General features: G+C 45.2%; 5 protein-coding genes, 2 long non-coding RNA genes and 2 other non-coding genes across 12 annotated transcripts; 4 read left to right on the top strand and 5 right to left on the bottom strand.

Moving 5' to 3' along the window:
* The first annotated feature begins 13,592 nt into the window (after positions 1–13,592).
* Positions 13,593–14,724, top strand: LOC124672147 (probable BOI-related E3 ubiquitin-protein ligase 3). The gene is made up of 3 exons (XM_047208421.1): positions 13,593–13,651; positions 13,727–14,123; positions 14,206–14,724. Exons 1-3 carry the CDS (start codon positions 13,593–13,595, stop codon positions 14,722–14,724), a joined length of 975 nt encoding a protein of 324 aa, XP_047064377.1.
* A 14,547-nt stretch (positions 14,725–29,271) lies between these two features.
* LOC124676688 lies at positions 29,272–32,353 on the bottom strand. Of its 3 annotated transcripts, none has more exons than XR_006993753.1 (3): positions 32,275–32,353; positions 31,905–32,104; positions 29,272–31,375 (listed from the first exon to the last, which is right to left on the bottom strand). It is a non-coding gene; the product is annotated as an uncharacterized LOC124676688 (long non-coding RNA). The 3 variants fall into 3 exon arrangements; XR_006993751.1 differs by having other exon boundaries at positions 32,260–32,345; XR_006993750.1 differs by having other exon boundaries at positions 31,905–32,345.
* Positions 32,354–35,202: 2,849 nt separating this feature from the next.
* LOC124672640 (probable alpha-amylase 2) lies at positions 35,203–38,923 on the top strand. Of its 2 annotated transcripts, none has more exons than XM_047208839.1 (12): positions 35,203–35,249; positions 35,342–35,381; positions 35,488–35,525; positions 36,022–36,148; positions 36,285–36,455; positions 36,781–36,926; positions 37,038–37,156; positions 37,510–37,598; positions 37,679–37,801; positions 37,923–37,958; positions 38,389–38,487; positions 38,577–38,923. In XM_047208839.1, exons 2-12 carry the CDS (start codon positions 35,349–35,351, stop codon positions 38,766–38,768), a joined length of 1,173 nt encoding a protein of 390 aa, XP_047064795.1. In that variant the 5' UTR covers positions 35,203–35,249; positions 35,342–35,348; the 3' UTR covers positions 38,769–38,923. The 2 variants fall into 2 exon arrangements, with proteins under 2 accessions (XP_047064795.1, XP_047064794.1); XM_047208838.1 differs by having other exon boundaries at positions 35,204–35,249; positions 36,229–36,455; positions 38,577–38,921.
* Positions 38,924–39,624: 701 nt separating this feature from the next.
* Positions 39,625–45,367, top strand: LOC124672638. Its single transcript, XM_047208837.1, has 12 exons — positions 39,625–40,595; positions 40,699–40,833; positions 41,022–41,166; positions 41,299–41,580; positions 41,788–42,049; positions 42,200–42,366; positions 42,457–42,567; positions 43,157–43,208; positions 43,300–43,409; positions 43,516–43,644; positions 44,066–44,155; positions 44,479–45,367. Exons 1-12 carry the CDS (start codon positions 39,625–39,627, stop codon positions 45,007–45,009), a joined length of 2,985 nt encoding a protein of 994 aa, XP_047064793.1. The 3' UTR covers positions 45,010–45,367.
* A 702-nt stretch (positions 45,368–46,069) lies between these two features.
* Positions 46,070–53,884, top strand: LOC124670928 (uncharacterized protein At1g32220, chloroplastic-like). Its single transcript, XM_047207385.1, has 7 exons — positions 46,070–46,227; positions 46,379–46,472; positions 46,593–46,681; positions 47,216–47,271; positions 52,824–52,970; positions 53,215–53,340; positions 53,431–53,884. Exons 1-7 carry the CDS (start codon positions 46,085–46,087, stop codon positions 53,709–53,711), a joined length of 936 nt encoding a protein of 311 aa, XP_047063341.1. The 5' UTR covers positions 46,070–46,084; the 3' UTR covers positions 53,712–53,884.
* On the bottom strand, positions 50,102–50,175 carry TRNAN-GUU. The gene has a single exon. It is a non-coding gene; the product is annotated as a tRNA-Asn (tRNA).
* Positions 51,101–51,174, bottom strand: TRNAN-GUU. The gene has a single exon. It is a non-coding gene; the product is annotated as a tRNA-Asn (tRNA).
* A 1,270-nt stretch (positions 53,885–55,154) lies between the features above and the next one.
* On the bottom strand, positions 55,155–57,717 carry LOC124679506 (probable protein phosphatase 2C 39; the record flags this gene model as incomplete). Its single annotated transcript, XM_047215248.1, has 3 exons — positions 55,155–55,531; positions 56,095–56,359; positions 56,446–57,717. Coding segments are annotated over 3 exons (1,665 nt in total), but the record flags the coding sequence as incomplete, so codon positions are not given.
* On the bottom strand, positions 57,718–59,149 carry LOC124679507. Its single transcript, XR_006995000.1, has 4 exons — positions 58,986–59,149; positions 58,730–58,866; positions 58,507–58,635; positions 57,718–57,743 (listed from the first exon to the last, which is right to left on the bottom strand). It is a non-coding gene; the product is annotated as an uncharacterized LOC124679507 (long non-coding RNA).
* Between the last annotated feature and the right edge of the window lie 11,287 nt (positions 59,150–70,436).

Below are 70,436 nucleotides of genomic sequence, written 5' to 3'. Positions count from 1 at the left end.
GTCACAAAGCAAGCCATGCCTGTGTGTCATGGCCAGAATAGAAGTAGGGATGATATAAAAGGAACACAAACCCTAGAACAATGACCAGTCGACCAGATAAGAAATTCACCAGGTAAGGGTGAAGCTAGAACACCAGAGTTCATCCAGTTCTTGCTCAAGAACAGAACCAACACACACAACCACTCAGCCACCAGGATCTGGAGGTAGGGCTGTGAAATCAACCACAAGTCTGCAACAACAAAACATTTCACTCTAGGAGCTGGAACAAGGTATACCAAGTTCCTGGAGAAGATCCAATGGATCTAATCCATAAATCATGCATGCCATAGTCATGGGATTGAGCAGATGCTCAACAGGGTAAATCATCACTTGGTTTTCACCAAGGATCACTGCTAGTCTAAAAGCCACTAAAATAGAAATCATCCAGATACAGATCTGGTGCACAGAAGCTAGCAAGCATGCACAGAGGCACACAATAGCAAGATCTTATGCACAGATAGCACCAGTAGATGTGTTGCAATAATTAGCAGCTAGTAAAGACTACACAGAAAATCCTAAGCATATAACCATCAGTAAAACCCTAGATTTCTTCACAGGCAAGCATATTGGCATTCATATCTAGTATGATCCCCAAATATGCAAGCAAAGATGAGTAGCCCACAAGATCCAATCAACTAAGTGAGCAACCAAGCAGTAGCAAGGCTACTGAGGTCACATCACACTTAGCACCATTTAAAGTAAAGCCAAATACAGAACATCATTATCCAGAGTTGGATTCAGATTCATTTTCTTGTTAAATAATCATGAACAGCAAATTCATATACAAGCAAGTAATTTAAATCATCACTTCATAAGCAGTTCATCATGAATCAATTTATTCAAGCATGAATATGTAACAGATCCATGCTATTTATTGACAGTAGCACACTGTGAGGCAATACAGCACAAGTCACTGCATCATAGCCACTGGATCAAGTCCAGTGAGCTAAGAAAGCAACAACACATATATACAGTAGCATAGTTGTGCTTGAGCATCAGCATCAACAAGGAAAATGATTCACTTAGCCACAGAATTAATCAGCAACCAAACACTGACATTTAATTGATCAAATGGATCAATTGAATCAAGTCAAGCCACACAGATAAGCTAGCCAACAAGCAATGGTTGATCCAATGGATCATTGGCTTACACATGAAGCACAGAAGCACATCACTGGCATTCACAGATGTCACAAATGCACAGCAGTACACCTAGACAAGCAAGTGTAGATTGCCGTAAGCATAGCAAGCCCATAAGCATGAACAGCATGGCATAGCAAGCTCATAAGCAAGCACAGTATAGCATAGCAAGATCAGAGCATGCTAGGAGCAGTAGGCAATCAACAAATGGCATGTACAGCAAGCAAAGCAACACTGGCCAGTACCAGAGACTGGTAAAATGGCTATAGCTTGCGTGAAAATGGAAGCACGGTAGCTTAGGCAGCAATTGCAAGGCTCTGTATGATCACAGGATCACCAGAGAGCAGTAGAACAAGAGGAAGAAGAAGCACAGTAGCTTGGGAGGCGCACAGGCATGGAGAGGAGAAGGAGGAGGAGCAGAACACTTACATGCGCCTGGTGGCAGAAGCTATGGCATGGCGAGGCAGTGCTCGCGCGGCCATAGCAGCTGCAATACCCAGGGTAGGCGCCGGCGTTACGCCGACGAGCACGAACACCACAGCAGCACGGCACAGAGATGACGGCACAGGTACTGCGAGCAGCACCTGCGCCAGGTCGGTCTCGGGGGGCGCGCACGTCAACGGCGAGGACGAGAGTTCGCCGGAGACCACCAATCGCCCGAGGCGATTCTCCAGTAGATCCAGAGAGGAGGCGATTCGCCAGGAGAGGAGGTAATCGGAGAAACCACACGGACAGATCGATAGATCGTCTCGCGGTGGTCCAGATTAGGTAGGTGGCGAAGGTAGGGAGGCCAGGAGATGGCCGGAGCACGGCGGCGGCCATGGCGGCGACGCCATCGCCACGGGAGTCGCCAGAGATTAGGGTTAGGGCGAGCGAGTGAGAGAGACGCGTAAGTGAGCGAGGTGGGCCACTTCGGCGCCACCGAACCGCTATGGGGCATGCCTTAGTGGGCTGTCCCATGGGCTTAAGTTAATGGGCTGGCCCAATAGGGGCCAGGGGTATTCTGGTCATTTCACAAATAAGAAAAAGGCCAGAATTTCACCAATTTTTAGTAAATAAAATACAACTCTAAAAATCCATTAAAAATTGGATTAGTGAATGAAAAATTATTCTTAACCAGAATAAAATATGAAATAGAATTTAAGAAAACAAATTCTAATTTATGAATTTGATGAATTTAAAACAATAACGTGGAATTTCAAACTATTATTTCCTTGTATTTAAAAATCAAGGGAAAATCTCAAATAAGTTCAAATACTTATTTTCAAACATTTCAAAATGAAATTCTATTATTCCAAGTCAATTCTATTGAGAAAGGTATTTTTCAAAGAAAAATACTCTATTCGTTTTATTCCAAAAATGTAGAGGCAACTCTATGATTTCAAATCATTTTTGGAATGAATAATGAATCACCAAGGTAAAGTAGTTTTGCTTTGAATCATGTTACTTTATGAAAATTAAAGTGGGTTTACACATTAAAGCAAGTTGCAATTTACTGCCAAAGGCATAAATCTTAACTCAACCCTCGAATTGTAATAACACATTGGGGTAAAGGGATTCAACATAAAATAATAAATTCATGATTGCATTATTTGGATTTTTATAACATTGTCCTTACCGGACAATGATGCTTCTTACGTAACCCGAGGTCCAGGTTCCATCAACTGCATTGAACTGCACTATCTCGCAGTCCACATGCAAGTTCACCCTTGCTCATGTCAACTTGAGTATTTTATACTACTTTAATGCAAAGCTATATACTTATCATTCCTGCATCGCAAATAAAATGTTACTTTCCAACTATGAAGATGACTATGTGGTTGGCAATGGAACCATGGTATGTGTTGATATGGTGGAGGTTCCATTGCATGGGTTATATTAACCTAGGATTAATTACCAATGCCGTCCAGTTGATTCTAGCGCCCGTACAAACCGCGTTAACCATGAGATCTATAATGGCTCTAGGGAAGCCAGCCGTATCTTTTCCCTTCTGCACGCCAACGGACTGGTAGAGCTGCGGGGTGTTGGAGGCACTGCCGTAGGTTGGGATAGCCTTTTAAATCCCCATCCATTAGTGATGTTGAGCTCTACGGTTTATGATGGATTATCCAAAGTACACCGTGAGTAAAGCCGTATTACCGGGAGACGTCTACTGGGGGTGTACGAGTGGACAAAAGGGTGGGTTTGCAGTCGCGGAGAAGGCGGTGTGGGCTTGGATTTTCATACCTGGCCTCACACCAAAGGAAGTGTGAACGGGGGCAAGTCCCTGCGGATGGCAAAAAGGGTGGGATCTCTTGTGGGAAAAGTAACGCACCTCTCGCGAGTGTATCAAATTGTGGTTGTCACTCCTTGTTCCGGGAAGGGAACTGCGAACGCGGCAGGAAAGGAACTCCACGAAGTTCTGGTCAACCTGTGAAGACTGACGGGCATAGTTTTCATAATAAGAGCAACCTTTTAAAGAAATGATTTCAAAACATGCATTGACCTGCGATTTCCTGATCAATGGTCGTAGCTAGTGCATCAAACACTTTTTTACTCTTTTAGAACTTGCTGAGTACCTCTATACTCACTTTCTTTCGACACCCTTGCTAGACTGTGATCCGGAAGTGGAGGCCATCAACGATGGAGCACCATAAGGAAGTTACGAGCTGGTCTACGAGGAACCCGATCTTACCGGCGGAGTTGAAGGAGTAGACTATGGGATAGTCTACGGACCCGATTACACGGAGGTGGATGAGTAGTGATATACCCTAGCATCATAGAGCCGAGCAACGTAGAACTTACCTAAAAAAAGTTGGTGAGCTCTCTTTTATATATGGTTATAAGTTGTAATCGTACTTAAGTAGTATCTTAGGGTATTCTCATAGGACTTGTGAGAATACCAACTTGTTAAGACAATGTTTGTAATAATATATGGAGTGTTATGACCTGCAATGTTTTTGTTGTACCACTCTGAGGGATATGGCAATTTGTGAAGAAGTCCCTTCACAAAGATCATATCAACGACTTGTATACTACAACATGCAGTGGTATGCTGGGTCACCGCAACACATAAGTAATGTCGCCGTTTATGATGCCGAAAAGATGTGCCTCAGCTTCCGCATTATAGTTTTCCCTAATCGGGTCGGCTCTATCGTCCGCCATATGTGTCACTCCTGAAAACATGTAGTAATTAAAAATATAATTATATTAAGTAAAGAAGGAGGCGGTGGCGGTGGCGAAAGGGGGGCAGTGGTGAAAGGGCGGTGGCGCCGGTGGTGAAAGGCGCGGTGGCGGTGGCGGTGGCGAAAGGGCGGTAGTGCACCGCCCCCTCGCCGCCCCCTCCAATCCTCTCTCTCTCGTAAAAAAACAAAAAAAAAAAACCCGGCCCGCTCGTATACGGAGGGGGCGGCGAGGGGGCCCCCTCTCGCCGCCCCCTCCGTATACACGCGGGGTCGATCGGTGCCCCCTCCGTATACATTGTTTTGTTAATAGCGTAATTATAATTAACATATGCTCACATCAAGTTTTACGTTTTTTTTGTTAATTATCAAGTTTTACGTTTTTATGTTAATTATCAAGTTTTACGATTTTTTTGGTTAATTATCAAGTTTTAAGTTATTTTAGCATTTTTGTTAAACTAATTAAGTAGTTAAAATTAAAAAGAACAAAAAAACAAAAAAAAAAGAAAAAAAAGAAAAAAAATCCGATCGGCCCTCTCCCTCTCTCCTTCTCATCGATCCCTCTCTCTGTCTCTGTGGCCCGGCGGCCCCTCTCCCGCGCGCACGTCTCTCCGGGGGCCGGCCGGCCTCGAGGCGGGCCAGTAACTGGCGGCGCGGCCTCGATCAGCGTTTTGGGGAGAACACGGCGGCCGCCGACCGGCGCGCGCGCGGCGAGATCGAGACGCGACGACGATGTACACGTACGGACAGGCCGCGACAGACGGCGGCGAGGCGAGGCGATGCAGCGACAGACGATGGCGGCGAGGCGAGGCGACGCGGCGTCGGCGTCTGAGAGCGTCGGTGGTTTCGAGATCAGGAGGAAGAACAAGTGAAAAACGCGCCAGGACCGCGCACGGAATTTATAGCCAGGGGCCTTTAGTCGCGGTTGGTGTGGCCAACCGCGAAAAAAGAGCCTTTAGTCGCGGTTGGCCACACCAACCGCGACTAAAGGTCTTTTCGGCAAATTCCAGCGGTTCCCGCCGAGACACCCTTTAGTCGCGGTTGGCAAGGCCAACCGCGACAAAAGGTATTTTTTCAAAATTCTTTTAATTTCCGAGTCTTCAAAATACAAATAATATATGAAAAAATTCAGAAAAATAAAACTAATTCATTTCAAAATCTTAAAATACAAATAATATATCAAAAAATTCAAAAAAATAAAACTAATTCATTTCGAATTCTTAAAAATATAAATAATATATCAAAAAATTTAGAAAAATAAAACTAATTCATTTCAAAATCTTAAAAATACAAATAATATATCAAAAAATTCAGAAAAATAAAACCAATTCATTTCAAAATCTTAAAAATACAAATAATATATCAAAAAATTCAGAAAAATAAAACTAATTCATTTAAAAATCTTAAAAATACAAATAATACATCAAAAAATTCAGAAAAATAAATTTCTTCCCGCCTCTGTCTTCCCGCCCCCTCTTCCCACCAGTTCTTCCCGGCCGCCTCTGTCCTCCCGCCCCCTCTTCCCGCCAGTTCTTCCCGCCTCTGTCTTTCCGCCCCCTCTTCCCACCAGTTCTTCCCGGCCGCCTCTGTCTTCCCGCCCCCCTCTTCCCGCCAGTTCTTCCGAAGATGCCGTAGGGCGTGTGCACCAACGACATCTTCGAGAAGCTGCGCCACGGGAGATTTTCCAACCCTTTACCCAACACTGTTAGAGGAGATGGAGTCTTTCATGGGCTTGCAGGAAATTTTCCCGAGGAGCAACTTCCGAAGATGTCATAGGGCGTGTGCACCGACGACATCTTCGAGAAGCTGCGCCACGGGAGATTTTCCAACCCTTTACTCCATCCATGGGGATGAAACTCTCCCTACCTGCTAGGTTGGCTTGTTGGTCTGCTTGCCAAGGTGTATCGATGCTCCTTTTATAGGCACGGCGCCGCTTCTGCTTTATCTTGTTCCTACGACAAGGCGTCGTGCGCTACATGCTTTATCTCATCGAGCAGTGCGCCCACCCACGCGTCCTTATCCTGCCGACAGCTTTAGTCACGGTTGCACCCTCCAGCCGGGACTAAAGCTTACCCAAACGTCCTTATCCCACCGACAGTTTTCTTAGATGATACAAAAACCACATTTAGTCCCGGTTGCACCCACCAGCCGGGACTAAAGCTTACCCAGACGTCCTTATCCCACCGACAGTTTCGTTAGATGATACAAAACCACCTTTAGTCCCGGTTGCACCCACCAGCCGGGACTAAAGGTTAGATGGCCAGCTCTGGATTCCCCTTCTTCCCGCCATTTCTTCCCTGTCTTCCCGCCTCTTTCTTCCCGCCATTTTGTTCCCGCCTCCAGTCTTCCCGCTCCCATTTTCCCGCCATTTCTCACTACATATATGTAACCCGGCTTGGCCAGCATTATCACATCTCTACAATATCTCATCACTCTCTCATGGCTTCCACCGTACCCACTCTAACCTACCAGCAGGTGGAGGAGCTTTGCGCCTCGAACTACCCTTGCCCACCGGGCTACCGCGTCCCCGCCGGCTGGAGCCTAAGCGCCGGAGGCGTGCCGGTCCCTCCCGTCCCTCAGGATACTACGCGCCGGGCGGCCATCACGAACCACTACTACCTCGACCTCACGCCGGAGCAGCGGATGAATCCCCGCTGGCATCCCGATAACCAGCATACTTGGGACGCCTTCTTCATCAATCGGCGTGAGAGGGCGCTCGCCGGGTATGAGGAGGACGGTCTGCCTCCTGGGAACTTCCACGAGGCCGGCCGTCGGCTGTGGTGGTACGGCCGGACTCTGCAGAGCGTCATGGACTACATCACGGCCGACGATATCCCCCGCCTGCGCTACCCTCAGTTCGAGCCACGAGCGCCGCCCGACGACAGCGACGACAACAGCGACGACGATGGCAGCAACTTAGAAGGCGACGACTACCAGTACAACGGCGGCGACTATGAAGACTACGAGTATGCATATTATACGCCTAGGCAGGAGTATGACTAAATCACTCCAAATTTCATGTATCATCTGTGGTATCTCGAATCAATCGAATCAATCGAAAATGGACACCAAACACATCACGGATAATATAATTCACATGATCCATTCAACAAAGTTTGGTACAATAAATTATTACACATCATTTCTTCCCTCGTGTCCCTGTTTGCTTACGATTGTGCCGTATCCATGGAGCATCCTCATCATTTAACTTAATGCTTGGGTCAGTGTTCACTTTGAAGGGCGGAATTTCACCAAACATATTATAATCTTCTGACATGTCTGTCTTGTCCTCCACTCCCACGATGTTTCTTTTCCCTGAAAGAACAATGTGGCGCTTTGGATCATCGCATGATGTACTGATCGTTTTCTTATCTTTCCATTTCCTCGGTTTGCTACTCATGTCCTTTACATAGAAAACCTGAGCGACATCTTTGGCTAGGACGAATGGTTCGTCAAGGTAACCAAGATTGTTGAAATCCACCATTGTCATTCCGTATTGCTGGTCCACCTTTACCCCACCTCCTGTTAGCTTGAACCATTTGCACCGGAACAAAGGGACCTTAAAGGAGGGTCCATATTCAAGTTCCCATATCTCCCTGGCGGTGAAGAAATCGACGATGCCCCAGGTACACGTTCTTCTTACAATTTGGCAAATACACACTTTCAGTCTCATGTAAGCAGTGCGTGCATGCATTGTATCCCTTATTTGTCTGTTCTAAAAGGTTACTAAGAGCAGGCCAATCGTTGATGGTTACGAAAAGCAACGCTCGGAGGTCAAATTCCTCTTCTTTGTGCTCATCCCACACACGTACACCAGGTCTGCCCCACAACTATAAAAGTTCATCAACTAATGGACTTGGGTACACATCGATGTCGTTGCCGGGTTGCTTCGGACCTTGGATGAGCATTGACATCATAATGAACTTCCGCTTCATGCACAACCAAGGAGGAAGGTTGTAGATGCATAGAGTCACGGGCCGAGTGCTATGGCTGGAGCTCGCTCGCCAAAAGGATTCATGTCATCCGTACTTAGACCAAATCTTATGTTCCTTGCGTCGACTCGCAAAATCTTTGAACTCTCTATCGATCTTTCTCCATTGCGTTCCATCTGCGGGGTGTCTCAACTCCCCGTCCGACTTACGGTCCTTTTTGTGCCATCGCAACAACTTGACATGCTCTTTGTTCCTGAACAGACGTTTCAACCGTGGTATTATAGGAGCATACCACATCACCTTGGCGGGAACCCTCTTCCTGGGTTTCTCGCCATCAACATCGTCACCAGGGTCATCGCCTCGATCTTATAACGCAATGCGGTGCATATCGGGCATTCATTCAAATTCTCGTATTCACCGCGGTAGAGGATGCAGATCCTTAATGCATGCATGTATCTTCAGAACCTCTAAACCTAGAGGGCAGACAACCTTCTTTGCTTCGTACGTACTGGCGGGCAACTCGTTATTCTTTGGAAACATATTCTTCATCATTTTCAGTAAATTTTCAAATCCCGAGTCAAATAGACCTTCCTGTGCCTTCCATTTCAGCAAATCCAGTGTGCAGCCCAGCTTGTTCAGACCATTATTGCATCCGGGGTAAAGCGACTTTTTGTGATCCTCTAACATGTGATCCAAATTCTTCCTCTCCTTTTCAGTTTCGCAGCCTCTCCGTGCATCAGCAATGGTCCGACCAAGATCATCAGCGGGTTCATCACGTGCCTCTTCTTCACCTTCCCTTCACCTTCCCCTTCACCTTCCCCTTCACCTTCCCCACCTTCAGCATCCTCCATGAAAGTATCACCGAAATGATCAGGATAGTTGTCATCGATGATATCATCCCCTTCTTCATCTTCTTCCATTATAACCCCTCTTTCTCGATGCTTGGTCCAACAATTATAGCTTGGCATGAAACCGTGCCGAAGAAGATGCAGGTGAACTTCTCTTGAGGAAGAGTAACCCTTCTGATTCTTACAGCCAACACATGGACAGATAACAAAACTCCCATGCTTGTTCGCATTAGCCACTACGAGGAAATCTTTCAAACCCGTAGTGAACTCGCTGGAGAGTCGGTTGCCATACATCCATTGCTGATTCATCTGCATTATTATTATATAAAGTATATAATTAACCATCAGCATGCATTTGTTAAACTAACTAGCTAGAAATAATAGAAATTAAACAATGAACTACACACATGCATATTTTATCAATGACACATGAAAGATTGCTAACCGCGATCGAGGAGGAAAAATAAATGAGAAAGCTCAAGTGTGGCTCGGACAATTCATATCATGTTTGTTTTATGCTCTCGGGTATTTCATCGAACACCTTGTGTGCATAAGAGGAACCAAAAGCAAACCCACCACCCCTTGTGAAGATTGTGAAGAGAAGTGGCACCAAATGGCTAAGTGAAGTGAGCTGAGCTGCCTTTTATAGGGATGGGCCTTTAGTCCCAGTTGGTCTGGCCAACCGCGACTAAAGGCCTTCGGGCCAGGCCTGAGGACCTTTAGTCGCGGTTGGCCTGGTCAACCGCGACTAAAGCTCCTCCCGTCCGCCAGCTGGCCACCGAGCGCGCTGGGTCAAGGTCTTTAGTCGTGGTTCGCCTCCCGAACCGCGACTAAAGACCCCTTTAGTCGCGGTTCCTATATTTTGGGGACTAATGGGGGCGGATGAAACTTTTTCTACTAGTGAGCATACGTCATTGACTACCTCTATAATTTTGTTTCGTTTTCTTTAAAACATTAAAATGCTTCGGCACTCCGTATATTGCATTGCTCTTATTAAATCCGCTGCACTTTGTTCAAGAAAAAATTCAATACTAGATGGTACTGCCAACTCGTGTAGCAACAAATCAAGCGGGCTACCGTTTGTTTATGTTTCCCGCCATTCGGCCTTTAGAGCATCTCCACCGGTGCGCTTCATAGCGGTCCCAAGAGTTTTAGGGGTCGGCAGTAAAAATAGGCTCACACCGGCACGCTCAAAAAGCGTCGGTGTTTTTTGAGTCCAATAGAAGCGTCGAAACCCCATGTCGGCCCCTTTATGAAGGGCACAAATCAGACGCGCTGGCGTCTCGCGAGACGAAATTTTTTGGGCGTGGAAGCCGCCTGACAGCCACACATCCCAAAATTATACATCTTTTTCAGCAAACGCCGTCCGCTCCGCTGTTCATTTCTCCTGCCGTTCATCTGATCATTTGGTCTGGAAGCCGAAGTTGTTTTTTACAGCCAGAGTAGACGGCGATTCGGTGGCGTATGTTGGCCCAAACTTCATATTCGAAAACATATTCGAATTTGATGGCCGTGTGTTGGTCCAAACTTTAAATTCGAAAACTTATTTGAATATATATGTTTTTTCTGAATTTTTAATTCAAATCATCTATCGGAGCAGTCATATGGAGACACCGGTGCGGAAGCAGCTCCCAAAAAAAATGATGTGTGACGCACGCCCCTACCGACCTCTTCCGCGCAATGGACACCGGTTCTTGCTGCTACTGCCGTCCCTGCTCGGCTGCTCCCCACAATTTACTACCCGTTGCATACGGATCGCGCATGCAGCTAGCAGTCTAGCACCTGCATGTCGCCTGGCGATCTGCTCCTCCGACTGCAGTATGTTCCCCCACAATCCTTGGCCCCTGCTCTGCTGCACCCAACAGAAGAGTGAAAGTATCTACGTCTTCACTGCTTCCACCAAACGACAGGGGACGCAGGACTACGTGCTGCCATGCGTGCATCAGGCAAGAAGGTGAGAGAAATCGAACAAAACATCGGTGGATGGGCATCGATTGCAATAATTTACTGTACGAGACATTGGCCGGTGATGCAGTGCAAGGATTTGGCAGCATGGCCTCTCTGGCTCTGTACAGATGGAAAATCCTACCAAAATGGTCATGGGTGGGCCGCGGAGTGAGGAGGAGGACGTGTGGGCTGTGTCTCCTGCTACACTTTAGACATGATCACTGAGACCATGGCCCATATGACACGCTCAAGTTACCACAGTACAACTGTATAGAACTGTATACTGTTCCGTGGCCCATAATGGCTGCACTTCCATCGCTGAATTACGTATGGCATTATCAGTTTATCAGTGCCATCACTGACTTTCTTATTTTGTGTTTCTCCGGCTACGTTGAATTTCCATGCATCATCATGATTACAGTCTTACAGGCCATACCTACGTGTATACTGAACTTTCTGAACGTACGTATGCGACAGTGCACGATGCACCCCAAAAGGGAACCAGGCCATCAACGTACTGTGCACCGTGCTAGAGGCTTGTGACCCTGCAATGGATGCTTGGTGCCCGCACTATTTGAAGCCGTAGACGGTGCGAGTGATTTGGCCGACGATACATGTGCTTCAGTCTGCCGTCGATCGTCACATCCGATCATTAATTATTGCCTGCGATATTGTATGAACTATTCTTGGCAGTAGTACGTGGTAGATCTATACATCTAGTCTAGTCATCCATGATCTGAGCAGATCGGCCGCAGCTACTGGGAGTCGGCGACTGCAACTGGCCAGCAGGGTCGTCACGCACTACGCGTTTGCTGCTGCTAATGCGTGGGCCGAGGGATCGACATGTCGCTGGACCGCGCACGGTAGTCGGTAGCCGGCGCGATCTGCATGCTCATTCACGAGCATTGCGCAGGCAGGCAGATTGATTTGAGCAGGAACTGCGAGGCGCTGATGAGCGAACGCTCGGCGGTAGGTGCGCTTTTTCCTAGGTTGCATACTTACTTTTAATCCAGACCCGTTGAAAATAAAATTAAAAATAAAAGCGACATTTTAATGGTTGGATGGGGTTTGTATTGTGGCCAGCATATGTCACCCTGAGGCAGGTTCCGAAGGAACGCTCGAATTGACAGTAATCTCGGGGACATGCCAGGACGCGACGAAAATCGATAATACGGGAATTTAGGTGCGAGATGGCGGGAGAAGGCGAAATACGGCGGCATTGCGCGGCAAAGCTGGGGGTCACCTCCCTCTTTCAATTACCATCTCCATTAACCCCTAGCAAAAATCTTCCTTTCTCACTTTCTAGACCCCTTGCTAAGTTGTGGTCATATGATATTGGTGGCCCCATTTTAAGTTTTTTTCCATATTTTACTAATCCGGTGTGAACTCTTGGACAACTTTTCCTCACATTTTATTTTTCCCAAACAAACAAGGATAAGCCACGTGTCACGTTCACTTGTTAGAATATTTTTTTAGCATAATGTTCACGAGAGAAGTCCAATTTACCCCCCTAAACTCGTCTCAAGGTTCAGATTACAACCCTCAATTTTACTTTGGTTTAATTTTCAACCCTGAATTCTATAAACTGTTCGGAATTGGACCTTCTACCGTTTTCTACTTGTTTTCAACCGGGTTTTCTCGCCAGTTAGCGGGTTTTCTTCCTATATACTGTGCCAACTCATCAACATAGAACATACACGTTACATGAACAACCAGCTTTATATAATGCGAGGGGTGATTCTGAACCATTTTCAGAATTCAGGGTTGAAAGTTGAACTAAAGTAAAGTTGAGGGTTGTAAGCTGAACTTTGAGGCAAATTTAGGGGGGTAAATTGGACTTCTCTCAATGTTCACGTGGCAGATGACCACGCGGAAATATGAGACCCATATTTTAAATCGACATATCCAGGCCAGGCAAGTCCACCGCCGAGAGACCGCATCGCGCCGCCAACGTCGCCGGCTAGAAGATGGCGCTGCGAAAGTTGCTACCACGGTCTGGACGCCTCGCCGAGAGCGTCGTCATGGAGCCACACACCAGATCCACCATGAACCATTGGTGAAGTTGCCGCAACGTTTGGGGCTAGCCCTACCGCAACATGGGATTAGCCCGTCCGCCTCCATCCATCCACAAAGAAGTGTGCGTTTAAATATGACTTAAATCGAACTTTATTAACTCTGACCAACTTCCTATAGAAAATAGCAGTATTTATAATATTAAATTATTGTTGCTAGATTTTTCTTGACATGTAGTTTAATTATATAGGAATTTGATGTCCCGTGTGTTGCTATTTTTATGTAAAATATTTGTTGAATTTAAAAATATTTGACTTAAATAAAACTTGTACACTTATTGACGGAGCAACTAGTACGATTTTATCATTTATATTATTGCTTCGAGATTCAGCCCGTTGAACAAAGGTTATAGCTTCTGCCCAACCGCCTGGTCGTGCACACGTACAAAACCTGCCTCCCCACTCTCCCTGCCCCTCGCATCATCTCTTCTCTCGCCTATCGTGTCCCTGGCCATGGCCGTGCAGGCGCAGCATGTCTCCCGTGCCTTCCACCACCACCTCCACTCCTATAGGTCTGCGCGCCTTCGGACTTCTGTATCTCGGTCTCTGTTGACGAGGGCGATGTCTCAATCCTATGCGTCTTGCAGGGCTATGGAGGACGGGGCGACGGGTGCCTCTCTGTTCCTGGACGAGCGCGGCGGGTGCGCGCCGGCGATGGCCGGGATTGGCAACGCGATGCCGAGCAACGTCCCCAGAAGCGATCTCACCTGCAACAACAACAACCACAACTACGCTTTCGTGCCGAGGAAGCGGGCGCGCGTGGTGGCGGCGGCGGCGCCTGGTTTGATGGACCAGCAACCGCGCGGCGTTAGAACGGCTGCGGCGGCGCAGGGGTTTGTGCCCGTCGGCGATATGGCGAGCAGGTCGATGGGTTCCGGAGTCGCGTCAACCAGCGGGATGATTGGCATTGGCCATGCCGACGGATTGTCCCAGGGCGTCCTGTACAACCAGGGAATGGAGATCGACGCGCTCGTGCGAGTCGAGGTATGTACGATCACCTTCTCCGTGACCGGAATCGATCGAGTTCTGGTGCTTGATTCTGGACGGTTTTGATGGATGTGTGCAGACCGGGCGGATGCGCGCGAGCTTGGACGAGGCGTGGCGGCGGCACGTCCGGGCGCTGGTGGCGGCGGCCGAGCGTGCCGCGGCGGTGCGGCTGCGGGCTGCCGAGGCTACGCTGGAGGTCGCGCGCTGCCGCAACGCGGAGATGGAGGAGAGGCTGCGCCAGATCGGCGCGGAGGGGCAAGCCTGGATAGGCGTCGCGCAGAGCCACGAGGCCGTCGCCGCCGGGCTCCGCGCCACCCTCGACCAGCTCCTCCAATCCCGTTGCGCCGCCGGGGAGGGCGACGCCGAGGACGTGCAATCGTGCTGCTTCGAGACCCCCGCATTCGAGACCCCCAGCGCCGACGACGCGGCGTCGATTGCATCGGCGGCGGCGTGCAGGGCCTGCGGTCAGGGTGGGGCGTGCGTGCTGGTGTTGCCGTGCCGTCACCTGAGCCTGTGCCGCGCGTGCGACGCCAGCGTGGACACGTGCCCCGTGTGTGCGGCCACCAAGAACGCCTCGCTGCATGTCCTGCTGTGCTGACGCCTCAAGGTGCGGAAGCCGTGGTCTATCTTCCGTTTACGGGCTTGTTTGGTACTAGAGTTTTAGTGGAGATTAGCGGGGATAATTCGTTCCAAATTTTAAATCCACAGTTATCCCCAATGCATGTTTGGTGTTAGAGTATTAGAGAGTTTAATCCCCACTTATTCCCACTTATTCCTACTTTTTCCCCAAATTTTAGTGTAATTTTTTCAATCCCCAATACTCTACCCCTACCTAGTGGATTGAGGATGGGGTTTTGTGGGGATTAAGTGACAGCAGTGATCCACCCAATACTCTAGAGTATTATCCCCACTAATCCCCACTAAAACGCTAGTACCAAACAAGGCCTACAGGATCGAACGGATGTACAGTAGAAGCCGAGTTTTTCCCTGAACTTTGAAGAAGCGAAGTTTTGGTTAAGGAATAGCAGTGCTCTTTTATCATCTCAACAATTTTGTATGGTCAAAGACTCGGGGTTTTGGCCAGAAGAAATTCTGTCAGTGAGGCTCCGAAGAATGCTACCTGCTCGGAATTACACGATTGGCTTGCGTGGAATTGTTGGAGATCCAATCATGTCACCAATGCACCCTGAATTCTACTGAAAAGGTTATTTTAGAAATAGCACAGTATATATCAAAGTGGGAATGTCACATTGAGCAGTATGTTTGAAACTCTGGATCATTCAAGAAATTGGTTTCGTGGAAATTCGAATGACAACATATGATGACTGTTGGAGCCCTCAGTCCTCAGCACGGTATGGTCAGAACTCAGCATGGTTGGTCCGTGAGAAACTGAGAATCATCCCAACGGGCGTCTTCTGCCCTCTGAACTTGGTGCTGGGTCAAAGTGGGGCGTGCAGACGTGTTCGAAGGATCGGCGGCTCGTTGTGGAAGATCGTGGAATAGGACAAGGTTTTGTTCACACGTCTGATTCCGCCGCGGAAATGCGGATCGGACGAAGTTGTTACAAGTGACGGAAGCTATTGCGATATGAAGAACACTAGGAAGATGCGGCGCGGCGTCACGCCGCGCCCGTGAGGGAACAATACATATGTCTAAGAGCAAGTACAATAAGGCTGACTCAGCGGGCTATAAGAATTAAAATAAGATTGTTTATGTAAGCAGATGATAGAGGTGGAGAGAGAAGAGATGGGCTCCACGCAAGAGCAGCCTATTGCACGTGCTTCCTAAGCACTTTGTGAGTATGTGTGGTGGGCTTTTTACACATAAAGTTATCAATCCTTAAAGCCAACTATTGTACAAGTTAGCTATAAGCTGACTATAGCTGGCCTTATAGCCAGCACCCGGCAGCACTATTGGAATTGCTCTAATCGGTTAATAGTACTGTTGGAGATTACATGATGCGTACAATAGTATTATTGTCTAAAGTTACAGCAGAAGAGAGCAGGACATTAATAGTATTTTTTCGAAATAAAAAAGGTGGTGGATAGTAGAGTTATTGTGAAAGAACAAAAAATAGAAAAATAAATTGTATTACTGATTAGTCACGCTCGAAAATTACCGAAAGATAGTTACCTAAGGAAGTTACAGCTGGAAAAGTGTGGAAAAATTTCTGCCAAATAATCTAGAAGCTCACTAATTACGGTAGGAGAAGTACTCACCGTCGAAGAGATATCGGCGAAAAATTACAGCTGAAAAATTATGTCAAAAAATTATCAAAGAATGTGAAAGTACCACGGGCGATTTCTTGCCGATGAAATAACCACCGGCGAACAATTACCTAGGGCAACCACCATCGGGGAAAACACGACCGAAATGTTGTGTCGAAGACTTATCATCGAGACATAAAAAGGGGAAGTTAAATAGTGACGCAGACGAAGGGTAACTACCGCCGAAAAATTATGGCTAAAAAGGTGTGTTGGAGGAATACTGTTGCCAAGTGATGACGAATTATGGTCGTAAAATTACATACCCTCGAAAAAGTATGGAATTATAATTACAGTCGGAAATGTATGGTTGAAAAGTTCAGTGGAGGAATGGCTGTCGGGAGATTGAGGAACGAAATGTAAAAAAAGTGTTGTCGCGAGCATAGAAAAATTACCATGAAAAATTACGGTCTAAAAGTTGCGTTGAGGAATCGTCATCCAAAGGTAAGAAAAGGTATTTTTGAAAATGACTGCCCGTGGGAGTAAATTACGTTCTTGACTAACACATGAATAGGAATCCACCACGAGCTAATCGGATGATCATGGATAGCAGTAAGATGAATTGGATTACGTCTTTTTTTTTGTCTGAACTCAATTTATACATAGCGTGGCGACGGCATCAACACTGGCGTCACGAGTTGAGGTGACATTCTAAGCTGAAGATGCCTCTTACGGTCCAAAATTTTGATGAGTGTCGCTCACAAAGTTTTATTTAAATCGGGGACGGTGTCTCGTTGACTCATCTATATCTAGTCTGTACACAAATAGTATACTTGCAACCCTAAAAAAAATAGTATACTTACAGTAAGAAATCTCGGTTTGAATTAATTGTTAAAATGTAAGTAGACCGTAAGAACTGAATGAAAAAGATTTAAAAGTAGATGAACTCTAATATAGGATGATTCCAGACACTACTAGAAAAAAGGCTTTCAGTGGCGCACCACATATAGCCATCAGTGGCGCACTAGTGGTGCGCCACTGTTATCACGCCACTGCTAACACATAGTAGTGGCGCACTAGGGGTGCGCCACTACTAGCCTAGATACTCGTGGCGCACCGCCCGGTGCGCCATTGACATGCCCTCCAGGTGCGCCACTACTACTCCAAAGTGGTGCGCCACCGTTGGTCGAGGCGGTGCGCCACCACCGTGTAGAAGAGGTGCGCCACCGCAACGCTTTTGCGTGCGCCATCGGTCCGGCTAGTAGGTGCGCCACCGCTCGCGTGAGTACGTGCGCCACGCGCCTCTCTCCGGGACGTGCGCCACCGCTACTTATCCTTGTGCGCCACCGCTAGTCTCGGAGAGGATCACGAGGCAGTGCGCCATCGGATCGGCAGCAGTGCGCCACCGCTACTTAGTGGTAGTGCGCCACGGATGGTCCACTAGTGCGCCACCTGCTAGGATTTCGAATTTTTTTTTTTGTATCTTGGCGGTATTTATACATGTTGTATATGACGAGTACAATAGCACAATACAGGATATATAACAGACATATAAACAACGAAGACAGCTTATCCATACATAGTTCTTCACATTAGCCCCACATGATTCACAAGCATTCACATTAGAGGTTACAATGCAAGTTACGGTGTTACAAGTCACAAATGAGCTAGTAGTGGCACAAGGTCGATCATCTAAACTAGCATCACATAGAAGAGAGCTAGAGTCACTACTAGCACCGTCCCGATGAAAGTGGTCTTCATCCGGTTCCTCCTCCGCTCCGTCCTCTCTCCCGCCGGATAGCGTGCGTATCCGTCTTCGGCCTCCGCTCTAGTGGTGTACCCTTTGTAGTCAGTTACCGCTAAAACGGTGAACCTGTCTCCGACACTCCTCCCGGCCGTTGTAGACTCCGGGAACCTTGCCCTTGTACACGACATACCACGTCATATCTCGCGTACATATGCACAAGCCAAAGAAACATTAGTGCACGCTCATAGATGTTTGCAACGAATAAGAGCAAACTCAAAAACGATCCAAGTAGTATGAACTAAAAGGCATGCCTCATACATTGTTGGTCGGAACAAATATTAACATTTAGGGACGGAGTAAGCGAAACCAAGTAGGATGCACAATAGATTGATACTTGTGTCATCGCACCGAGGTTCACTTACCCCTCCCCCAAGTGTATAGGTGACCAACATTCTAATCATCGGCATTTTGAGATACCAAAGCAAATGGAAGAATGACAAGGGCCTCATACTTTGTCGGTCCAAACAAATATTAACATTTAGAGAAGGCGTCGGTGAAACCAAGTAGGATGCACAAGAGATTGATACTTGTGTCATCGCACCAGGTTCACCGACCCCTCCCCAAGTGTATAGGTGACCAACATTCTAATCATCGGCATTTTGAGATACCAAAGCAAATGGAAGAATGACAAGGGCCTCATACTTTGTCGGTCAAAACAAATATTAACATTCCGTGATGGCGTAAGCGAGGCCGGGTAGGATGCACAAGACATGGATATTTGTGCCATCACACCAGGCTCACTTACGTCACCACGGAGTGTACAAGTGACCAACCATTCTAATCATCGGCCAATGCAATTAAGAAGTGCCAACTCAAATAAGAAACAAGTAGCTAGTATGAACTAAATGGAATGCCTCATACATTGTTGGTTGAAACAAATATTAACATCTCCGGGACGGAGTTAGCGAGCCGGTAGGATGCACAAGAGATTGATATTTGTGCAATCACACGAGGCTCACTAACACCGCCCCGAGTGTACGGTGACCAAGCATTTTAATCATCGGCATTTTGAAAATCTCAAAGCAAATGGAATGACAAAATGGAATAAGTGCCTCATACATTGTTGGTCGAAACAAATATGAACATCCCGGGATGGCGTTAGTGAGGCCGGGTAGGATGCACAAGAGATTGATATTTGTGCCATCACACCAGAGCTCACTAGCGACACCCCGAGTGTACGGTTGACCGAACATTCTAATCATCGGCATTTTGAGATACCAAAGCAAATGGAATGACAAGGGCAAACAAATATGAACATCCCGGGATGGTGTCGGCGAGGCAAGGTAGGATGCACAAGAGATTGATATTTGGACATAACATCATCATACCTAACATCGTAGCTTCATACAATTTAATATAGAATTCAAACAACACGAAGCAACGAAGATAGAGTTGACAACACTCTAAGTTCTAACTATCGGTGTCCGAGCCGGATTCGCCGGTGTGGGGGTAGTGCACACGGCGGGCGGTGTCGTCGAACACCTTGACGATCATCTCGCCGTCCCCTCGTACGAGAAGGTGAGCCGGCAGCCGGGCTCGAGGTGGAGGTCACGGGCGAACTTGTCCCACCCCGTGTGCGGTACATCTTGCCCTGCCCGTCGAACAGGACCTCCACGGACCAGCGGCAGAAGTTGCGGCCTGCCTCCCGTAGCCGCAAGTGCGCCGGCTCGACGCCGTCGACGAACTCGGCGAACTTGTCCGGTAGCCTCTTGATGCCGAGTGGGTCGTCGTCGATGCGGAGGAGGAACTCGAGCAGCGTTCCTCATCCGAAGACGAGGAGGATGCAGGTGACGGTGACCGTGGGGCCCTTGCTCGCTCCACCGCGGCGGCCCCTTCCCCGGCCCCGGGGGCGCCGAGACCGCGGCCTCGACCGCCTCGCCGGCCACCGGGACCGGCCATCCTACATGTTTACATTTTTGAACCATATTACGATCCATTCCACTAACAAAATTGGGCATGACCTATGCTAATTTATGTACATATGAGTGCCCCATTTTCGCCGAAACGGAAATGAATCAACATTTCGGCGATAATGGGCAACTCTGTCGATCCCTGCACAAGAATATGTCACCATATACACCAGCTCAAGCACCATGGCACATGCACAATTGTTCCTCATATACACCAGCTGAGCACCATGGCACATGCACAAGAATATGACACCATATACACCAGCGAGCATCAACAGCAAGTAGCAGCAGCTAGCAAGACAGACGACAGCAACAACGGCTAGTAGCAGCTTAGTAGCAAGCAGCAGCCTAGCGAGCAATATGCATCAACGACAGAAGCAGCAGCAAGCTAGCAGCAGCTAGTAGCAAGACAGCAGCTAGCAGCATGCATCAACGACTAGCAACGAGCAACTAGCTAGCGAGCATGCATGAACAACAAGCTACTCGTCTGCAAGTGCGGCGGCGGTCCTCGCGGTGGAGCAAGAACAAGCATAGACTTCCCAAAATAGCAGCGAGCAACAAGCAAGCACATAGGAGCAGCAACAAGCAAGCACATAGCACAGTGGATGAACCTAGCAACTAGCAAGTAGCAAGCACATAGCAACTTGCATACATCGTCCCAAAGTTCTTAACTGAAGATTGGTTTACAGAATGTTTTGGTTTCTGTATACTTGAACTTATATAGCCTAACTTGTACTTACTAAAACCGTGAGGGGCTGCCACACGCAACTCCCCTTCTTCTTCAACCTCTCTCTACTCTCTCACAATAACACACACCGGAACCCACACACGCACACTCACCAAGGAGGAGAGTAATGGCTTTGCCGAGAGTTTTTCTCCTTGGTGTGACACAGAGAACTACATTGTTTCTTCTCTCGCCCGCGAGCCTTCCTTTCTCATTCATTTGTTCGGACTTATATAGCCATACAAGGTACGAACTCACAAGCCAACAACCTAAGCACCACACCGGCCACTCACGCCATGCACTAACTAACCACGATCCACTAATCTCTCCACTAACTAGCCGCATGCTCACACACTTTCAAAGCACTAGTGCGACTCCTCTAACGGCCACACGACTAGGCCAAACACAATGCGCCTTGCATATAGATCAGCTCACTCGACGCATGCCGCAACTCATCGCGCCCGCTTCTGTCTCCACTAATCTTCTCCGACTTATCCCTTAGGACTCCACGCAACGACTATGCGGATTAGTGTCTCGGCTACACATGCATGGTTCATGCGACACTCACAACTTGGCATGACTAACCATGACATGCACACTACTCACTAATCTGCACTCATTTCTAATCAGCTAAAACACTAGTAGCTTGCATGTACACAAATGATCACTTCTATTCTCTCGTGTACTTGCCGCAGCCTACTCCAACTACATGTATATGGATTAAACTTAAACACGATGAACTCTGAACTTAGTACTAATAACAAGATTTGTTTCAATCCTAACTCCATCATTCCACTAATCCTAACTCCATCATTCCACTAAGCCTAACAATATTGACATTTGGCTCCGGCATTTGGCTCAAGCTATCATCCAAGGCAACATCTTATAAAAGGAAATTAGCAACCTTTTCTTTTGCTCTCGACTAGGAAATTTTTAGCATCTAAATTATATGCGGTAGATGTCGAGTAGATGGATACACTAGCAGTAGCAAGCTAGCAAGCACATAGCAGCAACACTACATGTGTACCAACAATATCAAGCAAGCAAGCAAAAAGTACCGCAAGGGCAAGCATCTTTAAGTTGAATTAACTTGCAGCTTAGTTGAATTAGGATTTAGTTGAATACTACCTGCAAAATTATCATAATTGCATATCATATTAACATGTAAGCATTCACATGATGAACAACACATTTGCATATTGCCCAAGTACATATCTGAGTATATAGAGTATATAAAACGAATTTCAAACCTTCAATTGGGCTCACAACTTCTTATTCTCCACGAATCCGCAAATCCAAAATTACAAACAGATGAATATGACAAGTTGTGGTGGAACCAGAGGAGAGGAGAAGGCACCGGGCTCCCCTAGTCCCGTCGTTCGCCCACCTTCCGCCGTTGTTGAACCACCTCCCGCCGCCGTTAAACCATCTCCCGAGCCACAGTTCTAGGGTTAGGGTTGGGTCATGGCGGGGAGGGGCGGCCGTGGGGAAGGGGTGAAGGAGGGAAGGGGAGGACGGGAAAGAGGAGGCCCCGAAAAGAAGACGGCGGGCGGAGGGAGACGCAGGGAAGAGGGAGGAGGTACCTGTCGCCGCCGGGAGGGAGCCTCTCCGTCGCCCGATGACCGCGGCCGGGAGGGGCGGGGGCAGGTAGCCGGCGGGCGTCGCTCGCGCGTGGCGGGCGTCGCGGGGTCCGAGGTGAATCGAGGGAGGGGCGGCCGCCGGTGGTCGCCGGTGGGAGGTGGCGTCGGAGAGGGCGTCGCCGGTGGGAGGTGAATCGAGAGCGAGCGGGGAGAATGGGGAGCGGGGAAAGGGACGGCCGGGGATTTTTGTCTAAGTCACGGACCCTCTTAGCAATGGCGCACTTCCGTGGGTGCGCCACTATGAGTCTTAGCAATGGCGCACTTCTAGGGGTGCGCCACTACCGCTATAGGTTTGGGTCAAAACGCAAACGGACCGAGGTTTGACAGAAATCGATTAGTACCGCACCGGCTCGTCCCTTGGTTGGTTTGCCAAACCTGGCCGGCCAGGTTCGAACCCCGGCGGCCCCATTTTTTTCACTTTTTCATTAAATTGATTTAACACTATAGTACATAGCATAATACACCAAAATAAAAGGCATAAATAATTATTATTATGTAGAATATTTAAAATACTATAGAATCTAGAAAATATCCAAAAATATAAATTATATGTCTATTTTGATCGGTACAATGTGAAGATTAACAATATGACATCCATTATTCATACAAGAAAATGATACATAATTGATCTCAAAAAAAAGAAAATGATCCATAATTATCTTTTCACAATCTCCTTGCCCTTCTTTCTCGCGGTTGAATAATTTAGCCCCGAACTCCTAGACTTCTTCTCTTGAATGGACGGCCTTTAGGTAGGGTGGTCCTGCTTCTTCTTGTTGTGTATGGTTCTTCATCATCGTCGTCGTCATCTTCCATCTTCGGATCGCCGTACCTGGTCAAAGTCTAGCTCGTTGGCGGCTCCATCCATTCCGATGATGCTCCTTTTGCCTCTCCTCACGACAACACGGCTGGGCTTTTGCGGGTCGGTAATGAAGAAGCATTGGTCCACTTGGGAAGCTAGTACCCATGGCTCATATTTCGCGGTGACCTTTGCGCCCGCTGTCTTGGATTTGGCTTCGGGTATAACCATGGTGGTGAAATGCCGGTCTTCTTTTATGACGTTCTTGGCCCACCTGACACGGAACATCGGCACATTCTCTCCGGCGTAGCTCAGCTCCCGAGATCTCCTCGATCTTTCCGTAGTATCTCCGCTTGACGTCACCGGTGTAGGACTCCATCGTTACCCCGGAGTTCGATAATCGCTCTTCATGTCCTTTTCCTCGGTGTAGAATGTGTAGCCGTTGATATCGTACGCCCGAAATGTCATCGGGTTGTGTTCGGCGCCCCGTGACAAGGCGAATATGAGTTTTTCTTCCGCGAGAAGAATCCTCGTCTATAGGGTACGTCGGCATCTTGTCCTTGAACCACCGCGTGAAGGTTGAGTTGTGCTCTTTGATTATATCTCCGTCCGTCCTCTCGTTGGCCCCGATCACCGTACGTCTTTGCGATGAAGGTTTTGTGCTCTACCACCCAAGGATCGACCACGTCTATGTGTTGTAGCGCGACTAGGTTTGCTCTTTCAAAGTCGGCGATTCGACCCTTGAAGTCGACATGCATTTCGCGGCTACCGTCGCGGTGACCCCATCCAGCCGAGCTTCCCGAGATGCCTGTTTACGGGCAGGCCAACGGGGTTCTCGATTTCTAGATAACTCGTGCGTAAGGAGATGCACTCTTCGGTCGAAAAACCCTTGGCTATGCTTCCGTCCGGACGTGCCCTGTTGCGAACGTACCCTTTGATGACACCATTCATCCTTTCGAACGGCATCATGCCGTGCAGGAACGTCGGCCCCAGCTTGGATGATATCCTCCACGATATGTACCAGCAGATGCACCATAACGTCGAAGAAAGCGGGCGGGAAGTACATCTCAAGCTCGCACGGTATCACCACGATCTCTTCCTCGTAGCCTTCTAAGTTGCCTCACGCCAACGGACTTCGAGAGATGACGTCGAAAAAGTTGCATAGGCCAAAAGCGTTTCACGGACGTGCGCGTCCATGATCCCACGGATTGCAACCGGAAGTATCCGCGTCATCGGCACGTGACGGTCGTGAGACTTCATCCCGCTGAACCTCTCGCTTCGCTTTGTCTAGGTACTCGCTTATCTTCCCGCGTAACCGTAGGGAAGTTTTACTCCTAGGAGACAGGTCGAAAACCTGCTCGATCTCCTTCTGACTTAGAGTGAAGCACGCGGGGGGCAGTAATATTCAATCTTTTTGGCATTTTTTCCCTTGCGACGACTTTGCGTGTCCTCCGCCTCATCATCGTCATCGTCATCATCATCATTAGGGCGTCCCGCGTGAAGCTCCTCCCCGATCCCAATTGATTGCAAGTCGTACCTTGCTTTCGGCCCATCTTTGGTCTTCTCCGGCATGTTCGGGAGGGTACCAAGCGGACTCTCGCACACGTTCTTCGTGATGTGCATGACATCAAGGCTGTGAGGCACACGGAGGATCTTCCGATGACGGCAAGTCCCGGAAAACGGACCTCGTCTTCCATACCTTAGCGGCGGCTCCGGCGCCTTTCGCTTCTTTCCCGGCGGTGGGCACTCTTTCCAATTTTTCAATAGCTCGTCTATTTGCTCGCCGCTTCTCGTACGTGGCCGTCTTCGGGGTTCGTCTTCACCATCGAACAGATCCTTGCGTTTCCTCCATGGGTCGTCCTCGCGAAGCCACCTTCGATGTCCCATGAACACCGTTTTCGAGGACCCGGGATCTCTATCTAGCCGGCGGTACGTTGTGTCGTCCATGCACCTTACGCATGCATTGAATCCGTGGACCACCTGCCCCGCGACATATCCGTAACCGAGAAAGTCGTGCACCGTCGTGAGCATTGCGGCTCTCATAGGGAAATATTCTTCCGCGGCGGCGTCCCACGTATTGGCGAGGCGTGTCCCATAGCGTGGCTAGCTCCTCTTTCGAAGCCCCATATACAGCATTGATGTCGTTCCCGGTTGTTTCGGCCCTTCAATTAGCATACTCATTTGAATGTACTTCCTCTTCATGCACAACCAGGGGGGAGGTTGTACATCCACACAAACACGGGCCGAGTGCTATGCGTGCTGCTCCGGCTGCCAAACGGATTGACTCCATCGGTGCTCGCGCCCAGCCTTATGTTCCTAGGATCGTCCCCAAATTCCGGGTACTCGAGGTCCAACGCATTCCACCGGCTAGCATCCGAAGGGTGTCTCAACATCCTGTCCTTTTTCTTTTTCTTCGGATCATCCGCGTCATCTTCTCCCTTCCTCATCTCCGCGTGCCAGCGCATTAGCTTTGCTTGCTTAGGATCCGCGAAATACCGCTGCAGACGAGGAGTGATTGGAAAGTACCACACCACCTTCCGAGGAGCTTTCTTCCCCTTCTTGTACCGATCGACGCCGCACTCCGGACATATGGTACACTCGCGTGCTCGTTCCGATAAATGATGCAATCGTTCAAGCACACATGGTATTTCACATGCGGTAAATCCAGAGGACACACGATTTTCTTGGCCTCCTCGATACTAGTCGGACACGTGTTACCTTTGGGAAGACGTTCCGCCAAAATGACATGTTGTCGTTGAAGGATGTGTCGGTCATTTTGTGCTTTACCTTCATCTCCCGAGCCATGAGCGTTACTTTCAGGCGGGTATCCTCCGGCCTGCATCCTTCATACAATGGAGTAACAGCCGTCTACCTCCAAGCTTGATCCATCTTGGCTTTCTCTCGGGCGGCAGCTCTTGCGTTACTCGTCCGCTTGAGAAGCAGCTCTTGAAGATAAGGGTCCTCGCACCCAGTCCATCGACGATGGTTCATCGTCTTCATCTTCATGATCGTCATGATGACCTCCATCTTGATCTTCCTCATCATCAGGTCCAGGATCTCCTACATTGTGGTCATCATCATCTCCGGGATCTTCTACATCCTGATCATGCCCGAGATCTTCTACATCCCGATCACCTCGGCCTTCCTTACTTCTTGTTGAATTCCCATGGACAAATTCATAATCATCTTCGTCGCCTTCCCACCGATAGCCATCCATGAAACCACGCATGAGAAGGTGGTCCCGCACCATATCGGCTTTAGGGTCCATAAGGCTCGTTAGCTTGCATCTTCGACACGGACATCTTATCTCCTTTTGGTTATTTCTAATCATCTCGTCTGTCGCGGCTTTCAAAAACCTAGCCACAACGCCTTCGCTCATCATGCGGACCATGGTCGCTCGCGGATATAGAGAAAATGGATATCTTAGCATACCAAAAGAAAATTTTGGCATGACCTTCCCTAAAAATAGGACATGTATATGCGTAGTATGCCCAACATTCGCCGAAACGGAAATGAATCAACGTTTCGGCAAAATATTGGCAACTCCATCGCATTTCAAATCCCCGCAAACAAAAACACATGCAACACATGTGTGGAGGCTTCGCATATACAACACACATGTGGATCCGGAGGCTTCGCATACAACACACATGCACGTACGTGACGCTTTTCGCGCATGCGCACGTACACATGATATCATCGAGCTTCGCACATAACATATGTGCATGACGTGTGTGCAAGACGATCGGAACCGTTCACACACAAAGCATAAAACCAACAAAGTTACCGATACGGCGAGACCTAGAGTGTTGGATGAGGTAAAAAGTTGAGATTGAGTAGGGTATTGAGCTAAGAAAGCTTCACCATTAGTTACCTATGAAGAAAATTAAGTTTACCAACTTAATTTTGGTGAATGAAGAGGTGAAAATGAGGTGGGAAGGAGGGGCAACACGACCGGATCCAGATTTGGTGGGAGGTGGTGGTGGAAGAGTGTTTGGGGAAAGTGGGTGGCACATGTGAGTGAAGGGTGAAAAGCAGGAAATGGTCCCGAGTTAGCAGGTGGCGCACCACCTAGCCGTGCGCCACCGCTAGGGTGACATAGCAATGGCGCATCGCTAAGTGGTGCGCCACCGCTCACCTGTTACCTGTAAACCCACGCCCTCGCCCAACTTAGCAGTGGCGCACCATGTCGGCGGTGCGCCATACCTAGTAGTGGCGCACCAAGCGGTGCGCCATTGCTAAAGCCCTCATCTCTAAAGGGCCCCGGCCACCTCCTAGCAAGTGGCGCACCACAAAGACATGCGCTATAAGTAAGCCATGTAGCAGTGGCGCACCATGGAGACGTGCGCCACTATTAGTTTTGGGTGGGAGCCGGCCTCCTGCCAGGAATTAGTAATGGCGCACCACAAACAAGGTGCGCCACTACTACATTTGTAACAGTGGCCCACCATTTTGTGGTGCGCCACTGCTAAGTAGTAGTGGCGCACGGCCATCATGGTGCGCCACTGAAGTCAACCTTACGGCTAGGCCTTTTCCTAGTAGTGAGAGGGAAAAAAGATTTTAGTATAAATATTATAGTAGCAATTAAATAATTAATCTGAGCTTATGTTTGTGGAAATCTTGTCGTAGAATTCAAAGCATAACATAGAAAATGCTGGCTTTTTCTCAACCTCAAAGTATTTTATGTGAACCTTGTCCATTGCTAACCCTTTAATTAAAATTTTGGGTTAATACAACTTATATTTTTGTGTGATGCTTCCTTCAGTGAAAATTTAGAAAAAAATATTTGTGAGTGATAAAGTGGATATTGTGTCCAATGAATTTGTATGCATCTCGAAACCTATGCCTCGTCTAGTTATGATGGTAGTCAAAATGTCACTGATTTGAAAAAAAAAGTTAATCAACTGTTTATAATGTCACTACGTTTGTTATGTGAACTTTACGTAATTAATTTTTTTTTTTTGCCAATGGAACTTGTATTACTCAAAAATTAAGAATTGCAATCTGAGAAGAAAAGATAAACCATCAGGGCTAAAGCTAAGCGACACAACCGTATGGGAGTATCTCTTTTGGGAGCATGTTCATTTTTTAAATCTTATTCTGCAATGGTTTTTTCTTGTGTGTCTGTAGCTTAGGCTTTAGGCATGAATGTGCCGACTACCGTCTTGGCAAACCCATCCTCTTGTTTCTCAGCTTCTTTTCATTCCTCTCCCAGCTGAGAGCAAACCCATTGTCTTCTCCCTCCAAATCCAATCCAAGAACAAATCATCAAGCTCTGCATGTTATACCATTGATTTCACCATCCCTCATGCAGTCCTTCAATCCAAGAAATTTTAACATGCACAACCGTTGGATCTTCTTCGTCGCAGGTATCCATCTAGTGTTAGTTCATCCTTTTCACACTATGGTGTACCATGTGATCTTCTGCTCCTAACCTCCCCAATGCGATCGATTTGACTTTCGCGCAGCTCTGAGGGAGATCGGGGCTCTTCTTTCCCGACTCTGCTGAGGCTGTTTGGTGATCATGCAGAACCACCAGGGTGATACAGCGCGACCTGGCCACCGTCCTTGCTTCCTTCAAGTGAAGCTCAAGCTCCAGACATCTCCATGTGTCAAGCCTTGCTGCAGCCGCAACTGTCTTCATTGACACGAGCTTGTAGGATTCTGGCCAGCGAGCAGCGGCCCAAGACCCTGCTGCTCGCTGCCTTCCTCCCTGATGATCTCAATGCATCCAAGCAAGTTCCTTCACCAACGTTTTTGGTGAGTGCCTCAAACTGAAGATGAATGCCATGAATGCATTTGCATGTAGTTCAGATTAATCTCCAGGCCTAACACTGAATTTTTCAGTTAGTGTCGAGTCAAACGTCACTTCAGTTTTTCTCTCCTACGAATGCCCCTCCGTAGTTGTCAGCTATGTAAAAGTTCAGGGGTCAAAATCTGTTTCGGAGCTTTAGGTTTTGAGTTGTAATCCCACATAGTTCCAGAATAATTAGAGACTTCAAACTAAAAGAATTAAAGGTAATTCCCACTATCAGGTCCCAACTAATAAGAGTGCACAATGTGGTAAGCCTTGCAAGCAACAACTTCATTAACTTACCAAGAATCCATACATGGAGAAAGTTGAGGTTTCTAGATAAGAGAGACACACGATAATTATAGCACGACATTTGCACAAACAAAGTGTGTCATTACAAAATACTCCAATACAGAAGTTCAAAAAAAAGTTGGAGTACAGTGCAGACTACCTATGATCGACAGGGAAGCCTACAGTCTCAGCATTGCCATTACTAAAATAATCAGACCACTTTACTGTATCACAAAAACTCCAGGAACCATAGATAATACCTGCTAATGGTATTTTCAGCTTTGATCGCTCTCCTTTCAGAATTTACTTCTCTGATAACCGATTAAGCCGCATAAAGTTTGTTGCGATTTGTGACTTCTTTCTTCGGTTGATCCGTCAGGATGCTTTCGAGCAGCTTATTTAAGTTGTTGGGAACCTGGGATGAATTTGGCGAAGCTCATTTATGAAGGAAAATATGTCAATATTATCATCTGAACTGAACTTGTGAAAAGATAACGCAAAAACTAAGGTACATAGTGCAACAATACAAATCAGAATCTCCTTTTAAGATAAATTACAAATCAACATAATCAGTGGAGAATTAAGCAATCATGAGATGCTAACCATGCTTACTTTGGGAAGAACAACTATAAACCCACTCAGTAATATTTTCTCATATAGAAGAGGTGCATATCGTGGTGTAAACAAATGGCGGATTTATCTCAAAAGCTATCTATTTCAGTATTGAAACCATGTGTCATCCTACTGTCATTGACTTCAAAAACTTAACATATATATTCTGGAGCACCAGGAAGATGGCTCAGTTAAGAAGAACATTTTATCCATTGCTCCATCTATGTTGTTCTGCCAGAGAAGTATTTCCATTCTACGAAAGCATAGAAAGTAGAAATCATTAGTTATGGGGAACCTAAAATGCACTGCCTAACTATTTTCCTCTACGGCAGAAGAATTGTAAGTTCTAGATTTTCTTTCCAATGGTTTAAGTTTAACTCTCCAATCCGGTAGCTGTAGGAACCTAAAATGTACTACCTAAGTATTCTCGTCAACATGTAAGATCTAGAGTTTCTTTCCAGTGTTTAAATCTCTAATCTGGTACCTATAGGAACTTAAAATGTACTACCCAGCTATTTTTCTCTACACCGGAAGAAAGGTCTCCTAAAATTTCCGGTTACGGGTATTTAGCTGCAGCTATCAACAATTGCGGAAATCCTTATAAGTGCAGGACAGGGACATGAAACTGTCACATATATGTAGTAGTGCTTACCTCTCTCTATGTAAAATCCTACATCACATTATCAAAGAAGGCAGGTAGGGTTCACTAACCACTACTCTATAAATCTCCATGACGCACAACTCATGAGGAGAGTAAAAATCAAAAACACTTGTAACATCTGTACTGAACCGATGAGGGTTCGCTGCCTCTGATTGGATGGTGACTCACTGAAGACACACTCCACGTGTTGGTGCTGCTCAGGGTGCGCAGAGAAGCTGACATTGGTAACATCTCTGCACATCTTGTCTAGGTGCTTGCATATCGATTAATCTCCTTCTTTCATGTTCCATAATCTGGAAAAAAAAGCGATGGAAAGAAAAAACCATCCCATCTGTTTTCTAATATTTGAGGAAGTAATTTTCAAAACCACTCTTTGAACCAATATAGTCTATTTTTTAGGCAGCTGGAGGAAAATCTGCCAAATGATCTTTTACATCAGAGAAAATAATACTTAAGGAAATTTCTTAATTACTATTCGAAAGCTTGACCACGCAACTCTGTATTCTCTCTAAAAAACAACAGCTCTGGACTCTATGTTGAAAACTCCTAGACTAAAACAAAATTGTTCAGCTAACGTTGTTCTCACATGCCCTATTAGACACAAGACACTAATTAAACATCATTCATTTAGACATTTCATATTAACCAGTCAATAAAGAGCAGGTAATACCTTTTGAAGCTACATACTAAGGAAAATAAGAAGCACAATGATACCTTTTTTCGAAATGGAGCACAGTGATACCTGAAAGAGAAACGAATCTCCTTGGCCTCCATGTCATCCCTAGTGTATTACCACATGAGCTCCAACACCTAAATGTAGAGAAAAATAATCATCAAAGATAGTGATATCACCAAAGCCCAGCAGATATCTCTCAATCAACGACCTGGCATCTCCAGTAGATTAGAGTTATTGAATAAATTCGACTATAAATACTTTATGACAAATCAGACGGAAACTAAAACACAAAGTAAAAAAAAGAGAAGAAATAGAGAGAGAGAGAGAGAGAGAGAGAGAGAGAGAGAGAGAGAGAGAGAGAGAGAGGGCAAGTAAAAGAAGAGAAGAAATGAAGAGAGACAGCGGATGATGCGTATTGTCCAGAACAGTTGCACCTATTTAGTTGCCCCATCTATATATTCGCTTATCTATGCTACCCATGCACAATACTGGAATCTTTTGTGCACTTATAAGTGGGATGTATAAAAATCTGGGAGAACCAAAATAGGTTTTCTTTCATTAATTACAGAAAAAAGCACTATAATTTAAGTCAAATGGCTCATTTGAAATATACAGATCTTACACTATAATTTAAGATCCCAATAGAAATGTGGGTATACGGACCAACCGATAGAAGTGTAGTGGCGGCAATGGCGGGTGGCATGTACGTTTGTTCCCAACCTCTGTTTGTGCTTTAAGTAGGATCTTTCTGTGTTTGCCCTGGCTGTATCATTGGGAAAATTCCACATGGACTGAACAAATTTCAGTACAACAAAACTCCAATGTAGGCTTTATCAGCTATTCATTTCTCTCATCAAAGAGATCTGCCAAAGACAGAAATCATGATTCCAAGTATTATGTAGCAGGAACAAAATTGCACTGTTAATTAATAAGTAATAACTGAACAATAGTATAGTTGAAAAAACCAAAGGTGGGTGCAATCAATCATTATCTGAAAGGTTGAAAGGGGATGAATCACCTAGCCGCCGAGTACCTGCGCTAGTGGTTGCCGCAATAGCTGTCAGGGTGATGCAAAACATCTCCGTGGCATTGGAGTCGCCGAAAAGATCCTATGGTTGCCCCCCCTCGCAGGCAAGCCACCAGGAGGGCCACTGTTTTCCATTTAATTCTACCCCAAGAGGAGTGTCAGCCTGCATGATAATGAGCGAGCGATCCTATTTAGACTGGAAGTAACAATCAGGATGATAGCTTGCGGGAAACTAATAGGAAATCTGAAACCTTCTCCAGCAGTATGGCAAGGGAACAACACCGTTTCGTCAGAGACAGCTTGGAGGCAGAGTGAATGCCAGTGAGCAGGCAAAATTCAGGCATCATGGAATGGACAAAGATCAGCTCTAAATCTTGCAAGGAATATTGGAGCATTATTCAGCCAACAAAAAAATTCCTCACAAACATACCATCAAACAGTTGGCGCGCATCAAACTGGTGAGAGAGAGAAAGTAGGAGGTGCTGCAGTAACATGCACGGGATCGGAGTTCCCCGCAGTCAGTCGTGCCTGGTTGCGCACGGAGGGATGGGAGAGGAGGCGTATCCAGGACGGCGACGGCCAAGACGTCGAGGAAAACCCGGTTCACGCCTCGACTGCCGGTGAGGACGGAAGCGCCAACGATGCCAGGAGATACCCCGCTCAGGCCGCGTCCGCCAGTGACCGAGGAGATCGGCAAAGACGTGGGAGGCAGCGTCGAAGCCACGCCCAGTCCTCCAGTTCCGAGGGTAACCGCCGGCGGAAAAAAAGGTAGGTGGGGCTGCCGGTCTCTCTGGCCGGCGGAAAAGCAGGGAGATGGGCTGCTGGTCTGGGCGCCACCTCTATGGCAGTGGAGGAGGTCGGGCGAGGAGGCGGTGGAGGAGGATGGGGCAGGTGGAGGAGGGCGGGGGCCGAGGGGCGGTGGAGGAGCTCGGCCAGCAGGAGGGTGACGCGGTGGAGCTATCCATTGGGCGATGGAGATATGGTTGGGACTGGAGAGAGAACATCGCTTTGACCGCCCCAATTCGTTCGCGAGAATTCCATCGTGGAAAGAGGAAGATAGACACCGCTTAACTATCTCCTCTTTTACCGGTTGGACTGAAACAACCGAGAACCAGGAAGGCAATGAAGTCCGTAGAAACCGGAAGACATCGGGAAAAAATCGAAAACCGACGTAGAACAGCCGGTGACTGCCGATTTTGACGCCAAAAAAAATTAGAGCACTACAGAAACCGTCCGTATCTACAGAGAAAAAAGGAGACGCGTCAAAGCAGGATTGGAGAAATCGTTAGAGGAACAGCTCCAAAATCGTTCTCATTGCAGCATGGGTTCAACTTTTATATAGGTTATAATGACTGATTGATTGATTACATGGTGCCCCAATGTCATCTTATCGGTATTGAAAAGGTGCTGGTTCAAGTTTTCGACACATGCAAATAAGTCAGCTTGATCAGTTGTATCAGGGGCAGGGCGCAAATGACAAATAGAGTATTGTGTATACATGATCAAGTATCATGCTTTGGTTTCCGTAGAGATACTCAACTACTAGGGCAAATAATCCACGCATGTTCGATTCTTAGGAAATTTAGAACATCAGAATAAGAAAAACCGCATGATTAGAATGTTAAGTCCAGTTAAATCATACATGATTTGAAACCTACATTACTTTTTATAAAACAGCGTTTGATTCACAGAAAAATGAAAAGCACCGTACGTAACATGAGGTTTGGGTATATGAAATTTTTCTCCAAAACACAGTGCATTGCAATCCTATATAGAAAATTCCTATGCATTCATAAAGAATTTAATCCTACGTATCAAACGGTGCACATAGAAAAATTTCTAAGGATAAAATCCTACAAAATTCCTCTAGTATTCCTTTGAATCAAACAAGCCCTCATGTCCTACCTGCCACCAGATTATGTAGGAATTGTACAACAATTGTGTAGGATTTGGATTCATATGTTTTGCACAGAAATTATGTAGGATTTCGATTCTATGATTTTTTTTCTACACAAATAATTTTATTTATAGGATTGTATCCTATAGGAATCTTGTAGTGCAAATTCTATAGAAAAAACTCTAGATCATACCTCATGACCTATGATTTTTTTATTCTGTCTCGTGTTTTTTCTTTTTTACGACTCAATCACAATATAAAAGGATCGAGAATTCTCGACCGGGGATTGCAGATCTCTGCACCCCTATGATGAAAAAGTCACCCTAATCCATCACGAAATGACTAAACCAAAAACACTGCAAGGAAGTTATTCTATGATGATATGCTTGTGCTTTGGACATTTCCCTACACAAACAAGCACACCCCTACCTGATCACGGCAAGAACAGATTCTTACTAAAAAAAACACACGAGGGAGAACAGATTCTGTCTCTGACAGTGCGTTGATGTGTGCGCCAATCTCAAAAGAAAAACAAAAAAAAAAATACTGGGGAAGCGCCTTTGCGTCCTCTTCCTCCTCCTCTCAGGCCCTCACTCCTCCGCCGAACAAGCCTCCGCTCCGCCGAAAGACATCTCTCGCTGACGTCGTCCGGCCGTCGCGATCGTCTTTTCCAGCCCTGCCTAAGATCCGCGGAGTGGCGATCCATCACCTAGCCTCCAGGCCGCCGCCGAAAGATATCCGGTAGCCAATTTCTCACGTTGCTGACGAACCCCTAACCCGCTTGGATTGTTGTCAGATTTCCGCGTCAGCAGTCCAATCCACATATCTCGCGAGGTGTCGGATATCCATCCCTCTCGTCGCGGTTCCCTTTGCACTTGTAGGAATTTATTTCTCAAGAAGGAATTTTTTTGTTCAGTTCATCAGTTAAATAGAAACCCCCAAACCGCACGGTAGATCCACCACCTGCCTAAGCACAGGTAGTCCTTTGATATTGGCACACCTGTGTCTAAGCACAGGTAGTCCTTTGATATTGCAGAGCCCCTTCCCTCTCTACGCGGCGTTGAGATTTTTAATGGGACAGATGGTGAGTGAGCGCTAATGTGCAGAGGTTCTGTGTTTGTTTGTGTCTGACGACTGAGCTTGCTCTGATGCCCCTGATGTGACGAAATTGTGCAGGTTTCGGATGGTGCTGTCCAAGAACAGCCAGCTCCAAAAGGTAATGAAGACAGCGCAAACCCACATCTTATTGCAGTATCTTGTTTTGGTTATTTCGTCAAGCATCTGACATGATCGCGGCTGCTTTGTTGCATTTTCTTTGACAGTTGGGGTCATTAAAAATGGAAGGGAAATCCTACTCCAGGTGAGAATGTGTCTAAGCACAGGTATTTACTTTCATGCATATTAATGTGTCAAATCGGTGGATATCAGGATATATCAAACCACCGGCATTAAGAATGTTCTGCACTCTGCTACAAAATAGAAATTATTGTCGTACTCACCAATATAATTATTGGAAAGTATCTGATTGATATTGGTCTGCATATTCGATGAAGTACCAGGGTAATCTAGCAAACTATTTCTGTTCATTTTGAGTTTTTTAGCACCCTCCTGTACAGAGTGCAAATACGAAAGAAGCTATTGTCAATAGTACTTGGTCATGTGGTCATTCTAAGGTGGCTCATGTGTATTTGTGCATTATTGTAATTTGCATTTTGCCTGACATCGTCCATTAACCAGAATTCAATTCAAGATAAGCTACCATTTATTCCCCGTATGACAAGTAGTGCCTTCTGTGATCACAGAAAAACTCATTTAACAAACAAATACAATATCTCTTGATATCATTTATGTGTCAGGCTTTTAACTGGGAATCCCATAAGCACAACTGGTGGAGTAATTTGGATGGCAGAGTCGCAGACATCGCTAAATCTGGGTTTACGGCAGCATGGCTGCCTCCGCCAACACAATCATTATCTCAAGAAGGTAAGATAGTCTTAGGTTCACCATTACTCTCTCTTATCCAAAGCATAGTTGCATAAAACAGGTGATCTGTTTTTCCTCAGGTTATCTGCCACAAAACCTGTACAGTCTTGACTCTTGTTACGGTTCTCTCCAGCAGCTGAATTCTTTGATTCAGAACATGAATGACCACAATATAAGGGCTATGGCTGATGTAGTTATTAACCACCGAGTTGGGACTACTCAAGGATCCAATGGAATGTATAATCGTTATGATGGTATCCCAATACCGTGGGATGAACATGCTGTTACATCCTGTTCTGGCGGGAAGGTAACCATTTTGACTTGCCCTACCCCTAGAATACACAAAAACTACCTTACACATCATTGTGTTAAGAAGAACGCCACGACATGGCCTCTGTACAAACTAAGACTAGAAAAAAAAGAAAACAAAGGAATAGAAAGACCCTGTACAAACACAATAGCCACGGTAAATCATTAGCTGGACTTCTAATTAGACAAAAATTGATGGATAAGTATGACTTGGTTTTGTGCAAGATATTCATATTTTGTTTAGTCTTTTACTTATCACCGTATCTTTAATTAATAAGTTTATTGTCGAGCATTATTCAACTTTGATGCAACTTCTTAATCAGGGGAACAAAAGTACCGGCGATAACTTTGATGGGATTCCCAACATAGATCATACCCAGCAATTTGTAAGGAAGGATATTACTGAATGGCTGATCTGGCTTCGCGAAACCATTGGGTTTCAAGATTTCCGGTTCGATTTCACAAAAGGGTAAATAGTCAATATGCTAGAAACATAGTTTGAAAGTAAGGGATTGGCTACTGTTGCCATTATTTTGCATCTTTATCATACTGAGTTGTCACAGTTTTCTGTTTAGTGCAGTTATGCTTCAAAGTATGTGAAAGAATACATTGAGGAATCAAAACCTCTTTTTGCAGTGGGTGAATACTGGGACAGCTGTGAATACAGTTCCACTGACAACCGCCTGAGCTACAATCAGGGTAAGAGGTTTGTAATGGCATCCATCCCGATTAGTGAATACTATGCCAGAATAGTGCAGTTTCTAGCCAAAGTACTCTTAAGGACAATTAATTTATTGACAACCATGCATATTACTGCAATAACCAGTGATGTCATTCAATTGAAACCAATTAATATTTGAATTATAAGCCACTGTCCTGGTTTCCTCTTCATTTGCTCTGCCTAACTCTCTGAACCATTTTTATTTTTGGAGTGCTTAATGTACTGTACTATGCAAGGCAGTTGTGTAACTACATTAGATTGTCTCTATGCATATGCCGTATGGATGAAACCAAATAATAAATATATAAACGCACCATCATCATTTTTTCAGATAAACATAGGCAGAGAATTATCAATTGGATCGATAGCGCTGGAGGACTTTGTGCTGCGTTTGATTTCACCACAAAGGGTATTCTTCAGGTTAGAATGGATCATCTTTCTTTAGGAGAAAATAAGTAGCGTTGATGATTAGGTTGAACAGTTTAGTGTTGCTGGAGCAGGAAGCTGTGAAAGGAGAGTTGTGGCGTTTGCGTGACCCTGAAGAAAAGCCGCCTGGTGTGATGGGTTGGTGGCCTTCAAGATCAGTTACATTTATTGAAAATCATGACACGGGGTCAACCCAGGTATTACCAATTCCATGATTTTTACCGCTGTGTACTCAAGGCTAACTTTTCCAGGTTAACATTTATTTGGAATGTGAACATGCTAGTAAGCAAAGCTAACTGGAAGGTTCTGTAATTTCAGGGGCATTGGCCTTTTCCATCTGATCATGTGATGGAGGTATGCTATGAGGGATTGTATTGCTACATTTGTTTGTACTACTTCATATCCATACAACTTGTTTCGTTAGAATTCAATTGCATGCTCCGCAAAATCAAATTTATCACTGCGACAATGACAATTCTATAAAACATTGACGTCAATTAAATAATGACCACAGGTGCTCCAGAAAGTTATTCATCACATTACGAATTTCAAGTTCTTATCTGCTAGTTTATTAGTAATATTTAAGTATCATCAATATTGTATCAACTTGATCGGAAAATACAGTTAGTCTGTTTCAAGATGTGGTCATGTTGCAGCTGGTATATTATAAAAATGATTATTGATCAGCAGACATTTTTCTATCGTTTGCTTTAGAATAAGCCTGCTGTTCTTTGTGGAGATCTAACTGTTTACTGAACACATGCACAAACTATTGGTCTTTCAGGGATATGCATATATACTTACTCATCCCGGGATCCCCACCGTGTTCTACGATCACTTTTATGACTGGGGAGATTCTTTCCATGGCGAAATAGCAAAACTGGTATTCAGCTCGTACCAATTTAGTAGTAAAACACTCATCCAGCTATCCATGTCGCAGTTTGCTCTAAGTTCTGACTATGTTGTACTCAGATGGAGATTAGGAAATGCCAAGACATACACAGTCGGTCAACTGTTAAAATTTTGGAGGCAAGCTCAAATCTGTACTCTGCCGTAATCGATGATAAGTTGTGCATGAAGATTGGAGAAGGCTCCTGGTGCCCAAGCGAAGCGGAGTGGAAGCTGGCGGCATCTGGAAACAGATATGCTGTGTGGCACAAGTAGCCTGCTATAAGCCACATCAGCGTATCTTATTTCTGACGAACCAAAGATTAAAAGCCTGATAACTGAAATACATCACACAGATTATTGCAGCATAACCTAGTGGGAATAATGATGTGTAAGCGGGTAGCTCGGTTGCTGAAGAAGTGCTGGTGCGCTTCTCCGGCCTAGGTCCTGAGTTCCAGATCAACCCGGGCAGCCGTGGACCCGTGGTAGTTTAACTGAATGTCAAAACTTTTGGCCAAATGTGGAAAATAAAAGAAGTGCACCATGGCACTTACATTCATTTGGCTAGCCAATAATACAGAGCATCATTCTTAGCTCTCTATGTGTGTCTGAACTAAGAATGTACATGTGTAATGTGGCAAACGCACAGAGCTGCTTGATTATACAGAAAATTATGTTTTAGCTTGCTCAGTACTTTTTATTCGCTCACAGTGGATCTGTACGGGCTGAGACAATATCCAAAGATGGTCTGCACGCTCTTGGCGCTTTTGCAGAATTTTGCCTGGTTCATCATGGGCTCATGGCAATGTTCAGAACCTGGCAATCTTCCAGTGGAAGGAGGAGTTCCTTCCTTTGCAAGGAGCCAAAGTAGTCGCTTGGCACTCTTGCCCACAACTCCTTGAGTTCTTATGCACGTACGAGTGCACAATCTTTATTACAATTAAGTCCCTTTTTCTTTTCTTCACTAAGGAGCACACACTACTCCAGCGTATTTTTGTTGGAGCCTGGAGGGCTAATCTTATACTCCTGTGAAATAAATAAATGGCGGGAACAGGCATAAAACATAAATCCACACGGCTCGCCTTCCCGCCCCTCTGGCCTGGCGGCTCCTCTCCCCTTTCCCAGTCCCCTCATGGCGGTGGAGCCGCCGCCCAAGAACCACCACGGCGACCCCTCTACTCCCAGCGGCCTGGGCTACTTCTACATCCGCATCCTCGGCCCCGCCGCGCCACTGCTCCTGCTCCGCTCCGACCGCCTCTACTCCCTTTCCTTCTCCCGCCGCCGCGGCCACCGCCTGCGCCTCCTCGCGTCCCCTGCGCGTCGCTACCGCCGCCGGCGCCACCGGGATCTTCTCATCAGCACCTCTGGCTGCGCCCTCAGCCTCAGCCACTGTTTCTCCAGTGCCGGCGCCTTGCGCGTCAACGGGCTGCCCCTCCACGGCGGCAGCGGCGGCCCGGTTGATCTGGCCGTGGGCGACGAGGTCTCGCTGCTGCTCCTCGGCGTCAGGTACGGATTTGTGGCCGAGAAATTCGTCTCCTGTGAACGGGGCGAGAAGGTAGCGGGGTCCTGCGAGGAGGTTATCGTCCTGAGGGCGGAGTCCCTCCGGAAGCGGCTAAGGGCGATTTCCGAGAGCCAGGATCCAGTTTCTTTCTTGAGGGGTTCGCATTGTGCACACGCTGGGGTGAAGAAAGTGAGAGAAGAGGGTGGTTTCTTGTGCCAGGACAGTCCAATTAACCCTCTCCCTGAAGAGAATTTGGGACAAGAAGAATCCAATCTTGACCAGGGCAGATTGGAACACCAAAATGATTTTGCGAAAGGAAGTACAGTCTCAGAGAAAGAGGATACTGTTGAGTTGCCTCAAAGAAGCCCAGCATACACCAATGACAATATGGAGCACAAAGGATGCAGTGATGGCAATGTAGAGCAGCAGCATATTGAAGGACGCTACTCAGATGGGAGCACATTCTTCCTGAACCGCCTCTCCGGCATCAGGCCTGAAATGCGAAGAGAACAAGATAGTGGAGTGACACTTCCAGAGCTTCTCCATCCTATTGGCAGCTTGTTGCGAGTATTTATCGCGACATTCACCTCTGATATTTCCTGGTGTGCCCTCTCTCTGCTCTACTTTTTCCCCCTTGTCATGATGTGGGACACGGTCACATTCTTCATAGAAATGCTAATCATTATATGGTTTTTTACTTCTCAGGTTCCTGGAATACTGTAAGATTCCTCAGCTCCTGCCAGTAACAATAGCATGCCACAACAAGGATAGATGCTGGAGTGCGAGCCGTGAACGTAGAAGTGCATCCCCTTTTGAAAATTATCCTAATCTACTATTAGTGTAAGTAGTAACCTGGGATGCTTTTAAATCTAATGTCTCGTGCTTCCAAGTTTTAATCTATATCATTTAGGCAAGTCAAGCACAACACCTTAACTTTGCAGCATCTGCTGAGCTTTATGGTAGTCAAACATGTTAAGCGTAACTTTCTTGGAGGATGAATACTGATGTTGATGTGTTTACCCTTCTAGTTACCCCCGTTTCCCGGAAGAAATAGCATTTGGAAAGGATAGAAAGAAACAAGGAGTTGCATGCCACCATCCAAAGCTCATAGTGTTACAGAGAGAAGACAGTATGCGTGTTATTATTTCTTCTGCTAACTTAGTACCTAGACAGGTCAGTGTTATGCCTCATGCTATAATGGCTTATCATTTCATCCTTCCATTTGTTCCCAGTAGCATCTTGTTAATTTGTTGGCGATTTGTGTTGCTATATTCTTACTGAGTAAACTATACTATATATGTGCAGTGGCATCTTATAACAAACACAGTGTGGTGGCAAGACTTCCCCTGTAGGACATCCTCGGATTATTCAGCTCTTTTTAGTGCAGTTGAGGAACCAAAATCCGACTTTGCTGCTCAGTTAGTTTCATTCATGGGATCCCTTATCAATGAAGTCCCTTCCCAAGCATATTGGATAAATGAGATAGCTAAGTATAATTTTGAAGGAGCTGGTGGGTACCTTGTTGCTTCAGTACCAGGGTTGTATATGCCAAGTCCATGCTATTTGGAGTCCAATTATTGCCTCTCAGTAAGTCAATTTTTACCGGTACAATACATGATATATATTTTACTTTACTGAAGTCCTTAGCAAGTTCTCTGAAGTAGATACACTTGTCCTAAATGAACTTTATTATCACTAAGCCAAGAACTAGCCATTGCTCTAGCTTCTGTTTCTTCATTCAAATAATTTTGGGTTATAATGTCCTCTTTCTCTGATTATTTATTATTTGTGCAGGAAAATAGGATTTTGCACACAAAATCTGCACTTAAAATGTTTCTTGGTTCTGTCCAAACATCTGTAGTTGGTTTATCACATCGCTTTCACATGCCATCTGATGCTGGCTCACAACTGAAATCCCTGTCTGTATTTCTTGGGAAATGCCACGAGAACATGCACGGAACTGCAGAAGTGATATTGAAAAGGAATACAAATATACCAGCCGATGCTAATGCTGTGAGCGTTCTTGTTGCTGATCTGGATAAATTTTCTGAGGAAGGTATGCAAATCTCAGCCTGTGTACTCATCCTGATGTGCTTTGTATATCATGTTTCATGTGCAGAACAAGATATCTTGCTTCTTTCCCGTAAAAGATATATTTGCTTCTTCTTTATTGTAATCAATAACCATGTCCAATGCCCTGAAGCAGATTCAGTCCATCTTGGTTTCTTACCTAGAGAGGTCGCAAAATGGGTATCTCCCCTAAGTGACATGGGTTTCTTCGAATTTTCTGGATTTATCTACCCCAGAGAAGCCCTGGAAGCTGCGTTTGGAGTAACTAACACAAAGGTGCAGCTGCTTCTGTATGTATCAAAGGTATGGCAGGAAGGTCTTAGATGCCTTCTCATATCTTTGCAGTACTTTCAGAAACTCATGCTGATCTTAAACTCTGTCTATGAAATGCAGGGTCCAGAGTTTTCTCGGATGTCAGCGCTGATCCGGGATGAGCATCTTCCTTCATTGTGCTCACTAGTAGCATCCTTGAAAAAGAGCCTTGGACTTTGGCGGTTAGAAGAGGTACTGAATCAAACAAAAGTTTTGTACTCCGTAATAGAAATTACTACCATACCATTTGTTGAATTAGTGGTACGCTTATTCTGATATACTTGAAATTCGTAGCTCCATAGCACTAGTCGGTGATCGGAATAGTTCTTATTATTTTTATTGACACCATTTATGTGGAACAGTATCCCAGTCTTGAATTCATATTACTTGTGATAGTTGCCGCTTTCAATTATCATAGGCATAACTTGAATTACCGTTTGTATCTGGCTCACTCAGTATATGATAAATTACTCCCTAAAAGTCCTGTGATAATTACATACAGTGTAGGCCAGATACAACAGTTTTCCATTTCCAGTGCCTTTTTCTTCCATCGCGCTCTTTGCGCACATTCAATGTAATATGTCTTATTTCTTAAAAGACATGGACCGACAAATTCATCTGAGCTAAATAGGGTTTTACACTTGCCTCGTGTATTCGACAACGTTTGGTTTAAAATTTCCTGAGTTGCTTAGTGATTGCGTAAAGTAAATGTTACCACCTGTTATATTTTGTTATCTTCGCCAATTTGTCTTAAACTGTGATGTACATTGATCTGAGACAGGTGTTATCACGCTTCAAGTGGCCTGAAACACTGGAGACTGATTTTATGTACAGTAAGTAATGCCATCAATTCTTTGTATTGGAAATCAATCATCTTAATCTGGGTCTCTTACTAAACACATGTAATTATTAATTATATTGTAGGTGCTTCATCCATTGGGACCTCTATTAATTCGCAGTTCATTGCACACTTTGCTTCAGCAACTGGTAAACGAGCCAATCATGATTTTGACTCTGAAGAATCGGATCCAGAGGTATATATTGAAATGCGTCTTGAACCTTGCACTATATTAGTAAAATTGGATTTCTTACTCATTCTTCATGGCATAAATCATTTCTAATGTCCCTTGATCTTCCTAGTGGGGTTGCTGGACGGCAAAGCATGAGCTAAAGAAACCATCAATCAGTCTATTATTTCCGACAATCGAGAGGGTGAAAAGCGCTGCTTGTGGAATTCAGTTGTCCAGATTTTTGCTTTCTCTGCGTGAGGTAGACTCTTTTCAGAATTTTAATTATGTTCATACTTTACCAGTAAGAGAGTTCATGACACATTTCACATTACATTTGAAATCCTTGTACAGTTTGTAGGCAACTTTCTTCAGGATAAAGTTGCATATTAATCTGAGATATTAGTTCAATGAATTGTGAAGTTATGCACAATGAAATAGGCAGGGCACATCTCTCTAGTTAGAGAAGCAAGTGAATAAGGATAGCGATCCCAGTTCAAAAAAAAAAAAGGATAGCGATGGTTTAGAGATGTTCCTTGCATGGCAGATGCATTGTAGTGGGAATAATTTTTTTCCAATCATCATTTTCCTTCCTTAACTTTTTAGTTTTGTTGTTTAACAAAGAAGGCGTGGTTATTACTATAATTTTACTTTTACCCATCTCATATACTCCATTCTGACAGAAAACGTGGGAAAGATTAAGATCTACGGGCATACTTCATGATGCAGTCCCACATCCACATGATAGAATAGGGCATCCTATGCATGTTAAGGTATGCTCTTTTCCTTGGAATATCATAGGAGTAAATATTCGTTGCCTTTAGTCAACATACTGATGTGAGGATAGCATATATATACATCTTAGGAAACATCTATATTAGGATGATGATTCAAGGAAAAATATTCTAAAGCAAACTGATTCAAAGGATAACAGTGGCAAGAAATTTACATTGATGACGACAATTCTTTCACCCTCAACATGTTACAGACAGCTTATCAGAAATTGATGCTAACTTTAATTGTCACTCCGCCCATCGATTTTGCTAATAACTAATGAACCCGAGCAACAATATTGACAACATACTCCCTATACCAGGTTGTTCAGAGGCGATTTCGGTCTCGGAAAGGTGGTCATTCATTTGGCTGGACTTACTGTGGGTCTCACAATTTCAGCCCAGCTGCCTGGGGACAACCATTGCGCCCTCCATCCAAAGCAAATGTTACTGATGCCACCAGGGCAGCTCCTTCTGGGCCAAGGCTGCACATTTGCAACTATGAGCTGGGCATCATCCTCATTGCTCCGCCGCCAGGTGTGTCAAAGAAGGGCAATGGAAGGGTGCATCGGATCGATGGCATATCTCTTCCATTTGTCACCCCTGCACCACGGTACACGCACAGCGATAGGCCTGCGACGCCGCTGGCTATGCGAGAAGCCATGATCGAAGCTTGTATTCCGCAGAGCATTGACTTGTCGGAAGAGACTGACGAGGATATAGCGGATGAAGATGATGAGCTTGTGGTTGAGCTATCTGATTGTTCTCCTGAGGAGAAAGAAGAGGAGAAGATCTATGCAGAGACGCTGTGGGGTCAGGTGGAATCTTCCCAGAGCCAGGGAAAAGATACCTGAAGTTGGATGCTGGCACTGCGTTCTTACATAGGAAGTGCAGCATTGATAGTTCATTGGCTAAGGGCTCTCAAGGAGAGTGCAGTAGATACAACAAACATAACAGTTCACAGATAGGTTTCAAAACTTCTTTGAAGACGCAGATTTGCAGGTCCGAGTTAATCTTTCCGAACAAGAGCAAATTATTGCATCCACCTCATGTCAAAGTACAGGCATAATCTGACGTACAGCCGCCTGAATTACCAGGATTATTTCTTCCAAGGATTGAAGATGATTCAGTTACAAATTTTTAGATTATATTGTGTGTAGTGTACATTTATTGTGATTCTTTGTTGTATTGGAAATAAAAGATTTGTGTATTTACAAAAAAGAGCCTGCTAGGCAACTATATTTTATGATTTACTGAAGAAACACTGAATTCACAATTTCACTTGATTTTTGTATTCAGAAATTTCTCTGGTGCTTCATTTTTACGAAGACAATTTCACTTGTTTTTGTAAGGATTTTTTTTCTGTACTTATTTTTATGTAGACAATTTTCCTCCTGCCAAAGCAGAGTCTTGCCAATGTAGCAATTCTAGGATGTGCAAATGCAACCACACTTGACTATCGGTGAGTTTCGGTGGCCATGTTTTGTGAATCTTATCTTGTAAGCATATTTTCTGACATGTGAACTCACTTCTTCAAGTTGAGGCTGTGAGATTTGAACCACTTGTGTGTTGATTTACTTTGTAATCATATGCGCGACATGTGGACTCCACTAATGTTTGAACCACTTGTACTTTTGAGACAGAAATAATTTGTTAAGTTTATTTTTTTCGAAACAACATTTTGTGTGTTGTTGTGGCTTCATGCGTTGAGGACCGGTGTTCATGTCGACCGCGGCCGTGTCACTAGCTCCTCGCGCCACAAGAAAACGAGCGAAGCGAGCCACCCTCAACCCCACAGCCACACGAAACGAAACAAGACAGCACACATTCCACACGGCCGTTCCCCCGCTGCCCCGCCGGCCGCCGTTCCCGTCGCCGACGCGGGAAAGAGTCAGAGGCGGAAGGAGAGACCCCGCCCCGGACCCGCCCATGTCCCCCTCGACACTTCTCGTCCGGCCGCTGGCGCCGGCGCCGGCGAGCCCGTCCAATCCGCCTCGCCGGTACGCGCCCGCATCAGCGCCGGCGACGCTCCGCACGTCTCCTGCAGCCTCCTCCGTGACCCAGTTCTCCAGGTTTCTCTCCCCGTCTCTTTCCCTCTCGCTTGGTGTATGGTTTTTTCTTGATTGACCTTGAGCTATTACTGCAAACAAACAAATGCATGTAACAGATGACGATGTCGTGCTAGCGTTTGCGGCTGTGACACGGTTTCTCTTGGCTACACAGGCTGCGCACCAAGTGCAGGTTTTCCGCCCCCGGTGTCAGGGAAGACTACTCTTCTACGCCAATCGATGTCGTCGCCGACGTGAAAACAGAGAAGGCATGGAATTCAATTCAGCACTTGTTCCTCTGTATCACTCGCTCGGCAGCGCTGTCAGGCACTCCTTTCTTTTCTCCAGTAAGACCGGGTTTCCTGAAATAGTTCACAATGCTTTTGCAGATTGTAGTTTTGGGAGGAAGTGGATTTGTTGGATCCTCCATATGCAAAGCTGCTGTGGCTAAAGGCATTGAGGTTGTGAGCCTGAGCAGGTACGTCTTTTACCTCATTGTCTGTATTAGCTTATGTATATACATACCATTGCCATGTGAACAGTGTGCATGTGAAGTCGTGTACATTTTAGGGTTGTCATCCTTCGTCTTAAAAATATTTTAGTTTAGCTTTCCCATTTGTTCAATCAAGTGTTTGCTTTACTAAATTGGATCGACCAACTCATCCTCACAATGTTAACTTTGTAAAGGTAGCCCCTCGAGTGATTTCTCCATGTACTGCATGTCATCAGTCTAGCAAGTTCCTTTTCTAGAGACCAAATTCAAGACTCACATGCTCAGCAAAACCTTGGTTCTTCTAATTTCTGTCATGTAGATAATTAACAGAGTACAAATATAAGATTATTGAGGGGATGATTAGAAGCATTAAGGCATAAGGGGATTAGATGAGTTCAAAAAAATGACTGTGATCTATCATCTATGGTGAAAATGGCGATTACTCATGCATTATTTCTGAAAACCAAATCTCCATTCTTTCATCATTAGACATTCTGCTTCATTGCATGTTGATGGCAGGTCAGGAAGACCATCTTCCTCCGATCCCTGGGCTGATGAAGTTACTTGGCTAGCAGGTATGTCGAGTTACGCCATTAAGCATGCACATGTATAACTCCAAGAAAATTTGCAATTGCATACAAGTAGCTAACACTATAATTCTATAAATGCCTTCAAACTCAACTTACCACAAAATTGCATCTTCCTCTTCACTAAGATGAAGGGATTGGGAAATTTGTAAAAATCTCAAACCATTTTAGCATAAGCTCCTGATCAAGACCTTTCCTAAAGGTCTCCCCATCCCATATATCAACAATGTCGATATTATGTTCATTCATGATGACATATATCTCCCAGCACCGAATAGCTAAGCTAGAAGGGCTGAACTAAGGGTCCTCCCAAAATCTGACCTTTTCACCATTGCCTACTTTCCACTAGCACCCCATTTTGGCAGCGTTCTCAACCTCATAACACAACTTCCCAAAAAGGGGAAATACCAGTTGCATAGCAAGAAATCAAGTTAGTGTTACTGGTCCGATACTTCTAGTCAATGATTTGCTTCCAAAGCTTATTGTCATTTAGTTGATATCTTTAATCCAGGAAGCCAACAAACATGAGTTTATGTCAGCTAAATTGGGAATTCCTAAGGCCCCAAACTTTTTTTCTGAGACACCAAACCCCAAGTAGCTAGATGGTATTTATGGTGTCCCTCATAGTCATCCATAGACAATGTGCCATCTGAGAATTAATAAGAGCCCGCGCCCTCGCGCTTCAGCACGGATGTCTGGAGGATTTGTGTTGCGGCGATCCTGTGGGCTATCTGGAAGTCCCGCAACGACCTCGTCTTCAACGGGGTCATTCACACCACTGGCTCCACTCTTCGACGGGTGGTGGATGACCTCTCTCTCTGGCGGTGGCGCCTTCGACCACCTGATCGCGCTCGCCTTGATGAGCTGCGATCCTTTGTACTCTCACATGTGTAGTGTGTGCCGGACTCTCCCCCCCCCCCCCATTGTTTCTCTACCTTTGTACAGACTGGCTTCTTGGCCGCTTCGAGTTATATAATAAACGGTGGGGTTCCCCCCCCCCCCCCGGTCTACCTCGAAAAAAAAAATTAATAAGAGAAATGGCCCACTTAGGAATTTAATTACACTCAGCAGGTAGGTGGGAATACTGGCTAGACAGCTTTGAATAAGGACAAGTTTGAGACGGCAGTTTCCCTCTCCAGCCAGCAAGTCTCTTAATCATTTTTATCAATAATTGGTTGCAAATCTTTTTTTTTCTAAGCTTGCTATAATGCAAGGAACCCCAGGATATTTCAAAGGGAATTTCCCTAATCTACAACTCAAAGATTGAGCATCACCAGGATCAATATTAATTGGAACCATATCACACTCATAAATATTAATTCTGATATCAGAGATTTGTTCAATTAAGAAAAGAATCCATTTAAGATTCATAACAGAAGATATATCGGATGTTGATGGTCCCAATAGGATGTACCAAACCTCTAAAGTGCAGTTTGATCTACTCCCTCCGACCCATATTAGTTGCCACTAATATAGATGTATCTAGACATATTTTAGTTTTAGATACATCCATAGTAGTAGAAGGGCGGGCCTGGTGCAACGGTAGAGCCTCACCGCCTGTGACCGAGAGGTCCCAGGTTCGAGTCGCGGTCTCCTCACATTGCACTTCGTGAGGGTAAGGCTTGCCACTAACACCTTCCCCAGACCCCGCACAGTGCGGGAGCTCTCAGCACTGGGTACATCCTTTATACATCCATAGTAGTAGACTAGTAGCAAGTAATATGAATCAGAGGGAGTAGAAAAATCAACTCCTGACAAACCAAACCTAATCTATTAGTGCACAAATTTAAAACTGCAATTAGTAAGAGCAATAGGACTGAACTTCTGAATAATTACAGCATTCCAGTCATGAAGTACTGAACATGGTTAGCAGGTCATCTACTCATCTTTGAGTCAATCCCAAAACTTTTGATAAAATAACCACAGCGACCACACATATCTTTTTGATGACTGATCACAAGGCATGGTGCCAACCTAAAATAATAGTGAAAATGATTAAAAAAACTTTCTGGGGCAAATGAGAGAACTTACATATGAAAATAACAATACGAATTCTGATTTGCTGGCGTGTGTAACTCAATTTTGGAGGACTTGCGGGTAGTGTGTTTGTTCTTACACAGGGTAAAAGATCAGTTCAGACTTTGTGGCCTAACAAGAAGGACCTGATTGGCCGTGAAAAAGATAAATAAATAAATAAATGCGCTACATAATCTTTGAGTCAATCCCAAAACTTTTGATAAAATAACCACAGTGACCACACATATCTTTTTGATGACTGATCACAAGGCATGGTGCCAACCTAAAATAATAGTGAAAATGATTTAAAAAAACTTTCTGGGGCAAATGAGAGAACTTACATATGAAAATAACAATACGAATTCTGATTTGCTGGCGTGTGTAACTCTATTTTGGAGGACTTGCGGGTAGTGTGTTTGTTCACATTTTACACATGGTAAAAGATTAGTTCAGACTACGAATTCTGATTTGCTGGCGTGTGTAACTCTATTTTGGAGGACTTGCGGGTAGTGTGTTTGTTCACATTTTACACATGGTAAAAGATTAGTTCAGACTACGAATTCTGATTTGCTGGCGTGTGTAACTCTATTTTTGGAGGACTTGCGGGTAGTGTGTTTGTTCACATTTTACACATGGTAAAAGATTAGTTCAGACTACGAATTCTGATTTGCTGGCGTGTGTAACTCTATTTTTGGAGGACTTGCGGGTAGTGTGTTTGTTCACATTTTACACATGGTAAAAGATTAGTTCAGACTTTGTGGCCTGACAAGAAGGACCTGATTGGCTGTGAAAAAGATAAATTCGCTAGAAGGAGGGCTTGAACCTCCGACCTTGTGGTTAACAGCCACACGCTCTAGCCAACTGAGCTATTCCAGCTTTGATGACAATTAGTGTAATCTACAACTCAAATATGGAGCATCACCAGAATAAATATTAAGTGGAACCATATTTTTAAACTGTAGGCTGAGGCCCTGCGTTAAATTAATAACGCCATAATTTGAACCATATCACAGTCATAAAAAGTAATTCTCATAACAGAGATTTGTTCGATTAAGAAAAGAATCCATTTAAGATGTTGATTGTCCGTACCAACCTCTAATATGCAGTTTGATCTAGAGAAATCAATTCCTCACAAGCCAAACCTAGTCTATTAGTGCACGCTTACAGAAAAATGTAAAACTGCAATTAGTAAGAGAAATAGGACTGGACTTCTGAATAGTTACAGCATTCCAGTACTGAACATGCTTAGCAGGTCATCTACTCGTCTTTGACTGAATCCCAAAACTGTTGATAAAATAACCACAGCGACCACATATCTTTTTGATGACTGATCACAGCGCATGGTGCCAACCCAAAATAATCGTGAAAATGATTAAAAATAAACTTCCCGAGGCAAATGAGAGAACTTACATATAAAAAATAATAAAAACGTTGACCAACGGGGGAATGATCCCTCCCTTGGCTATACGTTGTTAGGTAGAAATGAGACTCTCCCCGCGGATGGACGCTAGGATGATAACCCGATTAAAGTTCGCCCCTCCCGCGAAATTACCGCGTGATGGGGATTCGAACCCAGGTGGGCTGGCTGCGCACTCGCCTTGCCACTGAGCTGGAACTCAGTTCTCACATATAAAAAATAATAATACGAATTCTGATATGCTGGTGTACGTAACTCAATCTTGGAGGACTTGCAGGCAGTGTGTTTGTTCACATTTTACACGGGGTAAATAGTTCAGACTTTGTGGTCTGACAAGAGGGATCTTTTCGCAGAAGAAAAATTAATAAGATAAATAAATAATTACGCTAGAAGGAGGGCTTGAACCTCCGACCTTGTGGTTAACAGCCACACGCTCTAGCCAACTGAGCTATTCCAGCTTTGATGACAGCTATGCAATAAATTAATAAGTAGATAGTATCTGTTAAAAATGGAAACCCATTTGACAAAATATTAAAAGATTCATAAGTTTGTCACACTGTAGCACATTACAAGGTTTAGAATGATTGCATATATTTCTGGTTTTAAGTGCTTAGTTTCTTTTATCCATGATCGCATTCTTCACAAATTTTGCACAGAACCTGAGTTAACGAATTCAAATTGAAGTGATTGCCGCTACCTGCTTGCACCAGTTTTTTCTCAGGTTGAATGAATTGTTGAAGCACAACAGTTTCCAAATGTGTATATTCCAGAGTTATGACACACAATGTACATACATTTTCGAGATATAACATTATGTACGGGTGTTGTAAGTCTTCAGTTTACTTTATATTCAGTAAGAAACTCCAGCACGTGGAGCCTATGTACAAAAGAACCGACAAGCTTACTAATGGCGAAGAATAACACAATCGGGTACTTGAGATTTCAAAGTGTTGTCGCAGGATCAGACAATTGAACATTCTGATCGTCCAGCCGACTCAAGCAAGGTTTGCCCCTGTCATCAGCGTCCATCATAATGGTGTTACCCGGCTTGTACTTCCCAGACAGAATTGTTTCACTGATGATATCTTCAACCAACTGAGTGATTGCCCTTCTCACTGGCCGCACACCGTAGCTCTTGTCATATCCTTGCTGAGAAATCATGTTCGTCATTGCATCAGATACTTCTAAGACGACACCAAGGACCAAAATCCTACCCTTCACCTTGGAAAATAGATCTGGCTTGATCATGTTTCCTAATTTTCTTGGGTGTACTGCTCCTTATATTAGTTAACGTCCTCTAACCCATACATCATAGTGTTCACTCTTGATTTAAATGTATGTTTTTTTTGTATTATGATGGTTTGGCCTGCATATAAAGTCTACCTGAAACTGGAGAATACAAATGCCATTGAATGGCTTCAGTTAGATTTTCATCTGGAATAATAGTGGTACAGTGATAAGTACATTCTATATTTTCGTTAGTGCTTAACAAACAGATGTTACATGTATAATGCATGTCATTCTGTTGCGTGTCATTTTTGGATAAATTAGTATTGCTGGATGATGAATCCTCTTAAAGTAACTTCCTATCGTTTTGCTTTTGAGTTCTTACTTCTTAGACGTACATGTACTATTTATTGTAAAATACTAGCTCTTAAACCTACTCCCTCTGTCAAAAAATAAGTATACTTCTAGGTTTTGTCCTAAGTCAAACTATTTTAAGTTTGACCAACTTTATAGAAAATTGTAGCAGTATCTATTGTATGAAATTAGTATATTATGAAAATATATTAGAAGATGCATCTAGTGATGTAATTATTACTATATTTTTCTACGGAGTTGGTCAAACTTTAAAAAGTATGACTTAGGACAAAACCTAGAAGTACACTTATTTGTGGATGGAGGGAGTATGTACTTAAGACCATTCTTTATTTTTTCATTGCTCCCCTGGCTCGTTACAATGTGTTTTCTTGAAAAGTATTGCTTTAACATTACACCTCCTTTACCACATTTTACCTGTTTATATTGGATTTCCAAGAGTATCTGGTATAGATATTTGTTTCTTTTGGCACTCTCATATTCAAATAAGCATCTTACTGTTATGCAGGAGATGTTTTCTATGCAAGATGGGAGGACGTGTTAGTAGGTGCTACTGCTGTTGTGTCTACCCTTGGAGGATTTGGTAACGAAGAACAGATGAAAAGGATAAATGGTGAAGCAAATGCTATTGCAGTAGATGCCGCAAAAGAATTTGGTGAGTACTCTATGCTATAGGAAAAACCAACTTTTAAAATTAACAATGCATCTGGTGGAACACCAAATTTTAAGTTATATTTTGTCCAGGAACTTGCTATTCTTGTTAAACCTTTGACGACTTTAAATGGCTGAGACTTACTCTTTCTGAAACCAAGTTGCTCACTTTAGCTTACTCTTCCCATTTTTTGGTTTGGAAAATAGAATGGGCACAACATAAACAGCTTTGCTATTTTCTTCTGCAGGGATTCCGAAATTCATTTTGATCTCTGTTCATGATTACAACCTTCCATCGTTTCTTCTTACCTCGGGCTATTTCACTGGCAAGAGAAAGGCTGAATCTGAAGTCCTCTCCAAATACCCTTCCACGGGTGAGAAATAGTGCTCGGTATCATTTAAACCCAGATGTTCTTTGCTCCCTGTATTCTTGCCACGTATCCAATCTACCTTTTCTCTTTCAGGTGTTGTATTGAGGCCAGGCTTTATTTACGGTAAAAGGAAAGTAGACGGCTTTGAGATACCGCTCGACTTGGTAGGGCAACCGTTAGAGAAGCTGCTTTCCTCCGTCGAAAATTTCACCAGACCATTGAGCGCATTGCCTGGTTCGGACCTGGTTCTCGCACCCCCCGTGAGCGTGGACGATGTTGCCTATGCGGTGATCAACGCTGTCATAGACGACAGCTTCTTCGGTGTGTTTACAATCGAGCAAATCAAGGAAGCTGCAGCCAATGCCAGAGTGTAAGGTTTTCCATACCTAGCTGGAAATAGCTTATGAAGTTATGAGGGATGTTCCTGTTCTTTCAAACCTTCTGTGATACTAGTGGATAGCTTAAGGCCGAACTCAATACTACAATGCAGTGTTTAGAGAGTTTAAATGCACTAACAAGTTCCACTGAAAAGCTGTCGTTGTTCTTAGCTGGCACCACTCATACTTTACATCGTTAAAATTACATGGCATGCTACATCACTAGCACATGCAAACAGCTACAGCTTGTTCTCGTCAACAGGCAACAGCAGTCAACCAGGTGCCTCAACCAGCAAACTACGGCCATGCTTTTGCAAGATGATCAACTTGAGCGGAGACAGGTCAGGTACACAAAAATAGGTTTCAACAAAGGACAATCTTCACCGCCCAAATCTCACCTAGTACGGCTTGAGGCAATCGAAGAGGCGGCGGTGACCAGAAGAAACTGCTTCCTCCGATGGGCTTGCTGCGGGTGCGGGGGACCTGACGGTGGACGGCGACATGCCGGTGGGCGTCGTGCACAGGCTCGGCGCTCTGGGGCTCTCCTCCCGGCATGCCGACGCCGGCCGAGAAGAAGCGCCAGGGTTGCCCGACGCTGGCCCCAGCTGCAGCACCTGCATCTGAACCTTCTTCCTCCTCTGCTCTCGCCTCACCTCGTTGCGCTTCTTCACGTAGTCCTCGTGGATGAACACGTCCATCGTCTCCTCTCCCCCGAAGACTCGTCACATGCTATGCTATACTACTAAGATAAACGGCACTGCACTAAGACTACTAAGATCGCCAACACAAATGCAGAGGAAGGGGAAAGTTATACTGCGACGTTGTCAAGCCGATCGCTTTCGCCTAATTTTAACAATCTTTACAGGGCACATCATGCAGCTGGCATTGGTCTATGCCAAGTGTGAAGTCCACAACGCCGGTACAAAATAAATCCTTGACGCAATGACGTGCCAAAGATGTCCAAACTAGGCTCCAGGCAATAAGCACGCAACTGCAAAGGCTCTCTGCTTACGGGGAAAGCAATAATCATGCAGAGCTATCACTGCTGCGGCAATTGCTTGTCAGTTCTTGTGAATGGTGGCTTAACCTGGACGTTGTTGTCAGGATTGATACCCCAAATGACAAAAAAGAAACTCAGGAATTCGTGGCGTGCGTTGGCAGATGGACAGGACAACCGGTGTACTCTAGGTTCAAGCGATGCAGCGACATGGAATTGTGGACCAGAAAGCACACAAATACTAGAGATGTGCAGAGTTTGATAGGTTTGATGTGACCAGGACTCATCACCCACCACATAATATCTTCTTGAGCTCACTCACTAAGAAAATTTATCAAACTCAACCAGGGGACCAGCACACTAGGTTGGCCTTTTTCATGGGTTCTCTCCAGGTTTCCATGCGATCTTCAGATCAGTAAAATAGAACGACAGCACATGCTAGGTAATGTGAACTGAAGGGTATCCCCGTTCTGCTCATTAAATCACAATACTGAAAAAGGCGGCAAATTATTTTTAGCCGCGTACAAAATTAAGCCAAACAGGTCTCGGTGAGTGAACCTTTTGACTTGAAGTATATACACACATTATTATGTTTATTATTCACTATCACACCAGAACCCTCAGAAAGGTTCAAATCCTAACACCCACAAAATTTTACCAGCTCATAGCTTCTTCTTGACATCTGCAGTCTTTCATATTGAAGTCGATGCGCTCACCGTCCTTCGCGCGTTTCCAAGGATTATAACAACGACTGTCACATCATCGTGGTACTTTCTCCTGCTCCCCACAGGTATCCTCATCAACTGTTCAGCCGTTAAAGCTGCAAGGCATAGGAAGAAAGTAGTGAAGAGTTGGTGTTAGTCCCCCTTGCTAACCGTTAAGTGTTGCAAACTGGTAATTAAAGAGCAAATCATCAAAGCAACTGTGCTCTCACAAATACTCCCTCTCTCCTTTCTCATTCGATGTTATTTTTATTACTAATACGCATATACTCCCCCCGTTTGGAAATAAGTGACTCAACTTTGTCTAGATACAGGGTGTGTAGATACATCCGTATCTAAACAAAGTTGAGCCACTTATTTCCAAAACGAGATTGTAAGTCCAAACCATAAAAATTGAGAGGATCATAAGTTTTTTACAAGCCTATGAATAGGCGTCCGCCATCAATGTCTTATGTTACTTCTTTGGCGTATGCAAGGCAAATGTGAATTACTTGCAGCGCTAACTACTTAACAGGAGCTAGGGGTACTTCCCTTCCTATTATAACATGAGAAATGCACTTCCACATTTGGGTTGCTCATTATACAAGGCCAATGTGTCTTACTTTTAGTGGCTAACTATTTGCATATAAAAAATTAAATTTAATACATTTTGGGGGTATACCTGCTTGCTTGGCAGCTTTATGTACAACTTGCTCAATGAGATACTTTGCAGGATCACCAAATGGACTATCATGAATAAATTGATAAACCAACTGAACAACTTCATCATTACTGAAGAAATCAAATAAGCCATCGCTGCCAAGCACAACAAACAAATCATCCTCCGTAACTTTGTGACTCAGTGTGTGTGGATTTGTATATACGTAAGGTGGACTGCACAAATTACGAACTCGGAGAATTCCCATGAGTGCATCATTGAACTTTTTCTGCAAATTTGGATTAAATCATTGGTATTAGATAAATCATGAGAATGGCTTGAATTTTCTTCACATGCTAATGTATAATATGTTACCTGCTTTAGATAGCCAACTCCAAAAGCACGAGTAACCTTCAACTTCCCTTTTACTTTGTCACCCGTCACAACTTTAGACTCATTAGGATGGTCAGCTAAGAGTTTTTGGTATTCCGACGGGTTTTCAAGTGAGTGGATCTCTGTCAACTGAATAGCTTTCACTGTATCCATCTTTGCATATGGCATGGAAGCAAGGACGGCTCTACTATCCCCAAGATTTAGAATGCACAAATCTGTTCCCTGAAGAAGCACAACCAGAACACAAGACCCAACTGAAACTAAATCTGGTCTATCATCCATATCATGTTCAACCATGCATAAGAAATCATTCTCAGCTTGCTCAACAGCAGAAGTGAGGCAATTCAGCACACCTGCTCGAAAACTTTCAGAAAGTTTTACATCTTCATTTTCTGCAATTCTCATGGCCAACGTTAACTCACTTTTAACACCATTAAGGGAGTCTTCCGGTGAGTTATATATGCCATATTGTTGCTTGATACGGCACTCTAACAAGTACAGGTAATATACTATGTTATCATATAGAGTTACTGCCAGAAAATCAGCTGCATCTCGTCCATTAAATCCATCATATATTCCACAAATCAACCATCCATTTTTCTCGGAGCAAACAGCTTGGACTCTATCCTCTCCAGCAGCTCCACCAGCCATTTTAACCTCGGTACCAGTCAGAAAATTGGATGATACAATTGTTGGAGCGCTGGACCTCCAAATATTTTTGCTGATCTCAAGTATGGGGCTATCAATTGATGAAGGGCTGCCTTGTGAGGTGGATAGTAAGTCCAATCTTGACATAGATGGAGAAGAAACAATTTTTCTAAAAGAATTTGGAGAATCTAGTTCTGGTAAAATTTCTTCCCCAATAAGACCATTGCAAATATTTGTATTGGCCAGTGTGAAATTTGCACTAATTGCAGCACCAGATAAACAAGTAAATGAGCCATTTCGTGACTTCATCAGGTCATTAGATTCAAACCTCATCTGGTGAGACGTTTCATGCTCATCATTTTCAAGAGGAAAGCTCTGATAAGAATTGCAATGATATCCAAAGCTGACGCTGAGACTACTGCAACTCCTGACAAGTGTCTCTTCGTCCTCAGAGCTGATGCTGTGATCATTATTGTCCTCAAAAACATCCCAGTCACCATCTTTATATAGATAGTATGGCACCAACAATAGTGTAATATTGCTGACAAACTTCGCTTTTGAGGTTCTGATGCTACTCAGATGCCATGCCAAATACAGCTGCTTTTGTACTTAAATGGAAATGCAAACCAAACCTGCAATGTTAAGCTAAAATATCAGCTAAATACAGTGCAAGAGAATTGTAGGTAGCATAAACATGATAAAAATGTGTCTTCTCTTGGTTACCACAGTTTCTTGTTGGGTTTCATGTCAACCCTACCCCAAATTGCTTGGAACAGTTGTTTCAGCAATTGTAAAAATAGCTTTTTTTATTTTACTACATACCAGCATGCTCTCCAACAGTGTGAGGATTATGTTTTTTTTCTATATTGAAGGAAGTGATGTATTCATGGTGCTGATATCATGGTTTTTGTAGTTGATCAGTAATTCAGTTTCATATAGCTTTACCAGTAAGTTTGTCTGAACTTCCATCAAAATTTAAGTGGGGAAGGTCGAAAAAATATTCACCATTACATGTTGTGAATCAATTGGAAAGCACCAGTTTGACATATGCAGCATGTATTACTAGTCTTTTCCAGTCTCATGAATATTTATTATGACTACAAACAACCTCCATCAGAGCTGAATTATACAGGTTGTACCTTCTTACCAAAAATACAGGGCGTGATTTAATAGTATCCAAGTATATTATTTTATTTTGAAGCTACCACACACGATAGGACACATGTGGAAAGGTTCTTGAAAACTGAAAATACCACATCTAATACGTCACAGAGTTTAGCAAGATCTATCTTTAATTTTTTTTTTTAACGGTCTTGCCAAATCAATCAAGGACTCTGCAGAGAAGGAGCATATACAGATAACAGTCTCAAAAGGCAAATGGGAAGAGAAGATAACCTGAAGTGAGAAGGGGTTATTTCTGTTTAAGCAGCGATCCCGCATGCGACACGGCTGGACAGGTTTATGAGCTTCACCACAGCGGCTATGACCGGTGTTTCCACAAGAGCTAACCTTCTTGAAGTTCACCTGTGCAGTACAACAACAACGACAGCAGAAGACGACTCCATGAGAAGAAGGAAGAATGGAACCGACGAAAGCTAACAGCAGGGAGAGTACGCACAGATGCATCCATAAGTTCAGAGAGATGGGAATCGAGCCAGGTGATGCAGCCCCTTCTCTCCCCTCATCCCTGAACCCAATCCAATCTGCGTATAGAAACCCAAATTTTGCTCCAAGAAATCCCCGTTCCTGAAGGGCCTATAGCACACACGCATGAATCAAGAACCAATAAGTTGAGGGCAAGAAAACAAAAGCAGGCGAGCTTCCATATACACATGTATATACAGAAGGCATGCCAGAGATGATGATTCGTTTACCTTTCAATTAAGGATGAACAAGCTGAGGCGGAGGAGTGATGAGCAGGAGCGCTAGGAGGCTATGAGGAGACGGGTGTGGTGAGGGCGTGTGGCGTACAGGGGTGTGGAGGATGGGGAAAATTGGTAGGAAGGTGTGTGGGCTAGCCGGAGAATATAATGGGGGTGGGAGGACGAGGAGGAGGGAGGGAGAGGGAAGCAACGAGTTCACTAATTCTTTTTTTTTTTCTTCTTTCTCGGATCTGGCTGTTTCGACAGTATTGGATATACTAAAATCTAACCAATCTAACCGCGTCCTCTCCTCCTCGCGTCGCAGTCTTGTTTATTGTTTTTTTTTCACTTTTACCCTTTTTTTTTTTGAACAACACTTTTACCCTTTTGAAGCCTTTTATTTTCTTCAGCTTTTGCGATCTTTCTTTGGCTATTTCTAGTCACATGAAATCTTTCTCGTATGAACGGCATCTAATTTCTTTCGTGGCCTACAACTGTGATGGAGCTCGGAGAAAATACTATGACGCCCCAACGAAACCAAATCATGTTTGGATTTCAAAACATTAATCAATACGATACTTAAGATGTTTATTGTGCTGAAAATATTATCGCATGAATTAAGAAATTCTTCATGAGCGGTAGGATGCCGCAAGGGATACATTGATACAATCATTTTTTTAATCCCAAAGAATGAATTTTGTACACACGTGAATGGGTGTGGGTGTGTTCAGAACCATCGATTTTTTCCTCGAGATTCCCGCTCACTATGTTAGATGGAAAAGTAGCTCTCTCCCTTCTCCTTTTATGCGAATCTCAAAGCAAAAACGGACGATGATGGAAACCCCCCCCCCCCCCCCCCCATGTAAGTACAAAACGTATTTCTAAAAATCATGTTTGTTTGCGTGACTTCCGATCTATTAGCTAGTTGAAAGGGCAGTGATCCGTGGAGGGCAAATAGGCACTACTCAATTTTAGTATTTTTCAATCAACAAAGTAAATTGAGCAACTTGAATACAAGGTGATCCTATATGATGCAACAAGATACAAACAAAAAAACAAGAAAACAACATGTAAAGAAGGAAGCGATACAACCATGCCGAATGGAGACGAGACGCATGAGATGTTTCATATAGTTCCTTCCCGAGTGAAGTCTGAGAGGTGTGGTGCCACGAGGGCCACCAACTACCACAAAGGCGTCACCATCTTCCCCGGTGAGCACACCACCAAGGTGTGCCCATTTCTCCACTAAGGTCGGTCGAGGCGGCTAACCTTCACACAAGGTTGGGGCAAGACCCTACATACAATTTGGAGGCTCCCAACATCATCTAGAGCTAGTACAAAACCAAATTAGCCTCTAGATGCATCTCAACAAGCACCTCCACAAAAGTATATTTAGGGTTCCAAGATCCACATAGGAAAAGTTGGGGGAATCTTGGGTAGATAGGTAGATCGGGCCCTCCTCCGCCGAATTCCCAAGTATTGGGTGATTTTGTTGGTTAGGGAGATCCACGGCTTTGAAGCTCGGAAACAATGGAGGAGAGGGAGTGTTTCAACATATATCTTGGGCTAGGGAAGAAGAGCCCTATTTATAGGGTTGTGACCCCTATTTGGATATCCTCCGGCTCGGATGATTCGGCCCAATGTTGTTCTTGCCACCTTTTGGACAACTTCTGGGGCACCCTGGTGGGGGGGGGGGGGTGGATAGGGCCTCGTGAGGCCGGACTATCCGCCCCCCTTATTGGGAGCAGTCTTCTTCTCTTTGCCTTCTCTCTTTCTTTCTCCTCATCCAAATCTGCAAACACACACACACACCAAACTCAAAACACCTAGCACCTAGGTACTAGCAAAGACTAAAACCACGATGATGGTCTTCTATTTTTGGTGGGTTAACAATAGTCTTCTCTGAATGGATCGTAGCGAACAAGAGGGGTGGGGGTGAATGGCGCTACGACAAGTTTTAGTCTTTTTCAATTTTTATGCAACGGAAGGTAAAGGTGTGAACTTTAGCAATAGGGGTGATCCTATAATGAATATTGGACGAGTGCAACAAGCAAAGGAATCAACAAGATAATGAGAGTAAGGAGCGAGACAACCGGGGGGCGCGAGGCGAGTCGAGGTTTGTTTCCCGCAGTTCCTTCCACTAAAGGAAGTACGTCTGCGTTGAGGAGGTGCTAGTCTCACACAAGAGACTAGGCGGCCACACCACGAAGGAAGGCCTCACCTTCTTCCTCGAGAGAGCTCCACGAAGGTGCTCTCCCTCTTCCACTAAGGCACCGGTCGAGGCGGTGATTCCTTCACAAGGTTGGGGCGAGCTCCACAACAAGGATGCTCCCAACACCCTATGGATCTAGTACATCACCAAGCTAGACTCCATAGCTGCACATCTCCAATGCTCCACCATAGGAACCCATCTCCAATGCTCCACCATAGGAACTCTTCCAATGCTCCACCAAAGGAACTCTCCAATGCTCCACCAAAGGAACTCTCCAATGCTCCACAAAAGGAACTCTTCTCCAAGATCCACTAAAGGAACCCTACCACCAAGATCCACTAAGGAATAGCTAGTATTGGTGAAATCTCTCTTGGTAGAACTATAGATCGGGGTCTCCTCCACCTATCCTCAAAGTTTGGGCAAGATTGGTTGGATGGGGAAGGAGATCCTCAAGGATTAAGCTCAGCAACAATGGAGGAGAGAGAGGGGGAAGAGATAAAATCGTGTTGGGGAAGAAGGAGCCCTTAAATAGGCTCCTCCAAATCCAACCGTTATGTCCAGATTTGGCCTAAGCGGTACTACCGCTTCTGGGAAGCGGTACTACCGCTCTGAGTTCGAAATCCTCCCAGATCTGGTCAAAGGACGCAGAGCGGTACTACCGCGCGAGGTACCGCTCGAGGTACCGCAACAGGGTCCAAACCTTACTGGACTCGAAGCGGTACCAGGGTGGTACCAGGGCGGTACGACCGTAACTCAGTTACGGTACCTAAGCGGTACCGTGAGCGGTACTACCGCTCGTGAGCGGTACTACCGCCCCAAGTACTGCAGGGGTACCGTAACGTGTTCTGGGGGACGAATTCAGCGCGAACTCAGAGCGGTACCAAGGGCGGTACCTATAGGGGTAGCGGTACTACCGCTACAGGTACCGGTAGTACCGGCCTGGCTAAATCTGGTTTTCTTCCCTTTTTCTCTCCAACCATGTCACCTCGCTAAACACACACAAAACCAGAAAACCTATCAACTACGCTTCAGTCTTCCGATCTTGACGCGTCCGGCGAGGTCACCGTGCTCTTGCAAATCTAACAATGATACTCAAGGCACACGGTGAGATTACTCAAGTGTTGTCATCAAACACACAAAACTTGGGGTGTGAATTTTGCTCTTACAATCTCCCCTTTTTGGTGTTTGATGACAACACAAGAGTTGACAATAACATATGATATTATGATGAAATATTTTAGATTTGCAAAAACTCGACGGAGCTCCCCCTACACATGTGCATATCATGAATATGTATTTGAATACAAATACACATGTTGTAGAGACATCACTCCCCCTCAGTTTTTACAAACCAAGCACATATGCAACATAGATAAACGACATGTTCAAATAGCATATGCACAAAATGGAGGCAACATAAGATGATACACGGAGATTTGGGTGAAGTTATCATACCATAGCCTTGAGAATACCCAAACTCACAATAAGATGCCTCCATAGGGTTGTTGATGTAGCCATAAGACAAGATAAGCAACTAGAACCAAACGGCTACAAACAACAAAGGTCCCCATCCACCTAGGAACTTCTCCCCTTTGGCATCGGAACACCAAAAAGGAGGGTAACGAAACTAGAAGGATGGAGAAAAAGAACATACAACCAAGCTTGCAAAAATCACGAGAAAACAAGCTTGAAGGAGGTTCTCAAAAACAAGAAGAAGAAAGCAAAGAAGAAAGACAAAACAAGGTTACGAAGAACCGAAAAACCCTCAAAGAGGGGGTGTTGGTGGCCGAAGCCACCGTGTAAGAGTATAGTAGTTGTGAGGTCGCGTAGATGTATCTAGGACTCACGGACTACAACTCAACATGAAGCTCATAAGTCACTTAATTGACAAATAGCAAATGTTTTGGATTTCTTTATGCATTATGGGGGAGTGATAGCTCAATGGATTTAAACCGCACTCCCCCTATGTCCATGCGTGCCTTTCATCTAGATATAAAGGTTAGGAGTGGTATGTGCGCACGATGGTCAAGCAAAGTTCGATGGATCAATGATATTTAGCTCATGCCTCAACTCAATGAAACGCTTCTCATCCAAGGGCTTCGTGAAGATGTCCGCCAATTGCTCCTTGGTGCCAATATAGGATAGTACAATATCTCCGCGAGCAATGTGATCCCGGATGAAGTGGTTCCTTATCTCAATGTGCTTCGTCTTGCCATGAAGAACCGGATTGTAGGCGATCTTGATTGCGCTCTCATTGTCACACAAAAGAGGCACCTTGCTATACTCGAGTCCATAATCCCGCAAGGTTTGCCTCATCCATAAGATTTGAGCACAACTACTCGCCGCGGCAATATACTCGGCTTCCGCGGTGGAGACGGAGACACAATTTTGCTTCTTCGAGGACCAACACACCAAAGATCTTCCAAGAAAGTGACATGCTCCGGAGGTAGACTTCCTATCAATCTTGTCGCCCGCCCAATCGGAGTCGGTGAAACCAACCAATGCAAAGTCCGTGTCCCTTGGGTACCATAGTCCGAAGTGTGGGGTATCAACTAAATATCGAAAGATCCTTTTGACCGCCACAAGGTGGCTTTCCTTCGGACTTGCTTGAAACCGTGCACACATACCAACGCTTAACATTATATCCGGGCGAGAGGCACAAAGGTAGAGAAGCGAACCTATCATCGAACGGTAGAGCTTGGTATCCACCGCCTTGCCGGCCTCGTCAAGAGTGAGTTGACACTTGAGTTGCATCGGAGTTCCAATCCCCTTGGCATCCTTCATATCAAAGCGCTTGAGCATGTCTTGGAGGTACTTTGCTTGATTGATGAAGGTGCCTTGTCGCATTTGCTTGATCTCGAACCCAAGAAAGTACTTGAGTTCACCCATCATTGACATCTCAAACCTATTTGTCATCAACATAGCAAACTCATCATTGAATTTTGTGTTAGTAGAGCCAAATATGATGTCATCTACATAGAGTTGGCATACGAAAAGCTCCCCATTGACCTTCTTAGTAAAAAGAGTGGGATCGATTTTCCCCACTTCGAAACCACGGTCTTCAAGCAACTCCTTGAGATGCTCATACCAAGCTCTAGGAGCTTGTTTGAGACCATATAGGGCCTTTTTGAGCTTGAAGACATGGTCCGGGAAATGGGGGTCCTCGAACCCCGGGGTTGCTTCACATATACTTCCTCATGTAGAGGACCATTAAGAAAAGCACTCTTAACATCCATTTGTTGCAACTTAAAGCCATGATGTGAGGCAAAGGCCAAAAGGATACGGATGGACTCAAGCCTTGCAACGGGTGCAAAGGTTTCACCAAAGTCCACGCCTTCGACTTGAGAATAGCCTTGTGCCACCAATCTTGCTTTGTTGCGGATGACCGTGCCACTTTCATCTTGCTTGTTCTTGAAGATCCACTTGGTGCCGATAACATTGCGGCAATGATCGGGTCGCTTCATGAGAGTCCATACATCATTCCTCTTGAAGTTGTTGAGTTCCTCTTGCATTGCATTCAACCAATCGGGATCTTTGAGAGCATCATCAACTTTGAGTGGTTCCTCCCTAGAGACAAAGGCGTGGTGCGCACAAAAGTTTGCAAGTTGCCTCCGAGTGGTAACATTTCTCTTTAGATCACCAATGATGTTTTGCAAGGAATGAGACTTGAGACGCAAGTGTCTTGTAGTGGGGTCTTCACGGCGAGTGTCGGCTAAAGGAGATGATTCTTGTGAGTCCTCTTGGCCTTCATCACGGTTTAGGTCCTCGCCTTGACCTCCATTGTCGTTGAAAGGGGCATCATTGTCATGAGATCCGGATGGCTCGGGGGTATTGGGAATATTATTGTCCATGAAGATTATCCCCGAACCACTCGGAGAAGAACTTGAAGCTTGACCTTGGTCACTTGATGTTGGGTGTTGAGGTAGATGAGCTTGCGGTGAGTGTTGTTCTTGAGCTTGTTGAGGTGAACTTGGACTTGATTGTTGTTGTAGATGTCGAGGTTGATCTTGAGGTTGAGGTTGAACTTGAGGTTGTTGTAGAGGTTGACTTGCATTTGTAAGATCCACGGAAGAAGCTTGGCCTTGTGGTGTAGATGGCTCCACTTGGGTGGAACTTGGTCCTTCCCCGGTACTCATAGAAGGTAGCTCTTGAGGTCGGTGAATGCCAACACCCATCCTTCCTATGGTATCCGGGGGAATTGCATCTCCTTTCTCACAAGAAGCACTTCGCTCCTCCAAAGATCTATCATCTTCATCGAATGTCACATCACAAGATTCTACAACACGTCCACTTGACTTGTTGAAGACTCTATAGGCGTGAGAATCCGTAGCATAGCCAACGAAAATTCCTTCTTGAGCTCTTGAATCAAACTTGGATAGGCGCGTGTCTTTGACAAGTATGTAGCATTTGCATCCGAAGACCTTGAAGTATGACACATTAGGCTTGTTGCCGGTGAGGATCTCATAAGGTGTCTTCTCAAGACCTTTGCGAAAGTAGAGGCGATTAGTAGCATGGCATGCGGTAGAGATAGCTTCCGCCCAAAAATTGTAGTTGGACTTGTATTCCATCATCATGGTTCGAGCGGCTTCGATCAAGGTTCGATTCTTCCTTTCGGCGACCCCATTTTGTTGGGGAGTATATGGCGTGGAGTATTGGTGTTGGATTCCTTCTTCGCCGAGGAAGTCATCCAATGTGTAGTTCTTGAACTCCGTTCCATTGTCGCTCCTTATTGCGAGGATCTTGTTGTCGTACTTGCGTTGAACTTGGTTGGCAAACTCCATCATGGTCCGTTGAGTCTCACTCTTGTACTTGAAGAAGAATACCCAACAATAGCGTGAATAGTCATCAACGATGACGAGGCAATACTTCTTTCCTCCAAGACTTTCATGAGATGGTGGACCAAAGAGATCAACATGTAGGAGCTCCAAGCATCTTGTGGTAGAGATGATAGTCTTGGCCTTGTGAGGAGCTCCATGCATTTTTCCTTGTACGCAAGCCCTACAAACACGATCCTTGCAAAAAGAGACATCTTCTTTTAGTCCGAGAATGTGGCCACCCTTGTGGAGACTTTGCAAAGTCCTCATGTTGACATGGGCTAGTCGGCGATGCCATAACCAACCCTTGTCACCTTTGGCGAATAGGCAAAGAGCGGAAGACGTTGTCTTTCCGGAGAAATCGACAACATACAAACCGTTCTCTACATATCCAACAAAAGCTACATTGAGTGTCTTGCTCCACAAGAGGACCACCATATGTTCATCAAAGAATGTGCATAAACCCATACGAGCAATTTGATGAACGGAGAGTAAGTTGTAACCAAGGGTCTCGACAAGGAGGACATTCACAAGTGAGATGTCGGGTGTTACCACCACCTTGCCAAGACCCAATACCTTAGAGCACGTGTTGTCGCCATATGATACGGTAGAGAGAGAAGGCACGAGGTCGACAACAATATCCTTGCTTCCGGTCATATGACTTGTGGCTCCACTATCAACCACCCATTTAGCACCGCCTGAAGCATAGTCCTACAAGGAATCAAGTCTTGGATTTAGGTACCCATTTTTCAATGGGTCCTAGCATGTTAGTAACAAGGGGTTTGGGAACCCAAATAGTCCAATCAACATTGTCCTTTTGAGGACCAATAAAGCGAGCACGAATATGTCCATAGTAATCAACAAAAAGAACATGAGAAGGGTTGTTAGAGCCGGCGAAACCCGTCGAGGTGGAGTTGGGTACTCCATCCCTTCTTGAGCTAGCATTGCTCTCTTCAAGGTTGGTCTCCATGTTCTCCTTGTTCTTCTTCTTCTTGGTCCTCCTCTTCCTCTTTCTCTTTGGCTTGGTAGCCACTCCTCCTTCATTGCACGAGCCCTCTTTGGCTCCATCTTTAGCTTCAATGATTCCTTCCAAGTACTTGGCTTGAACTTGGAGTCTATCAACCTTGGCCTTCAAGCGATTGACTTCATCTTCATGCTCCGGGTGTGGATGGCAAATATCAAACACTTGGACCTCCTTTGCCTTGTTCACCCGGAAGTGTTCCATCAAAGCTTCTTCTTGGAGAGCGTTCATCTTCATGAGCATGCGCTTGTCATTCTCCATCTTGGCAATGTCACTTTCATGAGTGCAACATGCACGGTCCTTGCTCAAAGGAAAGTACTCCTTCAATGTTTCCTCTTGCATGGAATTGACTTCCATGAGCTTGGCTTCCCTTCTCTTCAAGGCGGCAATTTCCTCCTCATGATCACAACACGTGTCCTTTTCCTTGCTCATGCGGAGACATTCCACCAAAGACTCTTCTTGCTTGCTACTCAAACTCAATAGCTTGGCCTTGGTGATCTCAAGAGCGGCAATTTCTTCTTCATGGTTGCAACATGAGGTCTTCTCTTTGAACAAGCGGTAATATTCATCCAAGGCTTCTTCTTGAAGAGCATTGACTTCCAAGAGAAGAGCATTGTGCCTCTTCAAGGAAGTAACTTGATCCACAAGCTCATCATGACAAAGATTGGGGTCTTCATCATCTTTCCCTTTGTTGGCTTCCTCGAGCGAGAGCATCTTCTTTTTGAGGTCACCAACCAACTCAAGAGCATGGTCTCGATCCTTGGTGAGTCGTGAAACAATAGCTTCATTCTTGTCTTCAAGGACGATGACACTAGCTTCAAGAGACATGCGAAGATTCCGTTCATCATCAAGCTCCTCCTTGAGATTGGCAAGCTCAAAGGCCGCTTCCCTTTCCAACTTCTCCCTCTTCTCAATAAGATCTTGTGCCGCACCAAGTTGGGCTAGGAGAGCCCCAACATGAATCTTGGTGTCCCCCTTCATGTTAGTGAGAAAAGAATCCAAGGAATCCAAACCCATAATCTCACGTTTAACGGTGAGACTAGTGGCATCATCAATATATAAGGCATTAGTTGAAGATGATGGTTTGGAAGGGGATTTTACCTCCGTGGATACCTTTGCCATAAGGCAACGTGCATTGTTGGTGACGAGGTTCTCATTAGGAGAGTCGAAGAGGGAGATAGAGGGAGTGGAAATGGCGATGGCGGCCACTCCCTCTCCTTCCTTGTTGGAGCGCTTGTCCTCATGCTCTCCATCTTCATCGGAGGAGTACTCTTCTCGAATGATGAAGGCTCTAGGCTTCTTGTTGGAGGAGACCTTGTCGTCATCGGACCTTGGGGAGAACTTGGAGAATCCTTTGGAGAGTGGCTTGTACCTATCCTTTGGGATAAGCCTTCCACCATGATCTTCTCTTCTCTCAAACATACAATCCGCGACAAAATGATTCTTGTCACCGCAATTGTAGCATGTTCTTCCCTTTGTCCCTTCTCTTGGGCTCTTGGAGAGTCTTCTTGGAGAATCACGTGATCTTCTTGGTCTTGTGTTTCGGGACATGTTTCCATCCCAAAACTTCTTGGCGGCGAGAGCCATGTGCTCATGGTAGTTGACCTTGAGATCATCCGATCCCCACTCAACGGGATCCTCATCGCTTTCACTAGCTTCATGCACCTTCATCTTCAATGCAAGGTTGGGCTTGCGGGAGTTGTGGGCGCGAGCAACAAGATCCTCCGCATTCTTCTTGGAGATGTCCAAAGCGATGACTTCGCTAAGGACTTCATCGGATGTCATAGCACGGAAGGAGGCGTTTTGGCGGATGGCCGTCAACTTCACTTCCTCATAAGGGAGGAGAGCGTTGTAGAACTTGCGCTTGATCCAATGGTCATCCACGAACGTTGCTCCAAGATCTTGCATTTGCACGGCAAGAGCGATGAGGCGCCGATACATTTCTTCGGGGGTCTCTCCTTCAATCATGACGAAATTATCGGCCATGTTGTTCACTTCATCAAAACGAGAGCTTTGGATGCTTGCATTGCCGAGGAAGAGCTTCTCAAGTTTGTCCCATGCTTCCTTGGCGGTCTTGAGCGAGCGGATATGAGCGCGGTCCTTGGGGGTGATGGCCATATGAATCATGTTGATGGCGGTGGCGTTGAGTTGGTCATCCACCACATCTCTTCTTGTCAATTTCTTGGGATCTCGTGGTGAATAGCCCTCCTCAATGATACGCCAAAGCTCGGTAGAAGCGCTGCGCACATGAGAACGCATTAAGAATTGCCAATTCTCAAAGTTGTTTGACTCAAGAGACGGTGGTGAACCATGCGACAAGATATGCGGCATAGGTATTGGAACGTTTATGGTGTAATCATTTGGTGGTGGCACCGCATGATAACCCCTAGACGTTCCGCAACCGGTGTGTCATCATCCTTCCCTTTTGTTGAAGTGCCGGTATCCCCAAGCCCTTCCTTTTGTGGATCTTTTGTCGCTTCCGCGACAAAATCAACAAGAGGAAGGGGGTTAGCTTTTGGTGGCGGATCTTCGGCACTTGCTTTTGGTGGAGGGTTTGGTTTTTGTACCACCAACTCCATCATCATCGCCTTCATTTGGGCAACGATGGATGACTCCAATTTCTTGAGGTCATCCAACGTAGCCGTCGTGGAATCGATGGGCGATGATGGAGCGGGTGGCACAAGGGAAGGTGACCCATTCTTATCCGCCTCTTGTTCGGCCATTTCTTAGGCGGTAAAGCCCGAGCAAGAAAACCTTGCTCTGATACCACTTGAATGGATCGTAGCGAACAAGAGGGGGGGTGAATGGCGCTACGGTAAGTTTTAGTCTTTTTCAATTTTTATGCAACGGAAGGTAAAGGTGTGAACTTTAGCAATAGGGGTGATCCTACAATGAATATTGGACGAGTGCAACAAGTAAAGGAATCAACAAGATAACGAGAGTAAGGAGCGAGACAACCGGGGGGCGCGAGGCGAGTCGAGGTTTGTTTCCCGCAGTTCCTTCCACTAAAGGAAGTACGTCCGCGTTGAGGAGGTGCTAGTCTCACACAAGAGACTAGGCGGCCACACCACGAAGGAAGGCCTCACCTTCTTCCTCGAGAGAGCTCCACGAAGGTGCTCTCCCTCTTCCACTAAGGCACCGGTCGAGGCGGTGATTCCTTCACAAGGTTGGGGCGAGCTCCACAACAAGGATGCTCCCAACACCCTATGGATCTAGTACATCACCAAGCTAGACTCCATAGCTGCACATCTCCAATGCTCCACCATAGGAACCCATCTCCAATGCTCCACCATAGGAACTCTTCCAATGCTCCACCAAAGGAACTCTCCAAAGCTCCACCAAAGGAACTCTCCAATGCTCCACAAAAGGAACTCTTCTCCAAGATCCACTAAAGGAACCCTACCACCAAGATCCAC

Source organism: Lolium rigidum, chromosome 7 (genome assembly GCF_022539505.1).
Source record: "Lolium rigidum isolate FL_2022 chromosome 7, APGP_CSIRO_Lrig_0.1, whole genome shotgun sequence".
In the NCBI taxonomy this organism is placed as follows: Eukaryota; Viridiplantae; Streptophyta; class Magnoliopsida; order Poales; family Poaceae; genus Lolium; species Lolium rigidum.
The sequence above is the reverse complement of the archived record's forward strand: the minus strand, read 5'-3'. Positions and strand labels throughout refer to the sequence as shown.

Bases quoted from the DNA above. Each gene is read 5' to 3' on its own strand.
- LOC124672147 (XM_047208421.1), top strand. From the start codon at position 13,593: ATGGCCGTGCAGGCGCAGCATGTCTCCCGTGCCTTCCACCACCACCTC. The intron at 13,652-13,726 runs GTCTGCGCGCCT...TGCGTCTTGCAG, and splicing joins CACCACCTCCACTCCTATAG to GGCTATGGAGGACGGGGCGA. The intron at 14,124-14,205 runs GTATGTACGATC...GGATGTGTGCAG, and splicing joins ACGCGCTCGTGCGAGTCGAG to ACCGGGCGGATGCGCGCGAG.
- LOC124672640 (XM_047208838.1), top strand. The intron at 37,599-37,678 runs GTTAGAATGGAT...TTGCTGGAGCAG, and splicing joins CCACAAAGGGTATTCTTCAG to GAAGCTGTGAAAGGAGAGTT. The intron at 38,488-38,576 runs GTATTCAGCTCG...TGTTGTACTCAG, and splicing joins ATGGCGAAATAGCAAAACTG to ATGGAGATTAGGAAATGCCA.
- LOC124672638 (XM_047208837.1), top strand. From the start codon at position 39,625: ATGGCGGTGGAGCCGCCGCCCAAGAACCACCACGGCGACCCCTCTACT. The intron at 41,167-41,298 runs GTCAGTGTTATG...ATATATGTGCAG, and splicing joins CTAACTTAGTACCTAGACAG to TGGCATCTTATAACAAACAC. The intron at 44,156-44,478 runs GTATGCTCTTTT...TCCCTATACCAG, and splicing joins GGCATCCTATGCATGTTAAG to GTTGTTCAGAGGCGATTTCG.
- LOC124670928 (XM_047207385.1), top strand. From the start codon at position 46,085: ATGTCCCCCTCGACACTTCTCGTCCGGCCGCTGGCGCCGGCGCCGGCG. The intron at 52,971-53,214 runs GTGAGTACTCTA...TTTCTTCTGCAG, and splicing joins AGATGCCGCAAAAGAATTTG to GGATTCCGAAATTCATTTTG. The intron at 53,341-53,430 runs GTGAGAAATAGT...TTTCTCTTTCAG, and splicing joins CTCCAAATACCCTTCCACGG to GTGTTGTATTGAGGCCAGGC.